This window comes from Acomys russatus, chromosome 19 (genome assembly GCF_903995435.1).
Source record: "Acomys russatus chromosome 19, mAcoRus1.1, whole genome shotgun sequence".
Lineage (NCBI taxonomy): Eukaryota > Metazoa > Chordata > Mammalia > Rodentia > Muridae > Acomys > Acomys russatus.
The window spans coordinates 29,087,951-29,159,293 of NC_067155.1; the positions used below are offsets into that span (position 1 = coordinate 29,087,951).

Sequence of the window (71,343 nt, forward strand, 5' to 3'; positions counted from 1 at the left end):
CTGTGATGTTTATTCTAAGTATCTCCTGTCTCGAGTTTGTATAACATGTCACCATTTTTTCTCTGTATTGCCAATAGAAGCCAGCTAGCCAATGTTGAGCAATACAGATAAGAGGGTGGGACATCCTTCCTGGTCCAGTGAGGAGAGGAGAAAGAGAGGAAGGAGAGGAGGGATGCCGCAGAGAGGACCAGGAAGCACCAGAAGAAATGAGCCAGAACTAGAATATGAGTAAAAAGCACGTATAATAAGGAAAATCTGAATCGGGGGGGGGAGGGAAACTATGCTAGCTTAGAGGTTTAGGATGGAGTGATTCCTGCACAGCATTGCGCTTAACTAATTAAACAGAGCCTAATCTCTCTGGGTGGTTATTTGGGTATAAAGAAGATTAGGCATTAACCAATGATTTATTTAAATAATAAATCAATATTAAATATTATAATCATCCAACATAAGACTAAACAGATTGGCAGTTCTCAGTATAGAGCTAATGGGGCTATGATTCAAATGGTGATGTCTGTTGAGGCATTGTTTAGTTGTCTTCTTTCTTAGAGGAACGCTTTGCAGACACTAATCAGATACTGACATTGAAGTGCATGGTTCTTTGAGAATGTAATAATCATGAAGACACTTAAAGCATGATTTTTTTATAGTGTTGCTTTTCTCTCAATCTTCTAGGACACAATAAAGTGTCTTCAGAGGCACACTCATATCAGCTTATACATGAAAATTACCTTCCATATCTTCTACAGATTTGAAAATGTTCTTCAATATTGTGGTCCTCCCAATTGTAGCCTAAAATATAATACCAGAAAATTTATGATGTATTATTGAAAATTAGGCAAAATTTAAGCTACTGTCGTCAATGAACTTTAGAAGCCAGCCTGATTTTTTTTACCTCATTCTTCCTCATTCTCAATTGAAATTACAGAAAAATATCAATAACAAATTAACAGTTGTCCCTTTATTTTAAAAGGCAAAAGAAAACTCACTGTCTTACTTATATCAGTGAGGTTCCTGTAGGTCTCCAGCATCACATCTCTGTAGAGACTCTTCTGGGAAGGATCCAGCAAAGCCCACTCTTCCTGAGTGAAGTTCACATGCACATCTTCATAGGTCACTGTATCCTAAAATATGCCATACACGTGTACAAGAGAGATCATGATACTGGAAATACTGTAAATGTATACTTCGCTGACAATATATTCATATGATTCTGGTGCTTCTCCTAATTATTTCCTGCGATAGAAGTTCTAATGTAACCACCAAGTCATTTTAGAAGGAAACTGAATGATGAGGTTCATCGCTGTCGTTTCTGCACCCTTTGAACAGGATGACCTTGCAATAGAAATGCCAATTAACAGACATGGCGACAAGAAAACAGGCAAACAGTACTGAGCACACATCAGAGAAATTGTATGAACAATTAGTAACTAGAAAAAATGAGGGGCAAGCCTTTAATATCAGCACTCAGGAGCCACTGGCAGGTGTGTCTCCAAAAGGTGGATGCCAGCCTGATCTATGCAACGCGTTCCAGGACGGACAGAGGTACATATTAAGACCCCGGCTCCCTGCAAAAATCAATAAATCCACTAAAAAGAGATAAGAAAAGTATTCAGAGGTTTTTACTGAAGTTCCTACAAGGAATTACACATTCACTCCAGTTCTGTATTCGTCTTCCAGAAATGTGAAGTGTAAAATAATGAGACCTTACTAAACTGGAATGTATGTTTAAACAGTTACTAATAAACAGATGAAAATATGAGCAATGGAAATGTTGATCATAAATAAGCAGCCTAGGGCCTAAGAGATGGCTCAGCAGGGAAGAGCTCCTGCTGGTCTGACAAATAATTTGGCTCAATTGCCAGCACTGAAATGGGAGTGCACAACTATCCATTACTCCAAGTTCAGGAGTTCTGAGTCCACCTTCTGATTACTGTGAGGAGCAGGCACACATAAGGTATATGTTCATGCATAGAGGCATAATGCTCATATTCTTTCACAAAAATTCAAAACAAACACAGCAGACAGGAATAATGTCACATACCTGCCATGCAATGAAGACTCAGGCAGTATTAATGTCATGAATACATGCCAAGCTAAGAAATTGGAATATATCCTCTCTGCCAAGTTTCAAAATTCAAGATGTGTGAAGGTCAGTACAACAGCATATGCTTGATGTGTAAAAACAAAACAAAACAAAAAACCCTATATTTCAGGCCCATCAGCCAATAATATAAAAACAAAACAAACAAAATCCAGGCATGTTGGCGCCTATCTAATCCCAGTACTCTCCAGCTACAGCCAGGTGGATCTTTAAGTTCAAGGCCTGCCTGATTGACATACCTTACTTGCAGGACAGTCAGGGCTATCCAGAGAAACTTTGTCTTCAAAAACAGATATAAGGGGCTGGAGAGATGGCTCAGCGGTTAAGAGCACTGACTGCTCTTTCAGAGGTCCTGAGTTCAATTCCCAGCAACCACATGGTGGCTCACAACCATCTATAATGTGATCACATGGCTTCTTCTGGTGTGCAGGTGCACATGCAGGCAGAATATTGTATATATAATAAATAGTAAATCTTTGGGAAAAAAAAAAAACAGATACAAATCCAAAACCACCAATTTAGAAATATAGAAACATCTGGCTAGCAAAATAGCTTAGCACTAAGTAGCAACACCTTCTGCTGTATCTTATGTGACTTAGGGATAGAGTCTATAATGGGGAAGACATAAGCGCGTAAGAAGGAAGCTGACTGACCAGTTTCGATCACAGCGCAGTGGACACCAAGAACAGGAAGTGGGTCGAGTTTACAGATACTCAAGTCCCATCCGCAATAAGGAATTTAGAAAGGCTCCAGCTGCCAAAGCTTCCATGTCCTCCCCAAAGGACAGACAAATGTTCAAAGTATCCTCCTATCTGGGAACTTTCTTTTTTTTTTTGGTTTTTCGAGACAGGGTTTCTCTGTGTAGCCTTGGCCATCCTGGACTCGCTTTGTAGACCAGGCTGGCCTCGAACTCACAGCGATCCACCTGCCTCTGCCTCTGCCTCCCGAGTGCTGGGATTAAAGGCGTGCGCCACCACGCCCGGCTCTGGGAACTTTTTGATTTAAGCAACTACACTCTGATCTTGCTCAGGGCTTTCAGTTTCAAGGGGCTGAGATGGCCCAACTCTGCCACGTCTCGGTTGTTTTGCTTCCACTCCCTATATGCAGCTCTCCGTGGTAGGTCTCTCATAGCTCAGGTAATCTCAACACCTCGTGGTCTCAAAAAACAAGTCAAGCTTCACCCTCCCAGCTTCACAGAATGCATTCTCAAGCACCCCCATCGGGAGCTCTGAGTCTGCCAAACGTAGATGGCTGGACCAGTGCCGAACTGAAACCACAGAGGAAGAATCCATGAACTTAAATTTTCCATCTTTCTTGTTTCCAGAACAAGCCCAACAGAAGTGATCCTGCCAAATTTGGCTTCTAAATTAGGATGGACCCTTTTTGCTATGCTCAGGCCACAGCTGCAGCAGCAGGTTTTATATGCAATTACTTCCTGTGACTAGCAAATGCTTCGTCTCCACCTTCCATTAATTTAAGGCTTAGCAGGACGGAGCGTTACATTTTGGGCATCTTTTTAGGCTTTGAACCTAGAGTAAGGGCCTTCCCTTTCATGGTGATAATCTTCAAAAGCCCTGCCTCTGTTTCAGGACTGCCCTCTGAAACTACCCAGTGCTGTTTCTCTCTACAAACCACAGACTTTCCAATATTTCTGCCCTATTTGTTGCTTTTTTTTTCCCCACCGAAGTCCTGAAGGTGTCACTAGTGCTGACAGTCCAAAGAGTCAATATTCCATCTAAGAAATCACACCATTAAAAAAAAAAAAAAAAAAAAAAAAAGAAAGAAATCAGACCATTATGTCCTAATTCGGCCTGACTCAATCTCTCAGAGCGCTGGCAGAATAAGCAAAATTGTGGGTCAAAATGTCACACAAAATGGACCTGTAGGTTTATTTTTCATGGAGTCTATTTTCCATTGAGATCCTATGACCCCAACTTCCGCTGTCTGCATTACTCTCAACACTCCAATCTTCTAGGCCCTACAAGAACAGCCAACTGAGCTCTGTAAACAGCTTTCTATGTATTTTGCAATCCAAAGTCCTAATATTTTCCACACTCCTCCAAAAGAGAATATTCCCAGGTTCTTCCCAGCAATAAAATTACTTTTTTTTCCATCTTGCAGATTTTATTTTATTATTATTATTTTTTAATTTGCTTAGGAAAGCATAGTTTTTTTAAATTAATTTATTCTTGTTACATCTCAATGGTTATCCCATCCCTTGTATCCTCCCATTCTTCCCTCCCTCCCATTTTCCCCTTACTCCCCTCCCCTATGACTGTTCCTGAGGGGGATTACCTCCCCCTGTATATGCTCATAAGGTATCAAGTCTCTTCTTGGTAACCTGCTGTCCTTCCTCTGAGTGCCACCAGGTCTCCCCCTCCAGGGGACATGGTCAAATGTGAGGCATCAGAGTACTTGAGAAAGTCATATCCCACTCTCCACTCAACTGTGGAGAATGTTCTGACCATTGGCTAGATCTGGGTAGGGGTAAAATTACTTTTTGCATACTATTTTTTTTGTTGTTGTTGTTCTAACTTGCTTCTCTACTGTTGTGATTAAATCCTTTAGCCAAAGCCATCTCAGGTAATGAACAGATTATTTGGACTGTCCTGTCAGATCACAGTCCATCATTTTGTGAATGTAGGATAGACACTCAAGATAGAAAATGAAGGCAAAAGCATGGACAATGTTTCCTGGCTTGCTCTCTTGCTTGGTCTCTGTCTCATGCTCAGCTAGCTCACTTATCCACCACAGGCCTACTTGTTTAGGGATAATTACCATCTTCATAGGAAGTGCCTTCCATAACAACCATCAATCAATACAATCTTCACAGAAATGGCCATAGCAACCAGCCATTCTCAAGGGGCATGCCCTCTGTTGAGGCTCCCTCAGATGACTGTAGGCTCTGAAATGCTAACAACTGAAGTTAATTAGGACACAGAGACATATGAGAAAGTTTTAAAAAATCCAAAACCAACATGTTAACCATAGCAACCAGTTAAGTAGCAAAAACCCAAACACTGAAGATTGTAACACGTGGAAAACACAGATTTGCCAAGAAATGAGAAGAGGCAAGCTTTTAGGATCCTTTTTTTTTTTTTTTTTTTTTGGTTTTTTGAGACAGGGTCTCTCTGTGTTAGCCTTGGCCGTCCTGGACTCACTTTGTAGACCAGGCTGGCCTCGAACTCACAGCGATCCGCCTGCCTCTGCCTCCTGAGTGCTGGGATTAAAGGCGTGCGCCACCACGCCCGGCTTGCTTTTAGGATCCTTAAGAGAAAACTAAATCTGTTTCTCCAGAGAAAGTCTCAAAACAACAAAAACTCAAGGAACTCATAATGTAGTAAATTTTCAGAAGACAAAAATAGGTGATGGTCTATCATTTTCAAGAGAAACAATAATATAATTATAATTAAGAAAATCACACAATATAGATGATACCATTGATAAAAGCAAACATAATGACAGACCAATAAATATAACAGTCCTCTAAACAAGAAGCATAAGATTATAGTCAAATCAAAAATCTAAGAAATCAATGGCCAGTACTCACCCTACGCACTCTGGATCTCTCCTTTGCCAGTAATAGAAAATGCATTGAAAATGGAGAGCTATTCCAATCAGAGAGATTTGCCTAAGTGTATAAACAAACAACAAACAAAAAAGTGATATATAAAGGCAGACTTATTTGAATTATACCTATCTTCTCAATGGAATCTCTAAACCCAGAACAGCTTGGACACATGTGCTGCAGACTCTATGAAACTACAGATACCAGCCCATATTATTAAACCCAGAAAATTTTCAGTCACCATAATGGAGAAAATAAGATATTCCATGGTAAAATCACAGTTAAACAATATATGTCTGGCTGGAGAGATGGTTCAGAGGTTAAGAGCACTGTCTGTTCTTCCAAAAGTCCTGAGTTCAATTCCCAGCAACCACATGGTGGCTCACAACCATCTATGATGTGATCTGGTGCCCTCTTCAGGCAGGTGTAATACAATTAGAGGACTCATGCACATAAAATAAATAAATAAAAGCTTAAAAAAAAAAAAAAAAAAGAAGAATCAAACTGGTATAGGCATTTTAATATCTAATAAAATAGACTTCAAACAAAAACTAACCAAAAGATGTGGGGAAGAACACTACATATTCATTTTTTTTTTTTTATAGTCCAGCAAGATGACATTTCAGTTCTTAACACCTATGCCCCAAACATAAGAGCAGCCATCACTGTAAAAGAAATATTTCTGCAGCTCAGATTACACATTGGACCTCACACAGTGAGAGTGGGAGACTTCAATAGCTCATTCTCACCAATGGACAGGTCCTCCTGACAAAAACTAAACAGAGAACAGTTGCAGCTAACTGATGCTAAGAGTCAAAAGCCCAACTGATATTTACAGAACATTCTACACAAACACAAAAGAAAATACCCTCTTCTCAGCAACTTCCTCCAAATGTGATGATAGACTTGAACAATGCAAGTCTCAACAGACATAAGAAAACTGAAGCGACCCCCCTCCCCGCATCCTATCAGACCACCATGGATTAAAGCAGCACATCATCAACAATAGAAACAACAGAAAGCCGTAAAACGTGTGGAGACTGACCTAGAACGTCTTTAATTCCTTTATTGCACTCCTGACCCAGTGCTCATTGAGAATTAGGTTGCTCAGTTTCCATGAGTGTGTAGGCGTTCTGTTGTCTCTGGTTGTTGAGTTACAGCTGTAATCCATAGTAGTCTAATACGATACAAGTGCTTATTTCATTCTTCTTGTATCTGTTGCTTGCTTTATGATTGAGTGTATGGTCAGTTTTGGAGAAGGTTTCATGAGGTGCTGAGAGGGTATATTCTTTGTCTTTGGGTGAAATATTTGTAGATATCTGTTAGGTCCATTTGATTCATGCCTTCGGTAAGTTTCATTATCTTTCAGTTTAGTTTCTGTCTTGCTATGTCCATTGGTGAGGTGGGGTGTTGAAGTCTTCCACTATTAATGTGTGGTGCTCAGTGTGAGATTTCTTTTATGTATATGGGTACCCTTGCATTTGGGGCATAGATATTTAGAACTGAGATGTCATCTTAGTGTATTTTTCCTTTGATGAGAATGAAGTGTCCTTCCCCATCTCTTTTGATTAATTTTGATTGAAAGTCTATTACGTTAGATACTAGAATGGCTACTCCAGCTATCCCACTCATGGGCATATACCCAAGATGCTCCATTCCACAACAAGGACACTTGTTCAGCTATGTTTATAGTGGGTTTACTCGTAGTGGACAGAAACTGGAAACAAGCTATATTTCTCTCAACCGAAGAATGGATAAAGAAAATGTGGCACATTTACACAACAGAATAGTACTCTGCTGTTTAAAAAAAAAAAAAAAATGACATCAAGCTGGGCGTGGTGGCGCATGCCTTTAATCCCAGCACTCAGGAGGCAGAAGCAGGAAGATCACTGAGTTTGAGGCCAGCCTGGTCTACAAAGCGAGTCCAGGACAGCCAAGGCTACACAGAGAAACCCTGTCTCGAAAAACCAAAAAACAAAAACAAAACAAATCAAAAAAACAAAAACAACAAAAAAAAAAAAACAAAAAAAACCCAACATCATGACATTTATAGGAATATAGGCACACCTGGGGGGGGGGGGGAAGAAAGACCCTAAGTGGTGTAACCAAGACTCAGAAACACAAATATGGTATGCATTCATTAACAAATGTATATTAACTATTAGGTAAATGATAATTGAGCTACAGTCCACAGACCTAGAAAGGAAAGAGAGAGGAGGGCCGTAGGAGGAAGCAGGAGTCTTTCCTGTGGGTAGACTGGGGATAATTGGAGACAGGAGTGGCAGAGAGTGCAGTGAAGGGAGGAACACGTGGAGTCAGGGTTGGTGTACAAACCTAGTTCTGGAGAATACGGAGTCTGAACTGGCCATCCTTTGTAGCCAGGTGGGGCTTCCATGGTGGAACTGGGTTACAGTCAGCTGAGTGGCTGCCTGAAGAGTTCCCACAGATATCCCTGAACAACCCAAGCCGATGGTAGGACAGAGGGTTGCTCCCTGAAAATGACAGCCAGGCCCCACTGCTGAGGACGACCCTCGCCTTGTTGAGTGAGTGTAGAGAGGTAGAGGAGGTGCAGGATTGGAGCCTTCACCCCTATGTTCTAGTATCTTTGGGGTGAGAAGATTCTCTACAGGCTACAGAAAGGAAAACCCGGACACCATCCCAGCTTTAAAAAAAAAAAACAACCCTCCATCTAAAATCTCCCCTGCCTGAAGGATGTGCAGGGCGGGGCATGGTGGCTCCAAGCATGTTTGAGTGGCAGGCAAACCAGTGCTTGGTTTAACTTGAGGCCCACAACGTGAGAACCCACGCCTAACACGACCTCAGTGGCTGGGAATCTCACAGAGACTTAAATGGCAGGCATGGTACAATCCCCAGGTCCTCGGCTGGTATGCTATGGCGGTTGGCTTGGTGTGTGTTTGTGTGGGATGCCTAACAGTGGAGGCAGGCGTAGCTCTGACTCTGTCACCTGCTCTTGAGATTCCTTTCCTACTAGGTAGCCACAATACGACGTCCATCGCTTTGTCTTTTTGTATCTTGTTTGGTATTGTTTGGCTGGCCTCTCTTGGAGGCCTGCTCTTTTCTGAAGAGGAAGCCGGTGTGTGGGGGTGGGGTGGGGTGGGGAGTAGATCTGAGGAAAAGGGTAGGAGATATACGGGGTAGCTAGGAAGTGTGGAGAGAAGAAACAACGGCCAGGATATATTGTATGAGATAAGAGTATATGTTAATTAGAAAACATTAATTCGATTTTTTTTTTTTTAATGAAAACGCAATGAGTGGGAACAAATGAACAAATTGAAGCGAAGCAGCGAAGACAGGGAAAGCATGATTTTGACAGATACAGCTCTCCTTCTATGTGTGTAGAGGGTGGTGGTCACCACACAGGAGTTTGTGGCAAGCTCATTCTTGGGCCCTGTCTAGATCTGTGACATCAGAAGTTTTGCTCTCAGCAATGTGAAATAGGTATCACACAGGACACACACCCAGGTCATTTTTCATGTTATCTTTCACTAGTTTGGATTGTGGACAGACATTGAAAGAGGACCCATCCATTTCATATGGAAAAATAAAAGACCCAGGATAGCTAAGACAATTCTGTATAATAAAAGAACTTGTGGAGGTATTACCAGCCCTGTTTTCAAGCTGTACTATAGAGCAATAGTAATAAAAACTGCATGGTATTGGCATAGTAACAGACAGGTTGGTCAATGAAATTAAACCGAAGACCCAGAAAAATCCCACATACCTGCGGACATTTGATTTTTGACAAAGATGCCAAAATCATGCAATGGAAAAAAAGAAACCATCTTCAACAAACGGTGTTGGTCTAACTGGTTATCTGTGTGTAGAAAAGTGCAAATAGGTCCCTACTTATTACCTGCACAAAACTCAAGTCAAAGTGGATCAAAGGCCTCAGTACAATAAAACCAGATACATTAAATCTATTAGAAGAAAAAGTGGAGGAAAAGCCTGGAACTCATTGGTACAGGAGACAACTTCCTGAACAGAATACCAAAAGTTCAGGCTCTAACATCAACAATTAGTAAATGGGACCTCATGAAACGGAAAAGCTTCTGTAAGGCAAAGGACACCATCAATAGAAGAAAAAAAATACAGCCTGCAGATTAGGGAAAGATCTTCACCAACCCTACATCAAACAGAGGGCTAACATCTAAAATATATAAAGAACTTAAGAAATTAAACAACAACAAATCAAATAATCCAATAAAAATAGGGTACAGAGCTAAAATGAGAATTCTCAACAGGAATATCTAATGGCTGAGAAGCACTTAGAGAAATGCTCCTCATCCTTAGTCATCTGGAAAATGCAAATCAAAACAACTCTGAGATTCCACTTTACACCTGTCAGAATGGCTAAGATCAAAAACTCAAGTGACAGCACATTCTGGCGAGGATATGGACAAAGAGGAACACTCCTCCATTGTTGATGGGAGTGCACACTTGTACAAACACTTTGGAAATCAATCTGGTGTCTTCTCAGAAATTTGGGAATAGCGCTACCTCAAGGCCCAGCTATACCACTCTTGGGCATATACTCAAAGGACATTTACTCACTATGTCCATAGCAGCTTTATTCATAATAGCCAGAATCTGGAAACAACCTAGATGTCCCTCAACCAAAGAATGGATAAAGAAAATTTACACAATGGAATATTACTCAGCTATTAAAAACAAAGAAATCAAGCCGGGCAGTGGTGGCGCACACCTTTAATCCCAGCACTTGGGAGGCAGATCACTGTGAGTTCGAGGCCAGCCTGGTCTACAAAGTGAGTCCAGGACAGCCAAGGCTCACAGAGAAACCCTATCTCAAAAAACCAAACCAAACCAAAACCCAAAAACAAAACAAGGAAATCATGCAATTTGCAGGCAAATGGATGGAACTAGAAAAGATCACTCTTTTTTTTGTTTTGTTTTTTGTTTTTCGAGACAGGGTTTCTCTGTGTAGCCTTGGCCATCCTGGACTCACTTTGTAGACCAGGCTAGGAAAAGATCACTCTTAACGAGGTAACCCAGACTCAGAAAGACATACATGGTATATACTCACTTATAAGTGGGTATTAGCCATGTAGTACAGGATAACCATACTAGAATCCACAGACCCAAAGAAGTTAAGTAACAAGGAAGTTCCAAAGGAGGATGCTTGGATCTTACCCAGAAGAGGAAATAGAACAGCAGAAGCAAATGAAGAGAGGGAACTGGGTAGGAGACAGTGTGGGCAGGGAAATGAGGGTGGAGATCAGGTTATGGGGTGCAGGGGTGGGAGGTGAGAGGGCTCGAAGAGAGAAGGGAAACCAAGGGGGGGGCATCTCTGAGACAAGCTGGAGACCTCCAAGAGGGTAGAAATGAGAGTAACTCTAGCTGAGACTCCTAGCAGTGGGGACATGGAGACTCAAGCGGCCATCTTCTAGCCAGGCAAGACACCTATTGGAGGGAGGGGAACACCAACCCACCCACAAAACTTTCAACCCAAAATTTACCTTGCCTAGAGGAAGTTCCGGGACAAAGAGGGAGCAGAGATTGAGGGAATGTCTAACCAATGACTGATTCAATCTGAGTCAGAGAGCCACGCCCTGTCACTATTAATGAAACTCTGCTATGCTTGCAGACAGGAGCCTAGCATAACTGTCCTCTGAGAGGCTCCACCCAGCAACAGATCAAAATAGGTGCTGAGACCCATGGCCAACAGTAGGCAGAGCTCAAGGAGTCTTGTGAAAGTGTGGGGATAGAATAAAAGGACCTGGAGGGGACAGGAACTCCACAAGACAACCAGCAGAGTCAACTAACCTGGGCCCACAGGGACTTAGAGACTAAAGCACCAACCAAAAAACATGTATGGTCTAGACCTAGGTCACCTACACATATGTAACTGATGGACAGATTAGTCTTCATGGGCGTTCCCTAGCAAGTGGGGGCAGGGGCTGTTTCAGACATGGACTCTGTTGCCTGCTTTTGGATCACTTCCTCCTAGTGGGACCGCCTTGCCTGGCCTCAGTGGAAGAGGATGTCCTCAGTCCTGATGAAGCGATGTGCTGGGGGGCAGACTGATATGGGAGTGGGGATTCACTTTTTCTGAGAAGGGGAGAAAGAAAAGGGTAAAAAGGCTGGGAGGGTGGGAGCAGGGGAAGAGGGGGGAGAGGCTGCGTCTGGGACGTAAAGCGAATAAATAAACTATAAAAAATAAAAAATAGCCGGGCGTGGTGGCGCACACCTTTAATCCCAGCACTTGGGAGGCAGAGGCAGGCGGATCACTGTGAGTTCGAGGCCAGCCTGGTCTACAAAGTGAGTCCAGGATGGCCAAGGCTACACAGAGAAACCCTGTCTAGAAAAAAAAAAAATAACAGATAGGTGAGGGAGGGCAGGAGAAGGAGGACGAGGGAGGGAGGGAGGGAGAGAGAGAGATGGGGAGAGAGGGGGAAGAGAGAGGGGGGTCCTAACAATTTATAATTGGAAAGCTAATTCCAAAGCTATATGACATGTGAAAAAAAAAATCAGAATTCTCAATAGTATTATGAAGAAATAATATATACATTGGCACAATGTGACTTCTGTACTTACCAAAAAGCTACAACAATCAAGAATATGTACAATATTTGTGAAAGAATGAGGGGACGGAGAGAAATGTCAAACACATAAGCCTCAAAACATATTCAAGTTTTCATCAAAAGACCTAAGGAAACTGGCCCCCCCCCAAAAAAAGTGAACTTGTCCAATGAAGTTGACCAATGTTCCCTTTCACTGTATGTATATAGAAATTAAATAAACACTGATTTCACAGCTTCTACAGAAATAATTCAAAGTGCCCCCTAAACCGTTGTATTTCTGATCCTCTATCTACTACTGATCTCTTTCTAACAGAGAGGCCCCACGCTCTAGAGCTCTCTCTGTAAACGGGGGTGGGGGCCAAGAGTGATCAAAAAGGTGGGCTATGGCTCTACAGGCCCTCACGCCCCTTGTGGTTTCAGGCAAACCCAGCCCCAACGAAGTCCACACACAAAACAATGCTGAGGAATAATTTAAAGTCTGCTTCCTGCCACAACAGTTGGATTGCACGAGGAAGGGCTGCTGTGAGAAGGGAGCCCAGGCCCTGGGACAGAGGATAGGGTATATCCACTGTTACCCTGTCACAGGGATGCTGGGAGAATCTGGTAGCCAGGTGTGCTTTGATTTGTTACACAGGTACCTCTGCCATTTGTCTATGGGTTTGATAAAATTATGGAGGAACAAGAAAGTTGAAATGATTTGATTATGATTTCAAAAAAAAAATATTTTAAAAAGTTGAAACAGGCTTTGTGGCCCAATATTCTTCAAAGACTAGGCATATGAATAAGAAGAGAACACCAAGCATTGCTCACACCTGTTCTCTCAGGTTGTGCATTTTCAGACACGAATAACAACATTCCTGGTAGGCACAGCCACACCCGTTTCTCCAGATCTTCTGTGTTGGTTGAGCTAGTGTAACTACAGAAATTTGGTTTCTATAAAGAAGTCTAGTTCCTCATCCAAAATCTTGATTGCCTTGGTCTATGAACTCCCCCAAAATGGCCAGTTTAGACTTTACTGATGGACTAAAATTGATCACCTGACAACTCATGGCTAATGGGAACTCCTGTCAAAGCAGGAAAGCTCTCAGCTTCCTCCCTCCCTCCACACCCCTTTCTGTGCTGTTACTACACCAGCTTCAGAGTTGGTCAGTGAACTCAATTCTCACACAGGTCCCTCTTTATTTGTAATCCACCCCGCCCCACTCCACCCCCCCCCCAAAAAAAAACAAAAACAAGCCACGGAGGTCAGAGGTCACTTTTCTTTCACACTGACCAGTCTGGGCCCAGCCTGAAAGGAGTTGCAGGAGGCCACAGCCATATCTGCTGGAAATGGCAAGAGTCTTAAATCCGGCACAGCTGCTTGACCCAGTTGGAGCAACACTGAGTAGATTGCTACAATCACCATTCTTCTATCTGTGACTTTTAGGGCTTGGTCTCTGTGTGCTGCATTATTGGGGACTTTCTGCTTCTCGTTCAACTTACGTCTTTTCCTGATGTAAGAAAAAAATGTCTGTTTCTTTGTTTTTTGTTTTTTAAGGAAAATCCTAAAATTAACTTTATCTGGCCACAATTTGGAAGTCTTCCTTATGCCTTAGAGATCATTAAGCACAGATAAGCCCTTAGGGAGAGGAAGCCATCACTGCCGGAATCTTCTCAGGGTATCTGCCCCTGAGCTAACTCAATTGGTGCAGGGTAAACAGAGGCAACTGACAGACTCTGACGCACTGGCCAGGAGAAAAGGCCACAGATTCAAGGCATCTTTTTATTATAGGCTTAGGGCTCTCTGAAAATAGAGTTTAAAGATGGAGAGGGGCTTGTACACCCCTGAAGGAATAGAACTCGGTAAATAAGATAGATTGACTAAAATAAATATTTCCTACTTTATAGCGTACATGATTAAACATACAGTAAAAGACGTTAGGTCTTAGTGTTTGCTATTCATAAAAAGGCCGGTTCAGATATTTTATTTGTCCGGAGTGCTCTCAAACTACAAGCACTGCCAGCTTACAGGCAGGCTGTCATATAATAAACGTGTTTGCTTTGCAGGTGACATTCTTTAGATCTTTAAATTAGAGTTACAGGGCTAATAATAAAATCTGTTCTGTTTGTATTTTCTAATCGTGATTGAAGGTGTAACCCTGGACATGTAACAAAAAAATCAAACACATGATCTGTACTTCTTGGATTATCACTAGTATGTCCTTGCTCTATGACACCTGTATAAGCAAAGAAGCACCAGGTTCTTAGTGAGTCAGAGCAGCTTACAGGGCCTGGTTGCTAGCAAGTCTGGGCTGTGAGCATCATGTCTGACTCCCTCCCTCCTTGCTGACTCTTTATCTCCCCTCAGGGCAGCCCTGTCAGCAAGACCCTCCAACTCTCCTCTCTGTGCTGGGGAAGGTCCCTGGCTACCCGACTGTCTTCCAGGCACTGGGCAGCAGAGATAGGATTAGGTGTTCGAGGCAAGTCTTAAATACAGAGCACGAGGAAAGGCTGAGCTGCATGAGACACTGCTTTAAACAGAAACAAATATGAAAGCCCCTGAGTTAAAGGAGTGAGGTTCTCAATGACTGGGAAACATTAGAGAATAAAAACAAATAAGAGATTAAAGCAATGGCACGTAAAGAAAATGAAATTTAAATAGGAATACTAACAATGGACTTTATTTTTTTTCTTAACAATGGACTTTTTAAAAAGATAAAGAAAATTGAAAAAAAAAAAAAAAGCTGCTCACAGAGCCAATAAATGATGTTTTCAAACATAAAAAAAAAAAAAAAAAAAAAAAAAAAAAAGCAAAGTTAGCCGGGCGTGGTGGCGTGCGCCTTTAATCCCAGCACTCAGGAGGCAGAGGCAGGAGGATCGATGTGAGTTTGAGGCTAGCCTGGTCTACAAAGTGAGTCCAGGATGGCCAAGGCTACACAGGGAAACCCCGTCTTGAAAAACCAAAAGAAAAAAAGAAAAGAAAAACAAAGTTATATTGATTCTGACAAAGAGCAGGCCCTTCCCTAGTATAGGAAATAACATTTTTACAAGATACTGTGTGACCCTGCCCTTATGTGCAAGGTTAGCAGCTGGGATCTGTAACCTGACACACACAGCTGCAGCCAATAGCTTGTGTCTCAAATTTCTGAGCTGACTTAAGGAGACCATGAGGATTGCACATTACCTATACAGAGAACAGTCCCTTAGTTAGAAATTCAATACTCACTGGCTCAAGCTAACCTACCCAAATTGCACACCCACCAATCTAGTCTGTTTTCATTCACATGCATGAATTAATACATACTTGGAAATCACAAATTCACTCGCCCTGCCTCAGTTGGGTCCTTCTTCATAATGGGGACCCCGGCAGCTGACCCCCTTAAACTGTAGTCTGTGATCCAGCTATGGCCTGGCCTGTTTCACCCTGCAGTGAACACAGTAAACTGCTCCTCCTGGTCTGCTCTGAAGGCGGAAGCCATGCTCCACATGCAAAGCCGTTTCCTGTTACTGCTATGGAGAGTTCATGACAGGACTCAAATGGTTAATTTTAAAACTCTGTGGCGGTACAGTCCTTTAACTTAAGAATTTAGTAAGTTTAATTAAAAGGAAAGCAGGCTCATTGTCCTGAGGCGGGCAGGAGGGGTGCAGGGGGGAGGGCGGTGTGCGGGGCGGGGGGAGGGCAGGAGGGGGGCAACAGACTGGGATCAAGTGACTTATTGTTTAAAAAAACAAAACAAAACTCAGTCTTCCCATTTTACCAATAAAGACTCGGGAGACAGATGCTAGGGTGAAAGCCTGCTAGCTCAGAGAGGCAGAGAGCACCCAGCTGACCTTCCTCCTTTCCCAGTGCCCTGTAGAAACCCCGCCTGCCCTAAGCTCTTTAAAAACTGACTTATCCAACTGAATGTCCCCCTTTTCTACTTCCTGTGCGCCTCTCTAGCCATCCTCCTGATTCCCTCTTATTCTCTATGGTTTTCCTATTCTTACTTCCTGTCAACTGGTTGCTTCCTCTGGTTGACCTATGGTTGCCTTAATTTAATCCGATTTGCAGTAAACTCTTGGATTATAGGTGTCTTCTAGGGCTGAGCGATACCACAACTAGAAACAGGTTTATCCAGTAAATAATGCAATCTCAGAAACATTTTTTTTTTAAAGGCTAAAGATGCAGGTGTTCCCAGAGAGAAATCACTGCACACACAATTAAAAGATTCATTAAGGAAAAAAAAAAATCCCTTTAATGACAGCATGCATTCAGCACTGGCTAATGCTCAAAGAGGAGCCAGCTGGGAACAGAATTTGGGTTCTACATATGCTGTCACCCTTAAGTCTCTTTTAGGTTATGTTTTTGAACAATTTAAATATGGACTGGAGACTGCAAGTCTAGCCACTTAGACAGATGGGATACTTTACACAGCAAAGATAGTCCCAGGAATATTTCTTAATTACACCAGTGCTCCCAAACAGCAGGTCACTCTTCAGTGACAGGGTCTTAAGCGGAAGGTCACAGAGGATGAGAAAGATAGGAGAAGTAGAAGGTAAAAGGTATAAACGCTGCAGTCGGAAGGTCTTGAACACGTCTTATCCTAAGTAAGCTTCGTAAGAAAAACAGCATCTTGTATACTGCTAATAGGGGGAAAATGGAAGGAAATCAGAGACTTCTATGAAGTCAGGAGAACTACCATGAAATGGGAGAAATTCAGGAGGAGTCTAATAAAGATGCCACGCAAAAAAAAAAAAAAAAAAAAGATGCCACGCAAGAGATACAAGCAGACCTTAAGAGTGTCGCTGGGAAAAAAAAAAGTGTCACCGACCAAGCCTACAGTGAACGTGGGACTGACAACCACAGCCTGACGTAGTGGGAAAAGCTGGGTTCCCGGGATCTGAAGCAATCTCTCTTCCCAAGGGCCCTGGCCCCAGACCATCACCAGCTCTCCCAAACTCTGCAGAAGGAGCTCTAGTTTATTGTAAATACATCAGAACCTTACGGGACGCTCCCACGGCCTAGGCCCCAGGCTGCCACTGGCTCTGCCAAGCATGTTCTTGGGTTTGAGAAGGAGCTATGTCATTCTCCATACCCGAGGGCCTCAGGGAAAGCCTTGCTTGATCAAGGGAGCCCTCATCACAACAGTCCTTTTCCTTTTCAAAGAGCTGCCACCTGGTGTGGACTTGCCCGTGTAGCAGAACTACGTTTTTCCCAGAAAGAAAACTTTATGTCACACCAGGCTTTAATGTTGGCTGTGACCCTGTGATGCCCCATAGAGCAGCTTGTTAGAGGCCTGGTCTCTGATATGAGGCCTAGTGGTTGGTTGTAAATCAGAGCTGTCTCCTTGGAGATGGTTTGGAGGCAAATGTCTGGACACTCCTGGTGAACAGAGCAAACCTGTGTATCCTAGCATCCTAATCTCTAACAGGCCGGGTTAGCACACTGCTCATCTGTGGGGTGCTGTAGAGCAGTCCTCCCTCAGCTAAATTCTACTTGGTGTCACTTACTGTTTCCTAGGCGATGGTAAATCCTTTACAGCATCAACTCTACTCTTCTACATCGCAGCTTAATATTGGGGTGCTACCCACCACAGGAGAGGCCTTTTACAGACTCCACAAAATTAATTCCAAATGGATCTTACACCTAAGTGTTAAATGCTGAGGGCAGAACTTGCAGAAAATAATAAGAGAAAAAAGAAAGGGGGGGGGGGTGGTCTCCGAGTTTGGCATCTTGCCAAGAATGTTTCTACCCACAAGCCCCTGCTGCAAACGCTTTGCGCGTACGCAGCGCCCATAGCGAAGTTATTCATATCCCACCGCCGGGTCCAGGGAGTGACTAGGACTAAAAGGGACCTCAAAGGTGGCCACATCTGGCTGCCACTTACCACCCAGCCCCAGGGACGACCCGCCACACCAGCTCCTCCACTGCTCTGCTGCCTTTTACTCCCCGTTGTAGGCAGTGACCCCTGTGCTCACCATGTCTCGGCTTCGGAGCTCGCCTGAGTTCCCCTCACAGCACCCAGCAGTAGTGCTCAGGGCACATCTCTCGGAACCAGTCAAGCCTGCTAAGCCACAGAGCTGAACCGGCCGCACTGTACCCGGAAGAACCATCCTCCTCTCCTGACTGACAGGTCCACCTGGAGGCCATCATTGGCCAGTGCGTCTAGAGTGACATGAGCACCTCCCTTAGGGTTAGAGTGTGCTGAAGGGACAGAGCACAGTCGTTCCAGGGCCAGGTCTTTTCCAGCTATGCAGAGATGTGCATTTCAAGCACTTGTGTAGTCCTCCAGTAGCCTACCCGCTGTCTTCCCACCCCGCCCAGGGAGGACCATACTCCAGCTCCCACTGCTCAGCCGCCCGCTCCTCCCCTTGGTGTTCGGCTGCACTGCGCTTACCATGCCAGGACTTCGGAGCTTGCCTGAGCTCCCCTCACAGCGCTCAGTAGGCACCTTCCCCTCCTTCCTCCTGAAGTCAAGGCGGACAGCTCGCCCATGCAGTTCCCAAAATTAACCTGTAGACCTCACCTGCGCAAAACCAGGTAACTTCCTGGAATGCTGGGGATTGTAGTTCTTGGGAAGTAACGAAGCCTCATGGGAAAGTACGGTGGCCTAATTAATTTGTCCTGTAAGTGCCTGCAACGGCTGGGAATTTCCGAGGAACTGGTCATTACCAGGGTCCATCTCTTGGTCAGTATGTAATAGTTAATAAACGCTTGCTTTAAATTTGGCTGAAAATTGTGAAGTTCGTTTTTCTGTCAGAACTCAAGATTAACACATAACCTATCACTGAACTTGCAGTGTGATTATGGATCTGTCCCTCAAGTGGAAGGGTGCGCAGAGTGTCAGCAATTAAAGAGAGATTTCAGGAGACAAGATTTTTGTTTTGTCTTCATGCTGGGTTCAGGTAAACTGCAGCGACTTTTCATCTGGTAGGTATGAGACAACCCTGGGAGAAAAGCAGTTGACAGATGACAGACACTATGGAGTACTGTTGTTAGCAGAAACATCTTCCTCAGTGGGAAGGGGGAAGGGGCGGGGGACGACGCTGAATTAGTAAAGGTTTTCTAGATGAACAGAGGTGGCAGAGTGAATCTCTCTGTGTATGTAGAAAGCGGATTTATTAGGATATCACACGGGCTGTTGTCCAGCTAGTCCAACAATGGCTGTTAACCAGTGGAAAGTTGAAGAATCCAGCAGGTTCAGTCCATGTGGCTAAATGTCTCTAATGCCAGGAAGAGGAGGAAGAGGAGGAGGAGGAGGAGGAGGAGGAGGAACTTGCTAGCCGCAGCAAATTCAAGCAGACAAAAAGAGGTACCATTTGCAATGTCCTTTATATAAAGTAGGCCGCCACCAGAAGCTGTGGCCTTGACTCAAGCTGGATCTTAGCACCTCCAAAGATCCAGATGAAAGGAGGAGTTTCCCATTTCAAAAGCTATAATTAAGAAAAATCCGCCCCCCCCCCCCCGAGTATCCAAATGTTCGCTTTTGATGCCAGACGTAGTTAGTTTGACTACCAAGAATAGCCATTGCATCAGCCAAGCAGAAGAGCTGAGAAAGAATCCCCCCGCCCCACGGCAGGCAAAAAGAGCATGGGAGTCATTTCCAAAGTAATGCGTTTCTACAACAGTGGCAGCATTGATATGTTCTAGGAGAGGCTGGATACTCACATATAGGTTTGCCTACTCCTAAGCATGCTAAGTTAAGTCCCCTTCTGAACATTGTCACAACGTCAAAGCAGAGATATTTAAGGGCATACTTAGCTCAAAGTCATGTAGAAACATATATAAATTACAAAAATGATAAACAGAAATGCATCTGGAGTGCTCATCTTGTACCACAAGCTCTTAGCTGAAAATAAGCAAGTGACACCACGAAAGGAGATTGCACTGGGGCGGGGAAGGAGTGCTGTGCTACGTGTCAGTTATGATGTGTGATCTAACAGATAGATGTACCCATGCCACAATTCTCACATACGGAAATGGCACAGAACACAAATTCAGAAAACATCCAGGAAGTCACCTATCAACACTGTGGACACAGTTCCTAGGGGAACAGCTTTGCTGAGCTATTCTAACTTCACCATAAGGCTGTTTTTGCCTCTGAGCAGGCTGGTTCAGAGAAAGGCCACAGCTGCTTACAAGCAGGGCCAGAAGGAGTTAACTTTCACTAGCCCTGGCTGTTCTCTGTCTCGGGGCTGTGACATCACTGTATAGGATTCTATTTTAAGCTTTATTTGTATTTTATATGTATATGGGTGTGTTTGCCTGCATGTGTTTCTGTGCAGTACCAACAGGAGCCAGAAGATGGCAGGAGAAGCTTAGGCCTGGAGTTACAGGAAATGGTTACCCACCAACTGCCCTCTGTAACAACACTCACTGTTCTTTTTTTTTTTTTTTTTCTGAGACAGGGTTTCTCCATGTAGCCTTGGCCGTCCTGGACTTGCTTTGTAGACCAGGCTGGTCTCGAACTCACAGCGATCTGCCTGCCTCTGCCTCCCGAGTGCTGGGATTAAAGGCGTGCGCCACCACGCCCGGCTTTTAATACTCACTGTTCTTAAGTGCTATGCTATGTCTCTAGCCACTTAAAATTTTTTTTATGTATTATTTTTATACATTTTAACTAAAACATATTATATCACTTTCCCTTTCCTGTCCTCTCTCCATCCCTTCTCAAATTATTCCTAGCCCATTTCTTTCTTCTTAAGAATGTGTGAATAAGGGGCTGGAGAGATGGCTCTGTGGTTAAGAGCACTGACAGTTCTTCCAGAGGTCCTGAGTTCAATTCCCAGCAACCACATGGTGGCTCACAACCATCTATGATGTGATCTGATGCCCTCTTCTGGCCTGCAGGTGTACGTGCAGGCAGAGCACTGTATACATAATAATAAATAAATAAACCTCAAAAAAAAAAAAAAAAAAAAGAATGTGTGACTAAGTATGCTCAAATATATGAATAAAGCTTACTAAGTCTGTTTCTGTTGACTGTGTGTATTGGTTTCAAGACTGGCCACAGTGCACTAGATAGCTGAATAGGGAGCTGATGTTCGCCTGAGGCTAGTTCTCCACTCGGAGAAGACTTTCCATCTGGAGTGAATTCTGTTCATGATCTCGTGACCTCTTGGCTATCTGTAGAAGCAGACTGACCTCACCTATGTTTTGCTATGGAGGCAGACCTTACCCAAATTCCCCAGAATTCCATACTCTGTCTTTCCTAGAGTGTTACCTAGCCTTAAAAGAGACGTCACATGTGCTTTGTGGCTGGCTGACCTCTGTGCTATTGGTCAGAGACCACATTGAATTCTAGGACTTTTAGCCATAGAACCTACATTCGTGGTCGCATGTAGTGTGTACGTAGGCACACATGAAGCATCAGTGTGCTCCTGGAATCGGACTGATTGGACTGGTGGTTGCCTGGAAATCTTTCCCCAAATTGTGCTGTGCTTTAAATATGCACCGACTATCATCAGCCTCCCCCACGTCTGACCCAGGTTGGCAAACTCAATCTGCTTTGGGTTTTCCTTCTTCTTTCTTTTATCTTTCATCTGCTTCCCTGTCTGATAACTGCAGAGACCCCTCAACAGGAATTAGACCCCCAAAGGACCTAGGATGCCTTAGACAGGGAACATTTATCAGGAATAGACAACTTGGAGTGGAAAAAAAAAAAATCCCCCAGAAGCTAAGAGCACTGAAGTTTCTCCCAGAGTGCCCAGGTTTCATTCCCAGCACATAAGGCAGCTCACTACTATCTGTAACTCACGTTCTAGGAGCTCTCACACCATCTCCTGGCCTCCCAGGCCAACAGGCATGACTTGACTACAAAGACACACATACAAGCAAAAACAATCATAGAAATAAAATAACAACTAAGATTCTTTTGGCAAGAGGCTTGGCGGGGGGTGGGGTGGGGCGGAGACTTGTACCACAAAACGTATTGTTCAAGTTCGGTACAGTAGTGCATTTCTTCAATCCCAACACTCAGAACACAGAGGCAGGAAGATGACTGTGAGCGTGCTACATAGTCAACACACACACACACACACACATTGAAAAGAAGAACAAGGCTAAATAACATAGATAAAAAAGGAACACTAGAGAATTGGGGCAATACAGTACTTCTTAAAGTCATTTCATATGTTTGCCACCAGTGCCTATACAATCATGATCAAAAATGAATATTGCCAACCATGGTAGCATATGCCATTAATCCCAACACTTTGGAGGCAAAGTCATATCCATGAATTTGAGGTCCCACTGGTCTACATAGTAACTTCCATAGTATAACCCATTTTTTAAAATTAAATTGAAAAAAATTTTTACATATTCATTTATATTATTGTACATATATACAGTAAACTACCTACAGCAAAAAGAACCATGGCACAATCAGGAATTATATAAATGTTACATTCTTAGTGTTTTGGCTATTTGTATTTGACAGCCTGGAAGAAAACATCTTTCCTATCTTGGTGCATCTAAAATTCTGAATGTAAATCAATATCTATCATATCTGGTCATTATCAATTTAAAACATTTATCTAGACCTAAAAACATATTAGCCCCTAAACAATTAAGCTTAATTGTAAGACTAAACTATCTGGTCTTCAACCCAATGAGAGACTTGAGAAGGAATAAAATTAATTACCTGAGTATACAGAGTGTATAGGTTAGCAGCTTCCCAAATGAGAAGATGACAGAGACAGATTGCTATCTGAGCAGTCAGCCAAAACTGTATCTAACATTGGAGCATCATCTTCAGCCTTTTGGCCCAATATATCTGACAGACATATTTTTGAGGCAGGAACTATTGAGGGCTTGCTTGCCCTGACTTGGCAGAATTTGGTTGTTGACTCTGCCTACATCCAAGATTACCCTTTTTTAGGCAGAATTCTGTCTGTGGTAGAAACAAGGACATTTGCCCAGTGGCTTGTTTGCCATATTTGAAGCCATCTTCATAAGGAGGTTCTTTGATGCTTATCATCCTCTTTCAGGTAGGCTGGGTGTTGTCAGGAGTTAACCTGTCTCATTGTCAATGAATCTTTAAAATAATAAAAACACTTCTAAATGCCATATTCTGCACGTCTCTGAGGTTTCTGAGGACCTTATCTAACTATTCTACCTTATCTTTCTATGGAATCATATCTATCTGCTACACCTAAGATTCTTTTTTTTTTTTTTTTTTTTTTTTTTGAGACAGGGTTTCTCTGTGTAGCCTTGGCCATCCTGGACTCACTTTGTAGACCAGGCTGGCCTCGAACTCACAGCGATCCGCCTGCCTCTGCCTCCCGAGTGCTGGGATTAAAGGCGTGTGCCACCATGCCCGGCTACACCTAAGATTCTTGTGATGAAAAATAGACTAGTAATTGATATGACCATGATTTGATCAACTAATAATTAATTTTATAACTTATTTATCCTAAACAGCCTGCAGTAGCACTTTCAAAGTATTGGAAGTCAACCTTCTATTACAATTGAGTTATAGGGGTACAATACCGCACATTAGAGTAGAAATATAATCTTAAATTTGAATTCTATACCACTGTATCTAAAATTAAACTTATTTCGCATCTATATATAAAATTCTATGCCAGTGAATTAAAAATAACCTTGTGAGTGACAATTAAGGCATTAAGTTGAGGAGTAGACTCACTAATCTACTTTTTGTTTTATCTTCCCTATATATTTCTATATTCCCCCTTCTTTCTCTTTTTTTTGTTTTTTGTTTTGTTTTTTTTTTTTGTTTTTTGTTTTTTGTTTTTCGAGACAGGGTTTCTCTGTGTAGCCTTGGCTATCCTGGACTCACTTTGTAGACCAGGCTGGCCTCGAACTCACAGCAATCCGCCTGCCTCTGCCTCCCGAGTGCTGGGATTAAAGGCGCGCGCCACCACGCCCGGCCCCCTTCTTTCTTTTTAACCCCTATCTCCAAGCCTAAGAATGGAAGATAAAGGAAAAGAGAGACATCCCTGAGTCCAACTTTGTTTTCTGTCTTAATAATTCCTATAATGACTTGTAGCCAACTCCCAGTGAAAATAAGTATAACCCATCTTAAATGGATCTAAAACTTAAAAACAAATGATGAATATTGTCATGTCAATAACCAGGGAACAATCACAAAAATGTTGTGAGGTAAAACTTTATTTTATGCCCAGGCCAAACTTGTAGTCTCTTCTGAAGTAGGAGAGAGGGATGGCCCTGATTAAAAGCTGAGGTACATAGCAAGTGATTACAAAAATAGAATTTTTTTGGCATTTACTAGTTTAGTTAATTATCAGCCGGTTCTCAGAACATACCATGAACAATGGAAACAATTTATGAAGTGCAAATTTCAAGATTATAGCAAGTTAAAAACAAAAAAACAAGACAAAACAAAACAAAAACCAGGCTTACCCTTAACTTGGAACATGATTAGAGTAAATGCCATAAGGAACAATATAACTCCACGTGTGATGCACTTATATTAATTATCTGTGGTTTTTGGTCATCTGAGGCAGGCAAATCATTAGTGATTAACTAGAGAAAAGTACCACTGAAGTAAGATATTGGCTGTGTTGGGTCAACTGATCATGGTGGGCTAGAGCTGAGAAATCAAATGGGATTAAAAAGAAGAACCTATCATTACTGCTACAAAACCCTCTTGAAAGTATTTCCTTAAGTTCAACAAACAGAAGTTGAGCTGGGCGTGGTGGCGCACGCCTTTAATCCCAGCACTCGGGAGGCAGAGGCAGGTGGATCGCTGTGAGTTCGAGGCCAGCCTGGTCTACAAAGTGAGTCCGGGACAGCCAAGGCTATACAGAGAGACACTGTCTCAAAAAACAAAAACAAAAAAAAACCAAACAGAAGTTGTATTCCATGAGATTCAAAGGCCACACCTTATGCCAACAGCAGATTCAGCAGTGAAGGAGTGTTCCCCTTTCTCCACATCCTCACAAGCACGTGGTGTCACTTGAGTTTTTTTTTGTTTTTAATCTTAGCCATTCTGATGGGTATAAGATGAAATCTCAGAGTTGTTTTGATTTGCATTTCCCCGATAACTAGGGACGCTGAAGCTTGCCATGTATTAAAAAAGTAATAAGGAGTCTATGGGAGGTCTTGGAGGCAGAAGAGAGATGGTAGAAATGATGTAATTATAATCCCAAAAAAACATTTTTAAAAAACTAAACCCAGTTTTATCGCCATGTGCTCCAAAGACTAGAGATTTGTGCTGGAGCACACCACATAGCACGCTTTTTCTCTTAGACTGAACATCTGAAACCGAGAAAATAACAAGAAATTAATTTTCTAAAAGATCAAGATTCTTGATTGTCTGCTCTATGGACCTGAGAAATGACCAGTCAGGACATGTACTGATCATCCAAAATTGATTAGCTCACTACTCCTTGATAATGTCAATGACTCTCAAAGCAGGAAAGCTTCCACCCTCCTTCTCCAGCCCTTTCTGTGCTGTGACTAGCTGGTCATAGGCCTTAATCCCTGCACAGGCCCCTCTTCATCTGAAAGGCTCGATGAAAACCAGAGAGCTTGGAGGACACTCACTCACTGGCCTCCATGTTTCCTTTGCGTTGACCAGTCAAGGCCCATCCTGGAAGAGTTGCAGGACTGTCTTCCCAGCACTGGGCAGCAGAGGGCAGGCTTGAGTATTCAAAGCAGTTCTCAATTACATAGCATGAGGCAAGCCTTGGAGAGAGGAGACATTGCTCTAACAGGAAATAAATAATCAACAACACTTGGGAAAAATGGAAAGAAATTCTTAATGACCTGGAAATATTGGAGAATAAAAACAAATAAGATATTAAAGCAGTGATAGATTTAAAGAAAATCAAATTTAAAAAGTGACATCAAGAATTGGCTTTTTAAAAAGATAAATATAATTTGAATAAAACAGCAACAGAAGCCGGGCGTGGTGGCGCACGCCTTTAATCCCAGCACTCGGGAGGCAGAGGCAGGCGGATCGCTGTGAGTTCGAGGCCAGCCTGGTCTACAAAGTGAGTCCGGGATGGCCAAGGCTACACAGAGAAACCCTGTCTCGAAAACCAAAACAAAAACAAACAAACAAACAAACAAACAAACAAAAAACCAGCAACAGTGACTTGGAAAAAGAGCAGGCTGTTACCTGGTAAAGGAAATGGTGTTAATAAGATGCTGTGTGGCCTTGCCCCTATGTGCAGTGTTAGCTCCTGAGATCTGTAACCAGACACACACAGCTACAGCCAAGGCTACACAGAGAAACTCTGTCTCGAAAAACCAAAAACCAAAAACAAACAAACAAACCAAAAACCAAAAACAAAAAAAACACTAGGTTGCCTTCCAGAAAGCCCACATGCCTAGTGATCTGCCCCCCACCCCCTTCATATAGCCATTGACACTAGGGAGCAACAGACTGGGATTAAGGCTACCTGAGTTAACCGAGTTTCTTAGATCTTGTCTCAGAAACATTTTCCTACAAGGCTGGAGGTGAAGCTCTTCTAGAACATTCCTTCCTAGGGATAAATCACTCCACACACCTAAGAGGTGAATAAGGAGAAATCTCTTTAATGACAGCAGAACTCAGCTCCAGCTAATGACCAGAGGTGCCAGCTTAGAACAGATTTTGCATTCCATATATGCTGCCGTCCCTAAGTCTATTCTAGGTTTAGGCCCCAAGTTATACTTTGAACAACTTAAATGTGGACAGAAGACTGCAAGTCCAGCCTCTAAGGCACATGGAGATTTACAGAGCAAATCTTTCTTCTAAATCATATATTATGATCTAAAAGATATTTTTAAAAGGCTTGCAGTGCCACCATTCTCAGAAATACAAAAGTAAAAATCCCGCAAATATAAAAAATATCAAGTAAAAATCACCTATCAGCACTGTGGTCACAGCTCTTAGAAAAAGGCTGCCTTGGCCTCAGAGCAGGCTAGTCCAAGGGAAGGCCACAAGTGATTCTATGCATTACCAGTAGTTAATTTTAACTAACTTTGACTGCTGTCTGTATCATGGCTATGACATTACTATAGAGAATTCCATTTTTGTTGTTGTTGTTTGTTTTTCGAGACAGGGTTTCTCTGTGTTAGCCTTGACTATCCGGAACTCGCTTTGTAGACCAGGCTGGCCTCGAACTCACAACGTTCCGCCTGCCTCTGCCTCCCAAGTGCTGGGATTAAAGGCGTGCGCCACCATCGCCCGGCTGAGAATTCCATTTTTTAAGCTTTATTTTTATTTCAATAGATGGATGTTTTGCCTGCATGTGTCTGTGCGCAGTACCTGCAGAGGCCAGAAGGGGGCATCAGATCCCTTGTGACTGGAATCACAAGAGCTAGTCGGCTAGCAGGTGGCTTTCCCTGTGTCTTCTCCAACAATATCCAATGGGTTTTCGTTTTGTTTTGTTTTGTTTTTTGGTTTTTGAGACAGGGTTTCTCTGGGTAGCCCTGGCTGTCCTGGACTCACTTTGTAGACCAGGCTGGCCTCGAACTCACAGCGATCCGCCTGCCTCTGCCTCCCAAGTGCTGAGATTAAAGGTGTGCGCCACCACGGCCGGCTCCAATATCCAGTGTTCTTAACTGCTGCGCTCTCTAGATGCTTAAAAAATATTTTATACATGTTAATTAAAACATATTACATCATTTCACCCTGTCCTTGTATTTTCTCCATTCCTTTTCAAATTCTTCCCTTCCATTTTTTTCCTTTTATGTATGTGTAATATATGAATAAAACTTGCTGGTCAATTTCTGTATAGTTTCATGGATGAACACTTTGCATTGGATATGCAGTTAGGGAGCTCATTTCTGTCTGAGGCTAATTCTCCCAGTCGCAGGAGAGGTCCACCTGCCTCTGCCTCCCAAGTGCTGGGATTGCAGGCGTGCACCCGCCCAGGGAGTTCCCTTCTTTACAGATGAACAAGAGTCTGACCCTGAACTGACCTAGGCTGCCTTGGACAGGAAGTATTAGAAAACATGTGTGGTAAATACCTCAGCTAACACTTACCGGCGCCATGGCCCTGGAGTCCTGGAGCTGCAGGGAAGACGATGGCCACTGGCCTGAACCAATCACAGTCCCCCTTGTTCTGTGGGACTCCTACCCCACCACTGGCCACTCTCACCCTGGATGACTTTGAAATCCTGAAATTGCTGCCTCTACTCTCTAAGCACCGTGACTACAGGCCTGCGCTCCCACGCCTGGCTTAGGGGGCCTCAGCTTCATTTAGTGAATGATTACAACGCTGGGATGAGTAAGATGCGGGTTTAAACTTAACTATATTGCAGACCCACTTATCTCTGTGAGCCTGGGTTTCACCATCTGTAGAATATGGACAGAACTCGGCCCGTGAGCTTTGATGAGTTAGAACAGACTCAATGATTGAAAAACCAATATTGCTCATCATTGGAAGACATGGAGTTTAAGGCAAGAGGGCTCCATTTGATGGGAGCCTTCTTCTGTTACTGGAATTAGGACCACAGCCTGTGTCCTGGCTGCTCTAAGAAGCCAGGTTCGGCCACTCATCCTTACTAAGGCAACTAAAAGAACTGAGTTATGCAGCTGTGACGTGCCTGCCTAGAGTGCAGGACACTCTGCAGGTAAGGTGGGCAAGTGCCACTGATGCCCTAGGTCAGCATAGTCCATAAACTGAGTTCCAGGCCAGGCAGAGATTCATAGTGAGACTATTCTTAAAAAAAAAAAAAAAAAAAAAAAAAAAAAAATTAAAAAAATATAATATAAAAGGGAAAACAAATTATTAATGGAAACTGAAAAATTATTAACATATTTATCCAGTGCGGCTAATTTAGAACTGTGATGGAGGTGTAAGGTAACTCATCCATCCTTGGGGGGTCCTAACAGGTTTAGACAGAAGCCAAGAGAAATGCACAACTAAGTGATCTAACCAAGCCATGCAATGACTTTCTTCCCATCTGTAAATCCCGTCACAGTTCTCAGCTCCTTTCTCCACTCTAAGGTATTCGGATGAGTTCATGTTTATTCAGCAGAGATGGTCTCACCTGGAGGAATCCGTCTTTCCCCAAAGTGAGATTCTAGGTGAATTTAAATTTCATGGAATCCACTGTTTCACTAGATGTTGGCCTAGTCACAAGATATAAATGTCTCTTTGTTCCTACAAGGTAGGCAGGTTACAGGGATGACACAGTGAGGAGTGAGGAAGTTAAAAGTCCAATTGAGGGGGCTGGAGAGATGGCTCAGTAGATAAGAGCACTCACTGCCTTGCTCTTCCAACGGACCCAGGTTCAATTCCCAGCACCCACATGGCAGCTCACAACTGTCTGTAACTCCAAGATCTGACACTTTCATACCAATGCACATAGATTAAAATTAAATATTTTTTAAAAAGTCCAATTGAGGACCACAAAAGGGGGACCTGCAGGGTGCTGCAACTGACAGCTACATATAGTTGCCCAGAAGATGAAAGAGTGGAAGACTTGGAGGGAACTTAGCCACCACAGCTGAGTGGACACAGAGAATACGGTAGAGCCAGCTTGTTCTCAGGTACAAAGTATTGCTCTCTGGACTTTGTAATGCTCTTTGTAAATGCCTGACTTCCTCAGCCTTCGAGTGACTTCCATTTGAGTTTCAGGTTCTCCTAACATCAACCTCAGTGACATCTGGAGTCACCACCATGCAGGGCTCCTAACTGATGTTTTGTAGACATCGGGGAAACAGAATAAAATCCCATACAGACAACAGACGGCATAAACTCCAGCAGGGGGTACACCTGACACCTGTCCTTGTGGGTACATGTGGACTTGGTCAAGTGGTCAACCACTGTTTAAAGACTTGTACTTTCAGTTTCTCTCCTGATCATTTTTGTACTCTTCCCTAATTTTGTGGTGATTTGGGCTGGGAAACTTCTTTCATCACCAAGTCTAAGGTTCTGATGCCATCGGTCAGGTAAAAATGAACTTAGGAGCAATGATTCACACCTTACGGCTATTAATGACATGCTCATGAAGCTGACTAGATGGCTCAGGCCCTAAGAGCACTGGCTGCACATTTACAGGGCCTACCTTTGATGCCCAGCACCCAAGGAAGTGTGGGAAAGCTTAAGCTTTGTCACAGGTGGAAGCAGTCTTGGCGGGCTTTACCCTTGGGGCACCCCATGAATACCTTGTGACAGACTGAGTGGAGCCATCCTGGGTCTGGAATTCAGGAAGCAGACCTGGGAACCCCCTCACCGGGAGAAGGAGATGGCACTTCCCACGTGACTCAGGCACTTGGGGAGGAGAGAACAAGTTGAGCCTCGGGGAAAGTGGGGGTGGGGGGGGTGGGGGAGTGGGGTCGGGGGTGGAGCAGCGGACCGGCTGGACCAGCACGCGGGCCAGAGAGACACCTAAGGACCTGTCCCGTGGAATGGATACCGGAAGGTTCACTCTTTTGTCCCTTTAACCATTTTTCCTTCTTGTGTAAGCTAGTTGGGTTGTATAATAAAGTTTAATTATTAAGAAACAGAGCCAACAGATCAGAAGAGTCTGTAAGTCCAAAAATGGGTGGATCAGACACTGTCTTCTGGCATCCACTGAGACCTGTCAAGCACCTAGTAGACAGTGGCAAAGCCTATGCACGTAAATTAAATAAACTTTAAATTAAAAGCCAATATATACATGAAGAACCCCCTTTTTACAATAGGGGATCACGTATGTATGTGTCTTTTCACCATTTGCATATCTGGTGCCCTAGGAGATCAGAAGACTGCATCAGATGTCCTAGACCTAGAAATATAGGTTAGTTCTAAGCCCTCTGATGTGGGTGCTAGAAACCACACTTGGGTACACAGGAGGAGCAATAGTACTAACTGTCCAATTTCCAAATATGTCCTTGTAATGTAGAGGATGAAGATGCTCCATTACTCCTCTGTCTCCTATCACTTGAAGGTGATGAAGTCCCTGCTAGGTGGTTTCTGAAGAATTCAATGAATTTTTATCCCTGTGTGAGTGAACTCTCCACAGTGCTTATTATTTTTATTGTTTACACGGCTCTCTTAATGTGACTAAAGATAATAAAAGGTTTTCTTAAAAAATAAATAAATAAAAGGTTTTGTTGAAATGAACCAGAGTCCAGTCAGATTATATTTGTAATTACTCCATAATTTGACATATGGTCTCTTTTTGAAATCTTTGAGACAAGTATCTCTACAAAGCCATGGCTGTCTCAGAACTCACTATGAGGACCAAGTTGGCCTCAAATTCAGAGACTGGCCTGCTCCTGTCTCCCAGGAGCTGGGATTGCAGGGACGCCCCTCTAAGCCCAGCTGAGACACATTTCTAAAAGGACCAATCTTGAATAAGAGAATGAAAGCATAAAATAAGATTTTTATCATTGTTTTGATGAATAGTAATACATCTCAAAGCCGGGCGTGGTGGCGCACGCCTTTAACCCCAGCACTTGGGAGGCAGAGGCAGGCGGGTCGCTATGAGTTCGAGGCCAGCCTGGTCTACAAAGTGAGTCCAGGACAGCCAGAGCTACACAGAGAAACCCTGTCTTGAAAAACCAAAACAAACAAACAAAAAAAAAAAAAAAAAAAAAAAAAAAAAAACCAAAACAACAACAAACAACAAAACCTCAAAATTCTACAATAATAATTTAAATTGGCAAATCATTCTATATCTTTTCGATAATTGGGTTACATTCTTTGCTTTGTTGATTTCATACATTTCAAAATGTTTGAACTATGTTTGTGTGTGTGTTTGTACACTTATTCCATGTGTGTATGTGGCAGTGAGAAGACAACTTACTCCTGTCTGTTATCTACTTCCCCTATGTGAGTTCTAGAGGTGAAAGCCAGGAAGCCATTTGGTTCAAGTGACCTCATGGGCCCTTATTTGTGTTTAAATATTATTTATGCATGTGCTGGTATGTGAGTGTGCACATGCCACAGTCCAAGTAGAGAAATAAGATGAACATTTGCAGGAGTAATATGGGTCTCCCAGACATTGAAATCAGGTCAACAGGCTTAGCAGCGACCAATTTACTCACTGAGACAATTCTCTGGCATCCATCTGTGTTTCTGAGAAAGTGTTATGAAAAATGTGTTTGGTCTTAAGTATAAACTAACACAATCAAAAAACGATAGCAGTATATAATTTTCATTTGGAAATTAAGTTTATTATTAAAAATGTCCTGTTTTCCTCCATCTGGGGATGACAATATATTTACAATCTGAAAAGAAGACAATATTTTTACTGATGTAATGTTTCAACTAATATTATTTGAGCACCAATGAGATGGCTTTGTGGGAAACGTCTGTGGTGGACAAGCTGGCAAACTGACCTTGATCATCATATAAAAATGGCCAAATAATGCTGGGCGTGGTAGTGCACACCTTCAATCCCAGCACTCGGGAGGCGGAGACAGGCAGATCACTGTGAGTTCGAGGCCAGCCTGGTCTATAAAGTGAGTCCAGGACAGCCAAGGCTACACAGAGAAACCCTGTCTCAGCCCCCCCCTCAAAAGGCCAAATAGACCCCACAAAATTGTCCTTCTATTGCCACATATCTGTCATGGCCTGACACCCCATAATAACATTACTCATACACACACTCTTTGCTGGTACAGTATTGTATATAGTCAAGTTAATCTCATTGCCATCATAGTATCTAGCATCTATAGATAAGTACCTTAGAAAGCAATACTTCAAAACAAAGTACCAAGTGGGAACACGAAGAGGCATGGAACATCAAATGACATATGCATATCCACAACAATCACCCTACGTTGTGAGATATGCAGTTGATTGCTTATTATCTTATTTCATTACATCTCTATCAGGAAGATGAAAATGTTGCTTTGGATACACACATGAGGTAGTTAATGTTTTTTATATTCCCTTCTATCAAGCATTTCAACATCAGCATTATTAAAACATGTTGACAAAACAGGACACATGGGGGCTACATCTTCTACCATTGGACGTAACTCAGGAGGCTGACACTTGAGAATCAAGAGTTAAAATGCAGCCTTGACCAATGACTGACATCCAAGTATTGCTGGATAACAAACATCCTCATCTCAAGGAAATCTGTGAAAATCTGAAAAATAAAACCAGGAACAACGAACCACCCACTGCTCTTTCAGAGACACCCTGACTTGAAAATGATGACCATGCACTGCCCGATACATGTAAACACTGGACTACTCAGATAATGGGGAGTCCACTCTAGACACTGCAGCAGGAAAATCTATCACCACGTGAACGCAGGAATAGAAAACAAACAGAAGCCACACAAGGAATATAAGAATGGCCTAAAAACCTCTGTAAGCAGACTTGTCACACATACAGCAAACTGCAATACTTCATATGTTTCAAAATACAAACCACAGCCACACTAGGTGGTCTCCACCATTACACTTTAATGAGCATGGTGAACAATTCACTTCCTTCAGGTCTATGATGAAAAAGAGATGAAAGAAGTTTTTTTTTTGAAACTGAAGAGAACTATGATGTCTAAAGTCGTTATTGAATTGGTTACATGAATAAAGTTTTTGTCTTGTATGAGTCCTTTCCTACTTCCTGACATCAAAATGATTTTAATGCAAATAAATGAAAACACTCCAAGAGATGGCTAAGCAGTTAAGACAAGTTCATTCCCAGCACCACTGTTGGACTCTAGACAATTTCTTGTAATCCCTGATACAAGAAGATCCAAGGTTCTAATCTTCTTGGGAACCAGCAGGCATGTGTCCATACACACACTGATACCGCATAATTTAAATCAAAACGTATCATTACAAACATAAATTTCACTCATGACTATTCTTGTTTAAGCGTTCATTCCTGAACTCAGGTGTTGAGGCGCCTAAAGGCTTACCTACAGCATTTTTCTACATCACGAATTGGTTCATGTCACAGAAAGCAAGCGTGTAGGCTTGAAGTCAGAAAAACCAACCATTCCCAGTTGATTGGGTATCATTTGGGAAGATTTAGAAAATGTTGCCCTGCTGTAGGAAATAGGTCACCAGGGATGAGGCTTGAGAGTTTCCATCCACACACCATTTGTAGTTCCCACTATGTTTCACGGTGCAGGTTGAGGATGTGAGCTCAGAGCTTCCTGGTTTAGCTGCCATGTGCGACACTTGTTGCATTGGCATTTTCATGGTGATTTCATATCCCTGGGTGAGTTATTTCATGTATTTGAACAGAATAGTGAAATCTAAAAGGGTTCCCTTCCTATTTAAATTCCTAGGGTTTTTGTACATGGAAAAAATGAATGACACCCTAGTGCTTGGACAGATTGTTGACACATGTCAGATTTTCCCCAAGAATAAATAATCTTGTGTAACTGAATATAAGTGTGCTTCCTAAAGATCTTACCAATTCTTTTATCATTATAGATTCCCCTCGGTATGAATTCTTTCAGGTCCTCAAAGACTACTGTAATATGCAAGGGCTTTAACAGACTGATTACACAATAAAGGTTTTACTCTTGTATAAAGAGATACCATGAAGTATAAAACTTTACCACACTGACTACATTTATGGGGTTTCCTTGCAGTATGACTTTTCCTAGTTCCTAAGCCTACTGCTACATGCAGTTATGTGTTCTTTTATGTATTCGTAGGTAACTGTGTTGTGAAAAAGCTTTACCACACTGATTACATGTGTAGGGTTTCTCTCCAGTATGTGTGCTTTTATGTATTTTGAGACTACCTTTTTGTGCAAAGGCTTTATTACATTGATTACACTTGTAAGGTTTCTCTCCAGTATGAATTCTTACATGATTTTTAAGGTGATTTTCACATGCAAAGGCTTTACCACATTGATTACATTTGTAGGGTTTCTCTCCGGTGTGTATTCTTTCATGAACTCGGAGATGACCTTGTTGTGAAAAGGCTTTATCGCACTGATTACATTCATAAGGTTTCTCTCCAGTGTGTGTTCTTTTATGTATTCGGAGACTATTGTAACGTGTAAAAGCTTTACCGCATTGAGTACATTCAAAAGGTTTCTCTCCAGTATGTGTCTTTTTATGTGTTCGGAGATAATTGTGACATGCAAAGGCTTTACCACATTGATTACATTCATAGGGTTTCTCGCCGGTATGTGTTCTTCTATGTATTCGGAGATAATTGTGACATGCAAAGGCTTTACCACATTGATGACATTCATAGGGTTTCTCTCCAGTGTGCGTTCTTTTATGTCTTCGTAAAGAAACGTCTTGTGAAAAGGCTTTATCACAATGATTACATTTGTAGGATTTCTCTCCAGTATGTGTCCTTTTATGTGTTAGCAGAGTACTGTTACATGCAAAATCTTTACCACATTGGTTACATTCATAGGGTTTCTCTCCAGTGTGTGTTCTTTTATGAATTCGGAGATTACTGTCACATGTAAAGGCTTTACCACATTGATGACATTCATAGGGTTTCTCTCCAGTATGTGTTCTTTTATGAATTCGGAGATTACTATGACATGCAAAGGCTTTATCACATTGACTACATTTATAAGGTTTCTCTCCAGTGTGTGTTCTTTTATGTATTCTGAGATGACCATGATCTGGAAAGGCTTTACCACATTGCTCACATTCATAGGGTTTCTCTCCAGTATGTGTTCTTTCATGTATTAGAAGATGACTGGGACATCCGAAGTCTTTCCCACACTGCTTACATTCATAGAGTTTCTTTTCAGTATGTGCTCTCTTATGTGTTTGGAGACTACTGTGATGTGCAAAGGCTTCACCATATTGAATAACTTCATAGGGTTTCTCTCCAGTATGAAGTTTTTCATGTTTTTGAAGACAACTATAATAGGCAAAGCCTTTCCCACACTGGATGCATTCATAGGGTTTCTTTCCAGTCTGACTTCTTTGATGCCTGCAAAGATAATTGGCACATGTGAAGGCTTTACAACATTGATTACACTGATGAATATTTTTATCTATATGAATTAATTTTACAATTTGGTCTAATTGTAAAGAGGTTTTATCACTTTGTTTCCATCCATGGTGCTCCCCTTTGTTATGCATTGTTCTGCATCCTTGAAGACACCTGTAATGGTAAGAGCATTGATGACATAGCTCCCAGTTATAGCGTCATTTTTCTATAGGTTTTCCACATATTTGAAGAGAACTAGAAGAACTAAGAGCTTTACCATACTGATTGCATTCATAAATTTTCCTATAATATACTTGCAAAGAGAACCAGGACAAACAAAAGGATTTCCACATTCCTAGTATTCATAGGGACTTTCTGCAGTGTGAGTTTGTGGATGTAGCCCCAGTGAAGTTGGAAACCCAATTAATTGTAACCTTACACCACATTCTGAAAGTCTACTCAGAGTAGGAGCGTATCTTCTAATTGTTCTGGAAGATAGAGAGGTACGTAGCTTGCTTCAATATCCCTATGCTCGCATGGCTTGTATCCATTGTGACATATGCTTTAACCATTAAAAGAAGAATAGAGCCAGGCGTGGTGGCGCACGTCTTTAATCCCAGCACTCAGGAGGCAGAGGCAGGCGGATCGATGTGAGTTCGAGGCCAGCCTGGTCTACAAAGTGAGTCCAGGATGGCCAAGGCTACACAGAGAAACCCTGTCTCGAACCACCCCCCCAAAAAAAAGAAGAATAGCAGATGAAAGGTTTCCACACTACATTCACCCAGTTTGACTTTTTGTTCCTCATAGACATGTGGGATGGGGATTAAGGTTCCTCCACAACAACATTCTTGACTCTCATACACTGCCCCTCTCACTAAACTCAGCAATGTAACTACAACTCTATGAGAAACACCAGCTTTACTATGGGCCGGTTGCTTATTAGAAGGCTTTGGACATAGACTTATCACCTATATTCAATGTGTACACTTTGCAATTCTGAGTGGTATGAGACTAAACAGACTGGCAATTCTACACCAGCGCTCTAATGGGCTATGATATAAATAGTGATAAATGATAAGGCTTGTTTCCTTGTCTTCCTTCTTAGAGGAACACTTTGCAAAATCAAATCTGATACCTGCCATTGAGATACATGGTTTTATGAGAATTTAATAATCATCAATACAGTTAAAGCAGTGCTTTTTAAAAATATTGTTGCTTTTCTTTAAAACTTCCAGGACACATACAAATTTCCAGAGGAACATTCCTGTTAGCTTGCACATGAAAATTACCTTCCATGTCTTCTAGAACTTTGACAATTATCTTCAATATTATGATCTTCCCAACTGTAGCCTAAAATATAGTACCAGAAAATTTATATTATTGGAAGTTAGGCAAAATTTAAGTTTCTATCTTCAGTGAACCTTAGAACCATGCCTGATTTATCCAATTCATTATTCCTCATTCTCAATTAAAATTACAGAAGAGCATCAGTAACCAAGAAAGTTTTCCCATTATTTTAAAAAGTGAAAGAAAATTCACTATCTTACCTATATCAGTGAGGTTCCTGTAGGTCTCCAGCATCACATCCTTGTAGAGTCTCTTCTGGGCAGGATCCAGCAAAGCCCACTCTTCTCGGGTGAATTTCACACGCACATCATCGTAGGTCACTGCATCCTGTAACACCACATACGTGTATATAAGACAAAGCATGACGGTGACAACACTGTAAATGTATATGGCGTTGACAATAGAATCATGTGATTCTGATGCTTCTTCCACTTATTTCCTGACACAGATGCTCTAATGTAATCACCGAGGCATTTTTAGATAGAAACTGAAAAATCATGTTCACTTCTATCACTCCTGCACCCCTTGAACAGGATATAGCCTTGCAAGAGAAATGCCAATTAATAGACAAGAAGAGAGAGAGAGAGAGAGAGAGAAGAGAGAGAGAGAGGAGCAGATCAAAAGTACTGAGTGCACATCAGAGAGATTGTATGAATAATTATTAACTACGAGTTGGATGTACTGGCTCACGCCTTTAATCCCAGCACTTAGGAGGCAGAGGCAGGTGTATTTCATTGAGTTGATGACAGCCTGGTCAATGCAATGAGTTCCAGGACAGCCAAAGGCACATATTATGACCCTGACTCCCCTGAAAAAAAAAAAAAAAAAAAAAAAATCAACCAACGCCTTCCTCCCCAAAACAAAGAAAGAACTCAGAGGTTTTCACTGAAGTTTTACAAAGAATTATACACTCACTCTAGTTCTGTATTAATATTAAAGAAACCTGACGTGCCCCAGTTTAAACTGCAACATTAATGACATCTCACTAAAAGAGAATATGCATGTTTTCAACAGTCACAAATGGACAGATGAAAATATCAGCAATGGCCGGGCGTGGAGGCGCATGCTTTTAATCCCAGCACTCGGAAGGCAGAGGCAGGCCGATTGCTGTGAGTTCGAGGCCAGCCTGGTCTACAAAGCGAGTCCAGGACAGCCAAGGCTACACAGAGAAACCCTGTCTTGCAAAACTAAAACAAAAACAAGAAAATATCAGCAATGTAAATGTTGATAAAAAAAAATAAGCAAGAGAGGTAGCTCAGCAGGGAAGAGTTCCTGCCAATCAAGCAAATAACTGGGCTCAATTGCCAGTGCTTACACGGGGGCTTGCAACTGCCCATTATTCCGGGGTCAGGAGTTTTGAGTCTGACTACTGTGAGGGCTCGGCACACATGAGATGCATATTCATGCACACAGGCAAAATACTGATATTCATTTAAAAATATCAAAAAGAAACATAAGAGGTAGAAAGAATGTCAAGCGCCTGCAGTTCAGTGGCAAAGAAGGCTTTGGCAGTGTTGATGCTGTAAACAGATGCCATCCTGAGAAACTGTAGTGGATATAAACACGGTTCTGTTTTGATCCCAAGTGTGGGATGTGAAACAGACTTTTATAAGGGTGTGCAGTGTTTGTCTGCTGGAAAGACTTTTGAAAAAACACATGGTGTTTGTCCACTAGAGGAGGAACTGCCTCTTGTGGGGGCATGGTCTTTGCCAACTGCTAAAAATCCTGGTACGGACTCTGAAAGTCCGTGTGTGTGTGTATATATATATATATATATATATATATATATATATATATATATATATACATGGTCTTTGCCAACTGCTAAAAATCCTGGTACGGACTCTGAAAGTCCGTGTGTGTATATATATATATATATATATATATATATATATATATATACACAAATGAGTCCAAATAAGAGGCGTGGCTTTTTGGTTTTGACATTGCTTCCTATCGTTTGGCTGTTCACCACTCAACTTTGAGATGTTCATAGAGAGAACGCCCCAAAGGATGCGTCAAAGTTCTGGGGGTTCCAGCTGCTGCTCCAGATTCCAGTGGCTGCAATTGCACCTTTGCTGAATTACTGGTTTGCTGTTTAACAGGTCTACTGAAATCCTAACTACAATTGCTCCAAGGAACTGAGTCTAAAAACCAATGTGTTATCCACATCAATCACTTAAGTCACCCAAACTTTGATGACTGCAACAACTAGAAAACACGGAACATTTGCTAAGAGATGAAGAGAGGCAAGCCTTTAGGATCAAGAAGAGAAAACTTGAACTGTTTCTCCATAGAAAGCCCCCAAACCAACCAAAAGTCGTGGAACTCATAACATTATACAGCAACTTTACAGAAGGCAAAAATAGGTGGTTTATATAATTAGAGTATATTTAATAAAACCCTAAAATAGGGGCTGCAGAGATGGCTCAGAGGTTAAGAGCACTGGCTGCTCTTCAAAGGTCCCGAGTTCGAGTCCCATCAACCACATGATGGCTGGAAACCATCAATATGGGGATAGGATGCCATTTTCTGGCCTGTGGATGTACCTGTAGGAAGAGCGCGCGTGCGCGCACACACGCACACACACACACACACACACACTCTTCTAAATCTCTCTTTTGCCAGGCATGGTGGCTCACGCCTTTAGTCCTAGAACTCGGGAGGCAGAGGAGGGCAGATCACTGTGAGTTGGAGGCCAGCTTGGTCTACAAAACGAGTCCTCGACAGCCAAGGCTACATACACAGAGAAACCATATCTCAAACAAACAAACATACATTATAAAACATTGTATATGGAAACACAAAGACAGACCTATAAATATAACACAGTACTGTAAGAGATCTACAGGATTACAGTCAAAATTAAAATAAAAGAAATCACTGGCCAGCCCTCATTCTCCCCGCTGCCAATAATAGAAAATGTATTGGAAGTGGAGGGCTATTTCAACTGGAGAGATTCGCTTAAAGCATACAGATGTTTCAGCATTGGAGTAAATACTTTTGACTACTAAAAGTATCTCATTCTCTCATGATAAAGAAAAGAGACTCTGTTAGAATCATATAGAAACCACATTGTTTCCTATGATTGATGACTGGACATAAGTCGGCTCCAGTGTGAGGAAATGCAAACATTTAAAAACAAAATGCAAAAAAGTAATTTTTAAGGAAGCAATGTATTTGTATTATACATCTAAACACCTTGTTTTGCCCTAAATGCTTTGTAAGTCATAAGGACTTTTGAAAATAAATCTATTCCCATTAAAAAAAAAAGATTTATTCTCATTTCTATGTCTATGCTTATGTGTGTGACAATGTCTTCCATGAGGACAGGTCACACACCAAAGAAAAGGGTGTCAGGACCGCTTCATCTGGAGTTAACAGATAGCAATGAGCCTCTCAACTTGGGCTGGGTGTTGGTATATGAACTCAGGTCAACCTAGAATAGTATTTGCTGAGTAACCTGCCCAGCTCGCATGATACTTTTTATCCAATAAACAAAAAGTCATTTACAGATTAATAACAACAAAACCCCTAAATAAATATAGAATGAAATAAATGATCACGGGAAACCTGATGCCTCAGTATTAAGACATTGGGTGTGGGACTTGGTGGGATGGCTCCAGACTTCCCCACTCTCTGTTACCTGAGACCCAGTACTCAGAGTTATTCCCAGTGCTACAGCTTCCTCTCAACCTGCCCACGCCTCTGTAGATGCCACAGGCCATCCCCATTTGCCTTTCTCTTCCTGTCTTATCACTGTGTCCTCATCTGACCTACTCTTTCTGCGTCATCTCTGTGTCCAAGCTCCCAACTATGGGCAGACACACCCTGCTTAACCAAGGTCATTTCAGTCAGAAGACTAGGTTGCTGGTTCAAAGACCCACCCCGCTATCTGTTACCCCAGCCCCAATTCTCATAGTTGCCCGTAACACTGGAACAGAGTATCAGAGCATCCTTCTTCTCTTCCTTTCTGTGCCGCCTGCAGATACCACAGCCTCATCTATACGGGCCAGCCTGAAGGCAGGTAGACTCCCCTTGCTCCAACATGCCATGCCTGCCAGAAGACCAACTAGGCTGTCCACAGACCTACCACACTATCCAGGACCCCAGACCCAATCTTCCCAGTTGCCCCTGGCACTGCACCTCTCCCCGCTACACCACCAGAGGATTGCTAAGGTCACCTCTCCCTGAACTTCCCTTTCCCCGACCTCCAATGACAGCAAGCATTCCCCCTTGAAGACACCAGCCAAGCAGGTCAATAATAGGAGAAACACTCAGTCACAACACTCTCTGAAAATCCAGAGAGCAAACAGAAACCCAGGAACAAAAGTCCCACCCAAACACGACAAACCCAGAGTTCAGCATGTAGAGCTGTAATCACCTCAAACCCAGATGATTAACACCAGCATAGGAACATAATCAGCCACAGTCAGCAAACTACGTCACGGTTAGAGCCAAGTTATCCTATCACCGCAGATCCTGAAAATTCCTACATAGCTAAAGCACAAGAAAAAGACCTAAAATCAACTATATGAAGGTGATAGAGGTCCTTAAAGAGAAAATGAATAAATACCTGAAAGAACTCCAGCGAAACCCAATCAAACAATCAGAGGAAACCAATAAATCCCTTATATAAAGCCAAGATAGAAGCAACAAACACTTGAATGAACACATAAAACTTTTCAAGACCTAAAAAGGGAAATAGAAGCAATAAAGAAAGCAGAAACTGAGGGAATTGTAGAACTGAAACTTTTAGAACTGCAACGAGAAACTACAGAGGCAACATTTACCCACAGAATAGAGATGAATGACGGAATCTCAGGCACTGAAGATACGACAGAAGGAATGGATACACCAGCCAAAAAATAAATAGAATCTAAAAATTTCCTGGCACAAAACATCCAGGACCTCTGGGACATTATGAGAAGACAAAAGCTATGAATAATAGGAATAGAAGAAAAGAGAAGAGGGGCTGGAGAGATGGCTTAGCAGTTAAGAGCACTGTCTGCTCTTCCAGAGATCCTGAGTTCAATTCCCAGCAACCACATGATGGCTCACAACCATCTTTAAGGAGATCTGGTACCCTCTTCCGGTGTGCAGGCAGAATACTGCATATGTAATAAATAAATCTTTAAAAAAAAAAAAAAAAAAAAAAAAGGAAAAGAAAAAGAAAAGAAAAGAAAAGAGAAGAATACCATCTCAATGGTCCAGAAGATTTTTTCAACAAAATAATAAAAGTTTCCTAATCTAAAGAAGATGCCTATCAAGGTACAAGAAGCAAACAATATACCAAATAAATTGGACCATAAAAAGTCAAAACACTAAATGTATGGAACAAAAAAGAGCTGCATTGCGGAAGACAACTTGTACACCACACACTGAATGTAGAGAGGCCAAGCAGGTGCAGGCTTGGAGACTTCACACCTGTGTTCTGGTCTCTCTGGAGAGAGAAGGTACTTTACAGGTTACAGAAAAAGAAGCCTGGACACCAACCCAGCTAAAACACTCTCCACCTAAAATCTGTCCTGCCAGCAAGATGTGCAGGGGCACGATGACAACAAACTTGTTTCATGGCCAGGGTACCCATGCCCAACAAACACTACCTCGACAGGAATCTCACAGAGATTTAAAGGACAAGAATGTGATGTGAGTGGTTCAGCGCCAGGTTCTCTGGTGATACGTTGTGACTGTTGGCTTGGTATTTGTGTGGGATCCTAACAGTGGGGGCAGGTATAACTCCCCCTCACCTGCTGTTGAGACTCTTTTCCTCCCATTGGTTTGCCTTATCCAGCCTCAATATGAGGTGTATTGCTTTGTTTTTCTGTATCTTGTTTGGGCTTGCTGACTGTCCTCTCTTGGAGGCCTGCTCTCTTCTGAAGAAGAAACAGAGGATGGGGAGCAGATCTGGGGAAGAGGAGGATAAGAGAGGTGGGAGGTAGCTGGGAGGAGTGGACAGAAGAGAAACAGAGGTCAGAACATATTGCACGACAGAAGAATCTATTTTAAGTAAGAAGCATTACTTCAATTTGTCCTAAATGAAAATGCAAAGAAGGGAAGCAATAAGTAGCCAAGAGAAATGAAACAGTGAAGACAGGGAAGGCATGATTTGAGCAGACACAGCTCTCCTTCTGTGTGTGTAGACAGTGAGCAGCATTACACAGGAGTCTGTGACAAGCTCATTCCTGGGCCCTGTCTAGATCTGTGGCATCGGAAATTTTGCTCTCAGCAATACGAATCGTGTATCATGCAGAAAACAAATCCAGGTCATTTTCTTGTGTTAGCTCTCACTAGTTTGGATTGTGGGATAACAGAGGTTCCTGTACATTTAATTTCAAAAGAGTACTCCTGCTTCTCTTTAAGAAAGACTAATATTTGAGTAACTATTTCAATAATAGAAATACATGCATAATATTATACAGCATTGCTACATTAGTTGTATAACACACTAAACATATACAACCTAGTATTTAGGAATGTTAAATACTTTGTTTGTTTGTTTTGTTTTTCGAGACAGGGTCTCTCTGTGTAGCCTTGGCTGTCCTGGACTCACTTTGTAGACCAGGCTGGCCTCGAACTCACAGCGATCCGCCTGCCTCTGCCTCCCGAGTGCTGGGATTAAAGGCCTGCGCCACCACTCCCGGCTAGGAATGTTAAATACTTAAAAGCACATTCTTCACAGCAAAAATAAAGTAGCCATCTAAGGCCAGTTACTTAATCAGAAGAAAACAAAGAGATGAGTCACTTGTGTAACACTGTTATATATTAGTTCAACTATAATTTATTGTCATTATTTAACTTCAAACCAAACAAGTTACTTTTTCATGCAGTAGGATGCGCTGGCAGAAAGCGTTCATGCCATCCAAATAAAGTAACTTCTGCATTTTTACAGTATTCGGTAACAGCACCTTTATTTATCATCTCTACAGCACCACCTGGCCACAAAAGCTTAATATTTCATTTTTCTTCTCTGCATACCAACTAAAAGGGAACAGGGTACTTGGAGCGCATCGTGATCCTTGAGATTGCGAGCTATAAAAACATGTCTTCTGGGCTGGAGAGATGGCTCAAGGGGTTAAGAGCACTGACTGCTCTTCCAGAGGTCCTGAGTTCAATTCCCAGCACCCACATGGTGGCTCCCAACCATCTATAATGGGATCTGACGCCCTCTTCTGGCCTGCAGGAGTACATGAAGGCAGAGCACTATGTACATAATAAATAAATAATCTTTAAAAAAAAAACAAAAAACAAAAAAAACATGTCTTCTGTTTAGCATGGTTGGGCCCCAACACACACATTAGTCAAAGAGCTCTCTGTTTATTGTAAATAGCCCTAGCATACGCCTTTAATCCAAGAGCATCTGTATACAGGAGATAATAACGTTAACCCTAGGTCGAGAGGCGGAGCAAGAAACCAGCTGCCAGGGATCAAAGAGTAGGAGGGAGTTTGAGTTGCCAACATGTAGAAGTGGAAGGCGCTCTTGGGCTTTTAGCTTTTAGCTTTGGCTCTTTAGCGTCTGGGCTCTTCAGCTTCTTGGCCTTTTCTTTTTGAGCTTTGAGCTAACTAAACTTTTGGCCTTGGGATTTTTGGCCTTTTCCTCCTGGGCTGTCAGCTGAGCTAGTGAGCCTTTTGGGTCTTTTCCATCAGGATGTGAGCTTGAGCAGGAAGGTCAGCTGGGTGTTTCCTCTGCCTTTCTGAGCTACCAGGTTTCACCCCAGCATCTGGCTCCTGAGTCTTTATTGGTAAAGTAGACCGTTTTTGGATTTTCATTTAAAAACGACACCCTGCTGTTAAAGCAGAAGTCTGGCATTACCGGGAAGCCCCTGACCTCTTCCCTCCGTGCTAAATGACAACTCCTTTCCTCAGCCAGGTTCCCTCCTCTCTAGTAGTTTCTCTGGAGAAACCCCAGATCCTCTAAGGAGTGTCACATAGCCCTCAGGGAGATTACAGGCCCAATCCTTTCCTGATGAGAAAGCCACTCAGTGTGCCCCTGGGGATTCCTGGAAATACCCTTCCCATTCTAATAAGATGTCTTGGGACCTTAGCTTTCAGCGGTCCTTTTCCCACACCTCTAACCGTACGTGGAGTTCTTCCCTGCAAGCCCCACTGACCACAGGATAATTAAGTCCTGTGTTCTCCTTCTTACAATAGGACTGAGCTGCTGCATGTAAACGAAGTATCCATGACAAAAACATTTCCTCCCTTCTGCCAGCCAAGTCTGAGAATCAGGGCCCTAAAGCCCACCCTACCTCACATCTCATTGAAATAATATAAGAAACCAAAACCATATACCCACTTTTACCTCGCCGTGACTACTCAGAGAGAGTGGAGGAAACATGAGGCAAGCTATCGGCTCCACCCACCCTCTTCTCTCCATTTTACAACCCTGCTGCCCATAGGACTCCATATTAAAAGTAGATAAGCCATCACCCTTCCCTCCTCCTCCACCTCCCACTGCCAAAGCACAGGGAGTGGTCCCTCATTCTCTCTCCGATAGCCAACAAAGCCACACCCTTCATTAGCTTGCAAGAGGGAGAGGGAGAGGGAGAGAGGGAGAGAGAGACAGAGAGACAGAGAGACAGAGAGGGACGGAGGGACGGACGGACGGAGGGAGGGAGGGAGGGAGGGAGGGAGGGAGAGAGCGCAAGCGCCGCCTTCTAACTCCATCCATCGCCTCTCACGCCCACCTGCCCCCCACCACGCAACAGCTTTGCAAACACCGTGATTCTGTTGCCAAACAACAACAAACTCAAAACCCTGGCAAATCCCACTTCTTCTACTCATGGCTCCGATTTGGAGGGAGCCAGAGTTTCAGGAATCCCAAGCAGTTCCAGTTAAAATAGATTACCGCTGCTCTGGTGTTGTGCCATAAAGCTCATTAGATAAATGTAGTAGTCCAGTCTCAATTATTTGGGTGCTCGCTGGGTTAAGAGAAGAAGTGCAGAGCCGGGCGTGGTGGCGCACGCCTTTAATCCCAGCACTCGGGAGGCAGAGGCAGGCGGATCGCTGTGAGTTCGAGGCCAGCCTGGTCTACAAAGTGAGTCCAGGACAGCCAAGGCTACACAGAGAAACCCTGTCTCAAAAAACCAAAAACATAAAAAATAAATAAGCACCACGGCTTTCCACTGCCAGGACTGCAGAGCCTCCCCTTACCCAGGGAATTCACACTCCGGGAGAGTCAGAGGCCAAGAGCCTCTGGTCAGGTCGCCACATGGACCAACAGAGCCACAGTCTTACCCAAGGCCCTTCTCGGTACAAGCATTACAGAGACTCTGATAGCTCGGTAGACCTGCTCCTTTTGGCCTAGGGGTAGTGAACCATGCTCACCACGCACAGTTTGTGGTCTCATAGTCCTCTACAGCTGCATCAGGGAACCCTGGGAAGAGCCTGCAAGCTAACTCCTCGCACTAGTGCGCCTCATTGCTAGGCCTGCCCAGAGTCCCTCAGCAGTTTGGACAACCCAGATAATCCTCAGGACACTAGCAGTTCCTCCAATGGGGGACTGAAGTATTTTATCAGATCACCATGGATTAAAACAGAACTTCAAGGGCTGGAGAGATGGCTCAGAGGTTAAGAGTACTGGCTGCTGCTCTTCCAGACTTCCTGAGTTCAAGTCTCAGCAACCATATGGTGGCTCACAACCATCTATAATAAGATCTAATGCCCTCTTCCGGCATGCAGGTGGACATTAGGCAGAGCACTGTATACACAATAAATAAATAAATCTTTAAAAAGGGGGGGGGGGACTTCAACAATGACAGAGACGAGAAAAAGCCTACAAACTCACGGAAATTGAACAACTCTCTACTCAATGACCCCCCTCCCCCGAGTCAGGGAGGAAATAAAGAAAGAAATAAGGAGCTGGAGAGATGGCTCAGTGGTTTAGAGCACCGCCTGCTCTTCCAGAGGTCCTGAGTTCAATTCCCAGCAACCACATGGTGGCTCACAACCATCTATAATGTGATCTGATGCCCTCTTCTGCCGACAAAGCGCTCATATACAATAAATAATAAATCTTTAAAAATAAAAAGAAGCCGGGCATGGTGGCGCACGCCTTTAATCCCAGCACTCGGGAGGCAGAGGCAGGCGGATCACTGTGAGTTCGAGGCCAGCCTGGTCTACAAAGTGAGTCCAGGATGGCCAAGGCTACACAGAGAAACCCTGTCTCGAAAAACCAAAATAAAAAAATAAATAAATAAAATAAAATAAATAAAGAAAAAAAGAAATTAAACACTTCCTAAAATTCAATGAAAATGAAGACAAAACATACCCAAAGTTACGGAAAACAATGAAAGCAGTGCTAAGAGGAAAGGTCATAAAGAAATGCCTTCATAAAGACAACGGAGAGATCTCAAACTAGCAATTTAACAGCACCCTGAACGCTCTAGAACATAAAAAAGCAGACACAACCATGAGGAGTAGAGAGCTGATATAATCAAACTCAGCACCAAAGTAAATAAGTTAGAAACAATGACAATAATACAAAGAATCAACAAAACCAAGAGCTGGTTCTCTGAGTAAAGCAGCAAGATGGACAAACCCTTAGTCAAACTAACTAACTAACTAACTAACTAAAAGACAGTATCTATCCAAATTAACAAAAGCAGAACTCAATTGATACATGTGGTAAATTAGTTGAATAAGGTCTTCAAAAGCCTCAGAGCCACAAAGAATATGGCATTTCAAGTTGTTCTTACACTCCTAAATTTCTTTGACAATAAGACAAATTAACTCCTGACAACACCCAGCCGACCTCAAAGAAGATGATGAGCATCAAAGAACCTCCTTATAGACAATGGCTTCAAAGGTGGCAAACCAGCCACTGGGCAAAATGTCCTCGTTCCTGCCACAAACAGAATCTGCCTAAAAATGGGCAATTTAGATTCAGGCAGAGTTGACGGCCCCACTCTGCCAAGTCAGGGTAAGCAAGTTCTCAATAGTAGCCCTGCTATATACAAATGATAAATGGGCTGAAAAAGAAATTAGGGAAACAACATTCTTCACAAAAAGCCACAAATAATATAAAATACCTTGCTACAACTCTAATCAAGAACTTCAAGTCTCTGAAGAAAGAAACTGAAAAAGGTAACAGAAAGTGGAAGAATCTCCCACGCTCATGGATCGGTAGGATTAACATTTAAAAAACAGCCAGCTTCCTAAAAGCAACCTACTGTTCAATGCAATTCCCAAGAAAATAACAACACCATTCTTTACAGACCTACAAAGAGCAATTCTCAACTTCATGTGAAACACAAAAACCAAAACCCAGGAGAGCTAAGACAATCCTGCACTACAAAAGAACTTCTGCAGGTTTCACGATCCCTGATTTCAAGTTGCACTCCAGAGCAATAGTAATAAGAACTGCACGGTATTCACATAGAAACAGACAAGTTGATCGATAGAATCATCCTGGGTAAGGTAACCTAAACCCAAAGAGACGTGCATGTTATGTACTTGTTTATAAGTGCATATTAGCCACAAAGTACAGGATAACCATGCTACAGTCCACAGACCCAAAGAATCCAAGCAAGGAGGAGGGGAAATAAAATAGGCATTGGAGGTGGAGGGAGGGAGGAAGCTGGGTGGGGATTAGCAGTGGAGAAAACAGGGTAGAAAGGGCTGGATGAGAGAACCAGAATCAGAAAGGGGGTGGGTGGGGCATCTCTGGGACTTGCCAGGGGCCAGGGATAGGGGAGGTCCCAAGAAGTCTATGGAAGTTACCCTAGCTGAGACAGCAGGAGATGTGGAGTCCGGAGTGGCTACCTCCTGTAGTCATACAGGACTTCCAGTGTAGGGAGAAGACTAACAACCCACCCACAAAACCTTCAACCCAAAACCTGTCCTGCCTACAAGAAGTGCAGGGATAAAGACAAAACAAAGATTGAGGGAATGGTTGAAGAGCCCTGGCTAATGGGATTCCAATTTTTCAGCAGGCATCATCATCTTGAGCCTGTCCCTAAGTACACCTCTGTTGTTGGAAAAACCACAACTGGTCCAGGAAAGGAACCACCCTAGGCCTGAGCCAATAAGGGGACAGCGGGAAAGTACCTAACATCCCTAGACGTTATGGATAGATTGCTTAAGCATTTCTTGGTCAGGCTTGACCAATCCCCTAGTACCAACCAACCCTTGCTAAATGTCAACCAATCCTGTAACTCCAAACTAGAAACTCCTGCTCCCTGCTGTAACCCCACTGAAGACCCTGCCTAATGACAGTTGGCGGCTCTCTCACTACTGATGAGTGGCTTTAGTGAGGTTCGGGGGCCCTCAGGCTCATGTTTGAATAAAGGCTCCTTGCTTTTGCATATTGCTTCGGACTCTTGGTGATCTTTGGGAATCTAGCAATCTGGGCCTAACATGGCTGACCAAAGACTGGCCCTACTTGAGACTCATCTCATGGGAGTAAACCAATCTCTGACACTATTAATGTTACTCTGCTATGCTTACAAGAGCCTAGCATAAATTTTCTGAGAGGTTTTACCCAGTAATGGATGCAGCAGAGCTCCACATCCAAACATTAGACAGAGCTCGGGAGTCCTGTGGAAGAGTTGGGGAAATGATAAAGGGAGCCAGAGGCATCAAAGCTCCCCCAAGAACTACAGTCAGCTAACCTGGGCCCATGGGGGCTCATAGAGATTGAAGCACCAACCAAAGCATATGCATGGACTGGTGCTAGGCCCCCTGCATACATGTAGCAGATGTGCAGCTTGGTCTTCATATGGGTCCCCCAGCAACTCGAACGAGGACCCTCTCTGACTCTGATGCCTTCCTTCTGATCTCATTCCTCTAACTTGGCTGCCTTGTCTGGCATCAGTGGGACAGGATGTGCCTCGTCCTGCAGTGACTTAATGTGCCAGGGGTGGTGGTGGTTGGTACCCATGGAGGATCTCCCCCTTCTCTGAGGAGGAGGAAAGGGGAGGATGGGGAAGAGGAGTGTGTGGATGTGGTGGGGGGAGATTTGGAGGAGGGGGGAGCCTGTGATCAAGGTTTAAGTGAATAAAAAAAAAACTTGATGGAGGAAAATATGAAATTTAAAAAGTAATATCAATAACTCTTTGAGAAGACAAATATAACTGAAAAAGCAAATAGGTATACTGACTTTGAAAAAGAACAGGCCCTTCCCTGGTAGAGGGAATGGCATTAATAAGATACTGTTTGACCTCATCCGTGTGCACAATATTAGATGCTGAGACCTGTAACCTGACACACCCAGCTACAGCCTGTGTCTCACATTTCTGACCTGACTCAACAGTATCAATGAATTCAATATTCACTGGCTCAATTTACCTAAACTAATTTGCCTAAACTGTACACCCACCAATCTAGTCTGTTTTCATTCACAGGTGTGGATTAATACACACTGGGAAAGTACAAAATCACTCACCTTGCTCTGTCAGGCCCTTCCTCATAATGGTGACCCCTGCAGCTGACTCCCTTAAACTTTACCCTGCTTCACCCTGCAGTGAGCACAGTACATCCTGTTCTGGTCTGAAGGCAGAAGCCATGATGCACGTGCACATCCTTTGCTGTTACTGCAATGGACAGTTCATTACACAACGCAAATAAGTAGCTTTAAAACTCTGTTGTACTATAAGCATATACAGGGAGAAGAAGTCCCCCTCAGTCACAGTCATAGGGGAGGGGAGTAAGGGGAAAATGGGAGGGAGGGTAGAATGGGAGGATACAAGGGATGGGATAACCATTGAGATGTAATATGAATAAATTAATAAAAGAAAAAAAAAGAAAACGCTGTTGTAGTACAGCCCTTTAACTTAAGAGTTTAGGGGGGCTGGAGAGATGGCTCAGGGGTTAAGAGCACTGACTGCTCCTCCGGAGGTCCTGAGTTCAAGTCCCAGCAACCACATGGTGGTTCACAACCATCTGTACTGGGATCTGATTCTGGTCTGCCGGTGTGCACGCAGATAGAGCACTCATACTAAATAAATAAATAATTCCTTAAAAAAAAAAACAAAAAACAAAAAACAAAAACTTAAGAGTTTAGGAAGTTAAATCAACAGGAAAGCAAGGTCATTGCCCTGGGGAGCAAGAGACTGGGATCAAGGTGACCTGAGTTAACATAGCTTGTCTCAGAAACAGTTTTCTAAAAGGTTGCAGATGCAGCTGTTCTAGAAACAATGGGGAGAAATGACTGCGCATAAAATTAAAAAGTTAATTAAGAACAGTTCCTTAAATGACAGCATGCATTCAGCTCTGGCTAATGCTCAAAGAGGAGCCGGCTGAGAACAGATTTTTGCATTCCACATACGCTGTCACCCTTAAGCCACTTTTAGGTTCAGGTCCCAGCTTGTGTTTTGAACAGTGTAAATTTAGACTGGAGACTGCATGTCTAGCCGCTTACACAGATGAGAGCCTTACACAGCAAAGATATTCCCAGAATTATGTCTTAAGCACAAACAGCAGGTCACTCTTCAGTGACAGAATCCTAAGTGTAAGGTCCCAGAGGATGAGAAAGATACGAAAATAGGAAGTAGAAAAGATAAAAGTCGCACTGGGGAGGTCTGTTGTTTTCAATAAGATCTGAATCATCCCATTTTACCAATGAAAACTCTTCTTTTTTTTTAAAATTTATTATTCATACAGTATTCTGCTTGCATATGAGCCAACAGGCCAGAAGAGGGCACCAGATCTCATTTTAGATGGTTATGAGCCACCATGTGGTTGCTGGGAATTGAACTCAGGACCTTTGGAAGAACAGCCAGTGCTCTTAACCTCTGAGCCATCTCTCCAGCCCCCTAATGAAGACTCTTAAGCCAGATATGGTATGAAAGCCTGCTTGCACAAAGAGGCAGAGAGAAGACCCAGCTGACCTTTCTCCTCAGTGATGTCCCAGAAGGAATCCCTTCCTCCCATGACATCTCAAACAACCTCCTTCAACCTGAATGGCCCTCCCTTCCGCTTCCAGTGTGTCACTCTATCCTTCCTCCCTCTTACTCCATGGTTTTGTCTTATTAATCTTATGTTCACTTCCTGTCAACTAGTCGCTTGCTCCACCTCTTGACCTGTGATTGACTTTATTTAATCCTGTTTACAATATTGAAACACAAAGCTCTTGGGTTAAAGGTGTGTGCTAAGGCTGTGCCAAACCACAACTAAAAACAAGTTTTTCCAGTAAATATCACAATCTCAGGGTTCACAGTGTGATCAAATATCCTGCAACAGAGGTCTTGCAGAAGCTACGTCTTATGCCAAGTAAACTTCTTTTTTTGTTTTTTTTTTTTGTTTTTGTTTTTGTTTTTTTTTTTCGAGACAGTGTCTCTCTGTATAGCCTTGGCTGTCCTGGACTCACTTTGTAGACCAGACTGGCCTCGAACTCACAGCAATCTACCTACCTCTGCCTCTCAAGTGCTGGGATTAAAGGCGTGTGCCACCACGCCCAGCCTGCCAAGTAAACTTCTTAAGAGGACTAGCATTTTATATGCTGCTTCCAGGGGAAAATGGAAGGAAATGGGAGACATCTATCATACAACGGGACAAACTCAGGAGTCTAATGAGCAGTTCTGTACAAGGGCAACACAGGGAATCTCAAGAACATTATGACCAAGCCTACATTGGCTTTGGGACTGTAACCACAACCCCACGTAGTGGGAAGAGTTGGGTTCTCAGGATCTGAAGCAAGTCCTCCTGAAAGCCTCTGGCCTCAGACCATCACCAGTTTTCCCAAACACGTTCCTTACTTTAAAGAAGCTTTATCTCATTCTCAATATGCCAGCGCCTCAGGGAAAGCACCCAAGGCCTAGGCCCCAAGCTGTTACTGGCTCTGTCAATCATGTTACCGGGTTTGAGAAAGAGCTCTCATTCTCCATACACGAGGGCTTCTGGAAAGCCCTGCTTGATCAAGTCAGCGCTCAACTCAAGTGGTTTTCCTTTTCAAATAATTGTCACTCAGTGGAGTCTTGCCCCTGCGGCATGCTTTTCTCAAGAAGAAAACTGGACCTTTATGACACATCGTGCCTTAATGCTGGTTGTGAGCCCGTTGTTAGCAATCGGGCACCTTCATGTCCAGCTCTAGGGACTTAAGAGACAGCAGGACATGTCATCACCTGCCACCCAGATTCAACACATTCCCACTGTCACCAAGAGCCACATGTCCCCTCCCTGTGCATGTGCTACATGACCTCATGAGAGGACCTGGTTCTTTACCCCCACCCTCACCCAGATGCAGCCTGTGTCCCATGGTGTGACTCTATGGATTCCGCCGTATAGTTCCACTACCTACATCCCAGCATGTGGTGTTATGACTCACGAAGCTCTCCCGGTGCTTGTGCTCCCCTCTGGGAGTTGAAGCCATGCCGGGACCCTATTTCCAGTCCACCTGCAACAGGTTCACTTTTCACCCCCCCAATCACTACATTCCTGCATCCAACACCAACCGATTGGTGAGTTTCCCCTTCCTGGTCAGCGAAAACATTTCCCTGGGTCCAAGGGACTGACCGTTGAGCACCCAGCACCCCTCTGGTACCCTTGGAGGCAGAGGAACTCGGCCACAGTGTTTACAGCTACATTTGGCCCTTTTCCTAGACTGTCATCGGGACCTTTTTCCCCTGGGTGAGGCTTTCAGGCTTTCTCTTCTACCAGTATGGTTTCTCTCTCCTCTCTCTCTCTCTCTCATTCTAGTTCTAGGTGAACCATGTCTGCCTGACCCATTGTAGTCCTACCTGTGTCCTTGGGACACCTTGGGCTCAGGTTTGTGACTCCTCTCCTCAGCATGGGAACAATGTCTATGTCCATACCTCCAAGCTCCCCACTGGGACACCTTCTGGAGAACTCCAGATTCCTACACTTAGCACCCAACTTAGGCTTCTAAGCTTACACACCTTTGCAACCAAACTTGGCCCCAATATGCCTTAGACAACAGACCCAAATGGCTACCTACTGGTACACTCTAGATCCCAGTATTATATGGGATCTTTATAATCACTGCCAGTGATCAAGGAAATGGAAGGAGGCCCCGTATGTCCAAGCTTTCTCTGATCTTCGCTCCAAACCTTCCCTCTGGCTCTTCCAGTTCCCCTAGTCAACTCCTTCTAGCTATGAAATCTCAGCCAGAAGAAACCTCTACAACCCTTGCTCCTGCTAACAAGCCCCCTCCTTCCCAGCCCCGACCCCCAGCTCCTTCCTCTCTCTGGCTTCTTCAGCCTCCTCCCTCTCTAACTATCCTACTCTGGCACCTACTTTCACCCCACCAGCAGCTTTGAGTCCCCCGCTACTTGCTCCTACTCAGCAGCCAAACTCCCTCCGTGTCTACCCACTCAGTCTAAACCAGCCTGAGTTCTTCCTTTGTGGGAGGTTACCAGTATGGAAAGCCTGGACAGGGTGCGTGTGTGTGTGTGTGCGCGTGCGTGCGTGCGTGCGTGTATAAGTTTGGGAACAGGCTAGAGCACATGCTGGTGAAGTACAGCAAACTAAGGTAACACCCCCCCCAGGCAGACCCGAGGTAGGGCCTGACCAGGACCCCCAACAGAATTACATCACTCCAGGTGGCATTTTAGCTAGAGATAGGTTTACAACTTGCCTCTTGGCCGGTCTCTGGAAGGCTGCCCTCAAACCAGTAAATTATGAAAAGATCCAAGAGGTCATTCAGGACAAATATGAAACCCCGTCTCAATTCCTAGACTGCTTTACAAAGGGCTTCTGACAGTATAGTACTCTAGACCCCAAAAATTTAGGGGGCAAACACTTCTAATGACCCGTTTCTTTTCCCAGAGTTACCATGGCATTAGGGCCAAGCTTAAGCACTTGGAGAGAGAAACCCTACCTGCATAGGCAGAAAGTCTTTGTGCTGGCCTTTAAGGGGTACCAATGGAGAGATGAAAAGGCTCACAAGCCCTAAAACCCCTATATTGCAGTTAAGAAGCCCAGTGGTACCTACCACCTGGGTTCAAGATCTCCAGCTCAGTTCCACAGTGTGTCATGGCTAACCCTTATCCATTCACCTCCCCTCTCCCCTTGGAGACCTCCCATTTTTCAGTCCCGGATCTCAGGGATGAATCCTTCTCTATTCCCCTTGACACCCAGTGACAAAACATTTTTGCTTTCACCTAGACTGACCCTGGCCCACTTATCTACCCAACTCACCCAGGGGTCCCCCAGATAGCCCACACCTGTTTGGCGAGGCCCTAGGCTCTAATCTACTCTCTATATCTCTCCCTAACTCTGAACTTATTTTTTCTTGGTTTTTCGAGACAAGGTTTCTCTGTGTAGCCTTGGCTGTCCTGGACTCACTTTGCAGACCAGGCTGGCCTCGAACTCACAGCGATCCACCAGCCTCTGCCTCCCAAGGGCTAGGATTAAAGGCGTGTGCTACCACGCTGGGCCCTAACTCTGAACTTATACAGCAGGTAGATGACCGTCTCCTCTGCAGTCCATCCCTACAAATTAGCCAAACTAACACCGCTCTTCTAAATGTCTTGTCCTGCCGGGGCTACAGAGTCACACCTTCTAAGGTCCAACTGTCCACCCCTCGGGTCCCCTGCTTGGGACTATCAATTACCCCAACCCACAAAGCCATTACCTTGTTTAGAAAACACCCAATCTAGTCTCTAAGAGTCCCCTCTACTAAAGAGGACATTTTTTATCATTCCTAGGAATAGCTGGCATCTTGTGCTTCTGGATCCCTCCTTCCTTTTCCCTCCTCGCCCAACCCCTATATGATGGAGACCTAGGCCCCTCTCATAAACCCTTCCTCAAAACTATTACCAAGCCCTTTCAGAAGCTCCAACAGGCCCTCCTTCAGGCTCAAGCCTTATCCCTCCCAGACCTAACCCACCTCTTCTCCCTCGACATCACAGAAAGAGGGATGTGTCCTTGAGATCCTGGGTCACCAGCTGGGACCCTCCTCTGCACCTGTAGCATACCTGTCAAAGACACTAGACCTGACTACGCAGGGATAGCAACCCTGCATACATGCTTTAGCTGCTGCTGAGCTCCTTATTCGCAAATCCAAAAAAACTAACATTTGGGTCACTTCCTACTATCTTCTCCTCCCACAACCTGCCCCACCTCTTAATGTGTAAAAGTAATTTTATTCTCCTGGCTCGACTGTTGTCTGGGAGGCTTACTGCCTCCTTCTGCTGGCTTAGGCCTAGTCCTGGAAGCTTCTAGCCTCCATACAATCTAACCTGGGCCTAGAAAGTTTTCAGCCTCTAGTGCTTATTGCTTAATAAGCTCATTCTTACTTGTTCTTTCTGAGCTCTGGGCTGCCTGGTTCACCTTAGCTGTTCTAGCTCAAATGCTTCTCCCAGGTGATTTATTTAATCTGGCTTCTCTCTTGGCCAGGAAGCGCTCTGCTCGGCCTAACTCAGCAATCTGTTCTAATCTTCTGGCGTCTTTTCATTTTCTGGCCTGTTCTGTCTTCACGTGAGTTCTCTCTCTGCACCCATCTCTCTATTACTGTTGTGGTAAAAACTGCCTCCTCTCTCTGTAAAACTGTCTCTTAAGTAGCTTCCCTTTCCTCTCTCTTCTCGTGAGAGTTGGGAATATCCTATTCTGTCAAATCTTCTCTGATTCATCACCTTTCCTGCCACGCAATTAGACATCACTTTCAAACATGGGTGCTTCCTTCTACAAACTAACTTTACCTTTGTTTGGGATTAAAGGCATGTACCACCACACCAGGACCTAAACTGTTCTTTACCTGATACTTGCTCTATACCAGGCTGACCTTGAACTCAGATCTGTTTGCCTATGTCTCCTGGATTAAAGGTGTGTTTGTATTCCAGCTGGATTTTTGGATAGGATCTCTTGCCAGAACAACCATGTTCTGAATTAACACTTTTCTACTTATGTATGTATAAAAGCTTACAAACTCTACCTCCTTCCAGAGCTCTTTCTCTTCAGGTGGCACTAGTAGAAGGCTCTACACTTACTTTCCAACCATGCCCACCTCTTTTTTTTTGGTTTTTCGAGACAGGGTTTCTCTGTGTAGCCTTGGCCATCCTGGACTCACTGTGTAGACCAGGCTGGCCTCGAACTCATAGCGATCCGCCTGCCTCTGCCTCCCGAGTGCTGGGATTAAAGGCGTGCGCCACCACGCCCAGCTACCATGCCCACCTCTTAATAGCTCAAATTTTCCCCCACCTGACGCTGCCTGCTCTCCATCTTATTCCTGCATTGAAACCTTCAAGAAACTATTGCCCCACACCTCGCACATACAGGAGGACACATTGCCCTGGGTCATCTATACCTCGTACACAGATGGCAGCTCCTTTGTACACAAGGGAGTCTGAAAAGCTGGCTATGCCATAGTGTCAGATACTGAGGTTGTTGAGGCACAGACCCTCCCTGACCACACCACGAATCAGCAGGCTGAACTAACAGCTCTTGCCCATGCTTTCCAATTGGAACAGGGACAATCCCTAAACACCTATATAGACCCTAAATGCGCCTTTCATGTCCTCCTGTCCCACGGTGCCATCTGAAGAGAGTGTGGGTTACTTACAACAAAGGAAGGATCAATAACGCTAAAAGCCTCCATCTCCCCACAGCTACTGGAATTGTCCCCTGCCAGTCCCACCAGACCAACAATTCCACCATCTCTAAGGGAGATAACTGAGCTGACAAGGCAGCTAGAACTCTGTCCCTCGGAGGCCTAGACTCATTTCACCCACCACAGCCTACATTCCCCTTGTTACTCTTCAAATTCTGTCCTATGTGCGCCAGCTCTTTCATCCTAACATCCACACCTTGACTCACTTTGTTAAGACCCAGCTGCAGCCCACCCCTAAGGACTTACGATTCTTAAGGACTATTACTGCCTCTTGTAAAATCTGCCAGATGTCAGACTCCAGCTCCAGACACTGCAGCCCCGCCCCCTTTCCTAACCACAAGGCCAGAGGCTCTTTTCCTGGGACGAACTAGGAACTTGATATTAACCACAAGCCCACAGTCAAATGTGTCCAGTGCCTTCTGGTCTTGGTGGACACTTTCTCAGGGTGGGTGAATGAATTCCCCATCAGCAACACAAGAGCTCAGAGAGTCTCTGATCTCCTCCTCTGTGAGATCATCCTTGGGTTTGGCATCCCCAGCTCCCTTCAGTCAGACAATGGTCCTGAATTCACCTCCCATGTTTCCCAAACTCTATCTAAAACCCTCAACATCCCTTGGTATTTTCATATCCCATACCACCTCCAGTCCTCAGGGAAAATAGAATAAACTAACTGTTCCTTTTTTTGGCCGGGCGTGGTGGCGCATGTCTTTAATCCCAGCACTTGGGAGGCAGAGGCAGGTGGATCGCTGTGAGTTCGAGGCCAGCCTGGTCTACAAAGTGAGTCTAGGACAGCCAAAGCTATCACAGAGAAACCTTGTCTCGAAAAACCAAAAAAAAAAAAAAAACATTTTTTTTTTTTTCTGGGCTAGAGAGAGATGGCTCAGGGGTTAAGAGCACTGTCTGCTCTTCCAAAGGTCCTGAGTTCAATTCCCAGTGACCACATGGTGGTTCACAGCCCTCTGTAATGAAATCTGGCACCTTCTTGTGGCAGGCACGCATATATACAGGCAGAATACTATATAAATAAGAATAAATCTTTAAAAAAAAAAAAAAACAACATTTTTCTCAAACTGTCACAGGAACTTGATTGGGTAAACACTTGCCTCTGGCCCTTTTCAGGCTAAGGCTCTCCTCAAAGCTTCCCCTCTCGCCCTTTGAGCTCATGTACAGACAACCATTCTGACTCCTGGTCTTTCATCCAAACCCTTGCCTCTCCCTGATCTCCTGCTCACTCCCCTCCTCTGCCATCTCCGCTTCCCACTATGGAACATCCCTGGCCACTGTCTACTACGGCCATACAGTAATGTCTGTCCATCTCCTATCAACCCTGGAGTTCAGGTCCTCCTCTCCCCTCTGGACCAGCGCCCTCACCCCTACAGCCCTAAGTGGCAGGGTTCCTTCAGGGTAACTCTTCTGATCCCCACAGCTGCTAAGCCTGAGGGCTCCTTCATTAGATTCACCTATCTCACCTCAACCCTTTACTCCCCCCACCTCACGTAATTTCCCTTCCTACATAGCAACTCCAACAGGACCCTGCTCCCTTAAGTTTCAGAGGACGCCAACACCAACCACCTTGTCTCCAGTTCTAGAAGAACGAGGCTTCACTCTGGCAGCTGTGCTTGACCCTACTGGAATGGAGATGGATTTTTTTTCCCTCCTGTCCTTCTTGTTTGTTTCTGTCCATGGTAACTCTTACATATGGGGATTTTGAGGTTCAACAAACCATCATTCATAACAGTCTCTCCAAATAGGGTTGGAAAAATTGCTCTTTGGCAGGTTGTCAGGAGACAATTAGAATCAGCATCGCCCCATGTCCACCTCTCCTTCATTTCACAACCTTTTTGCTTCCTCTTTGACCAGACAGAAAGTTATTATAAAGTGGCCAGACAGATATACTAGTTTTGCCAATACTACTTGGCAATAGTGAAAAACAAACAAACAAACAAACAAAACCACCTAGCCAGGCCTGAGAGGCAGAGGCAAGTAGATCTCTGTAAGTTCGAGGCCAGCCTGGATTACAAAACAAGTCCAGGACAGCCAAGGCTACACAGAGAAACCCTGTCTGGATAAAACCAAAACCAACCAACCAACCAAACAAACAAACCCTCCTTTATCTATATGAAAAGACCCCCCAGCTTCTTCAGTGATCCTGTCAGATAACCTTACCTCGCCATTCCCCAGCTGCCCTGACCCGGGTGTTGCCATGACTCCCTGCCTTTCTCATATCACCCTCTTTGGCATGGAAAACTGTTTTAAAGCACCTGGGACACATTCTGTAGAGGCGTTAAGTTCCATAGGCTGCAAGAAAGCCACAATCCTCCATACTTCATTTCAGGCCCAGGGTCCTGTAGTCCACAACACCTTGATGCTTTGTGGTATTCAAGTCTACCATCAGCTACCTGCTAGCTGGTCGAGAGTTTGTATGATAGTATTTCTCTTCCCCAAGCTGGGGGTGCTACACGGAGAAGAGCCCCTACTGATTCCAGCTGTGGATTCAACACCTGCCAGGCATAACAAAAGGGACGTTCAAATCTTGGGCCTCACGCCAGGCTTGGTGGCGCATGCCTTTAATCCCAGCACTCTGGAGGCAGAAGCAAGTGGATCACTGTGAGTTCGAGGCCAGCCTGGTCTACAGAGTGAGTCCAGGACTGGCAGACCCTGTCTCGAAAAACCAAAATAAATAAATAAATAAATAAATCTTGGGCCTCCTGGCAGCTGCAGGAATTACTGTGGGTGTTGGCACTGGCACAGCAGACTGACTGCTTTCTGTAACATTGTATCATCAGTTTTCTTCAGTTTATCCAGGATCTCCAGCAGGTGACCCAAACCGGACTTACTCTTCAAGGCCAAATCAACTCCCGGGCGGCAGCAGTAGTACTTCAGATCTGTCCCGGACTGGATCTCCTTACAGCTAAAAAAGGGAGTCTTTCCCCCCTTCTCTAAGAGGAAAACTGCTTCTGTACCAACCAGTCGGATATAGTAAAAAACAAAACAAACCAAAAACAAACAAACAAACAAACTCCAACAACTCCAGACAGACTTCCAAAAGCGAAAGGGGCAACTCAACGCTTCCAACCTCTGAGCTTTTTAAAACCCGACATGGAAGTGGGTTCCGCCCTCCCTGAGCCTCTCTTCTTCTCATTTTTCTGCTTTTACTATTCAAACCCTGCGATTTCAATGTCTTCTCTACATTCATCCAATGACAAATTCAAAAAAACTTCTAACCAAACAATTAATCAGTTACTTTGACAGGATTACCAACCTCTGGCCACAGAGCCTAACATACTGAACACCAAGCGAGCCGTGATGGAGGGGATCGACTGTGCCCCAGAAATGACCAAGCAGCCCTCAGACAGCAGGAAGCAGCTGAGAGCATGATCGCCTCACTATCTCCTGCCTCTGAGTGTTAGCAATCAGGCTCTTCCGCAGCCAGCTCCAAGGACCTAGCGACAGCCGGACTCATCGTTACCCGCTTCAAGATGGAGCACATTCCCACGGTCACCGTGAGCCGCACGCACATGCTCTACCTTACAGAAGGATGTACTCAATGCCCCAACCCTTTCTTCCCTCTCCAACCTCATCCAGAGGCAGCCTCTGTGTCCCCTCCCAGAATGAACCTCCCACGGGAGATCTGTCACGTGGTGTGATTTTACGCTTTCTGTTGAACAGTTCTACCGCCTAAATCCCTACACCTGTAACGCCCCATGGAGCAGCTTGTTACAGGCCTGTTCTCTGATATGAGGCCCGGTGGCTGCCTATAAATCAGAGCTGTCTCCTTTGTGATGGTTTGGAGGCAAATGTCTGGACACTCATGGTGAACAGAGCAAACCTGTGTATCCTAGCATCCTAATCTCTAACAGGCCTGGTTAGCACACTGCTCATCTGTGGGGTGCTGTAGAGCAGTCCTCCCTCAGCTAAATTCTACTTGGTGTCACTTACTGTTTCCTAGGCGATGGTAAATCCTTTACAGCATCAACTCTACTCTTCTACATCGCAGCTTAATATTGGGGTGCTACCCACCACAGGAGACGCCTTTTACAGCCTCCACAAAATTAACTCCAAACGGATCTTACACCTAAGAGTTAAACAGTAGGGGCAGAACTTGTGGAACACACTAGAGAAACCCGGGCTCTTGCAGTTTAGCATCTTGCCATGAATGTTTCTACACACAGCCCCCTGCTTCAAATGCTTTATGAAGACTCAGCTCCCCTAGTGAAGTTATTCAGAGACCATCGCCAAGTCTTAGGAGTGACTAGCACTAAAAGGGACCATACAGGGGGCTGGCTCCATCTCGCGGCTGTTTACCCCGGAGCCCCGGGAAAAGACCCACAACACCGGCTCCCGCGGCTCAGCCGCCTGCTCCCCGTTGTGGGCAATGGCCCTGTGCTCACCATGTTGCTGTTGCTGCTTCGGGGCATGCCTGAGCTCCACGTAGAGCGCCCAGCAACCACGCTCACAGAACATCAAACAGAAGCGTGCAAGCTCAGCTACTGAACTGAACTGAACTTGCAGCGTGACCCGGGAAGAACACGCCTCCCACAACCGCAGGTCCGCCTTCAGGTTCTGATTGGCTAGTGAATCTTGAGTGCCATGAACGTGCCTTAGCCTTCCAGTCCAGGGCCAGATCTTTTCCAGATATGCAGACACTTGCATTTCAAAAGCTAACCTGGGGAGGACCCAACATTCCAGCTCCACTGCTTTCACTACGTCATAGCTTTGGAGCTTGCCTGAACCACTCCCACTTCTTCCTCCAGAAATGAAGGTGGGTAGCATGCACGTGTAATTCCTACAATTAACCTCTAAGCCTCACCACCCCAGAAGCCCTGTAACTTCTTGGAATGCTGGGAATTGTTGTTCTTTGGAAACGACAACCCTCCCCCCCCCCCCCGGCCCCATGTGAAAGTACAGATACTGGGAATTGTAGTTCTTTGAAAATAACAACGCCTCATGGGAAAGTACAGTTGTGTAAAGAATTTGTCCTTATAAACAACTCCTGCAAAAGGTCACTGGGGCTATTCCAGCTGGAAAATAAAGGCAGAATTGTCCTGACCAAGTTCCATCTCTTGGTGAGGGATGGCTGACCCAGCTGACCCAAGGTCCCCGGGAAATGCATTCCACTCTGCAGCCTCCCAAGATGAATGGAACACTTGGAGGAAAACAGCAAGGTTTTTTTTTTTTTTTTTTTTCGAGACAGGGTTTCTCTGTGTAGCCTTGGCCATCCTGGACTCACTTTGTAGACCAGGCTGGCCTCGATCTCACAGCGATCCGCCTGCCTCTGCCTCTGCCTCCCGAGTGCTGGGATTAAAGGCGTGCACCACCACGCCCGGCTCAAGTTTTTTTTTTTTTTTTAAATAGCTAGCTTCCTGTTGGTTCCTGGATGCTGGTTAAGTTGTACATTATCTGAAGAAAGGGGAGCACCCGCCGTGTTTGTACACCCCCATTCGGGCAACTGGGAGACGTTCCGAGGCCCTGTCGGATATTTCTGGGTAATTTGGAGGCCAGCGAGAGGCCATGCAAGGACCAAATTAATGCATGTTCTGTAACTAATGCTGTGGTGTGTATGTTCTGTGATAATTTGTCTTCTAGGTGACCCTTACTTCTCCCTGCATTCCGGGAGTCACCGTGTACAGCTGTTAACTGCACTTGCTGGCAGTCTCCAGAAACCCCACCTGAGCGATTAGATACAATCAGCATCCAATGTTCCTCCGAGATTTAAAAAAAAAAAAAAAAACCTTCCCCTTGAGATCCCGCCTCCAGCCAACCTGCCTAAAGGTCGACATTCCTGTGACTCACAACTTCCTCTTGAGGTCCAAACTCCACCCAAACTACCTAAAGGTTGACATTCCTGTGACCCACAATCTCCCCCCCCCACGGGTTTTTCCTTTTTTTTTTTTTTTCGAGACAGGGTTTCTCTGTGTTATTTTGCCCGTCCTAGACTCACTTTGTAGTTTAGCCTCAAACTCACAGCAATCTACTTACCTCTGCCTCCTGAGAGCGTTTTTTTTTGTTTTGTTTTTTTGTTTTTTCTTTTATAAGCCCATTGCCAAGAGGAGGCAAAATAACCCTGCCCTGTGTACACCCCAGCCTAGGCCCTCCTGCCTGGTCTGTATTGTGAATGGGGAGACATGGAAAAAAAAAAAGCCAGGCATGGTGGTGCGCGCCTTTAATCGCAGCACTTGGGAGGCAGAGGCAGGTGGATCGCTGTGAGTTCAAGGCCAGGCTGGTCTGCATAAGTGAGTCCAGGACACTCAAGGCTACATAGAGAAACCCTGTCTGAAAAAAAAAAAAAAAAAAAAAAAGCGCCCATTGCCCTTGAAGCTCTGTGCCACTCTCCTATCCTGTTGCATCAGGAAGGACTGTGGTCCAAGCTGGAGCCCATAATACAGGACCCTGTGTGTGTTGCATCGGTATTGAGTCCTGGTGGTCTTTCCAGGGGTCTTGAGATCTGGGCGATCTGGGTACAACACCATCAGTCATTTTCTGACTTGCCTTGGAGCCGGGGAGATGCCCTCTGGTGATGCTGAGAGTCTGACACTTCAGAGTAGCCCAGCACCTTGGCACTGACAAAGACAAGGATTCCCCAGGGCTCCAGGCAGTCCCGGGGTTATGCAAGGAGGCCCCTGAAACAGCCTCCTAGCTTTCAATTCCCCTAGTCGGACTGCTGAAACCTCTGTGTGACACTAATTTGTTACTATTGTCTCTGTCATCGTGTCTGTTTTTTGTCTTCTCCACAACTGATCCTTCCTTGTGTTATAACTTGGAGCAACTAAATTAGAAGAATGAACAATAGAAAGACTGATGGACCTCGGAAGCAGAGAAATCCAGCTGTTAAATGCCGCTGTCTTGACTTAGGTATCTCATCTCTCTTTGTATGTTCTGACGAGGGTCTGTAAGGCACAGCCGCACGAGGGGCTCCAGGTGCAGCTGAGGCCCGACACCCACCTGCTTCTAATTGGAAGCAGAGCTGAGCTCAGGATATGTGATGTTCCGACCTGCAAACACTGATAAGCTACCTTATAATGAGGTACATGATTTTGTAAAGCATAAACATCATCAGTATACTTAAGCAGACACTGATTAACGGTGTTGTTTGTCCTGAAATTTCTGGACCACATTATACTCCTTTAGAGGGACATTTGTATTAGCTTGCACATGAAAATTACTTTTCATTTTTTTCTTGAACTTTGACATGATTCTTCAATATTGTTGCCTTCAAGGTGTGTCCTAATATACCGTATTAGAAAATGTATAAAATATATTTTAAAATAATAGACAATGTAAATTTCCATCTTCAATGAACCTTATTATAACTACACCTGATTTATTTGCCACTTTCTTCCTTTTCTAGAATCTAAATCACAAAAGAGCATAGGTAACCAAGAAACACTCCTCTGTTTAGAACATGAAGGAAAACTCACATTCGTACCACAGCAGGGAGGTGCCTGCAGTTTTTCAGCATCACGTCTTTGTTGAGACTTTTCTGAGAAGGATCCAGAAAAGCCCATTCCTCCCAAGTGAAGTTCACATGAACATCTCCATAGGTCACTAAATCCCAAAATATCCCACACGCATGTGTATTAGAATGGGTAAGAACAGCTACACTTCATGGAGACTATGTTCACAGTATTCTGTGTGCTTTGCACATTTATTCCATAACACAGAAGTTCTAACATAATCAACAAGCCATCTTGGGAGGAAACAGAAGAGGAAGACACACTTCCCATTTCTGGGGCCATGGAATAAAATTCCAACTGAAGTGCTTACCAGCAGATGTTCAGAGAAAATGCAGAGAGATGAATTGTATTGAGTATTCATCAGAGAAACCACAACAGTTCCTAACTTGAGAAAAGGATGTACAAGCTGGATTTGGAGGCTGACATCTTCACTCCTAGCAATCAGAGGCAGGTGAATCTCTATGAGTTTCAGGACAGCTTGGTCTTTTTTTTTTTTTGGTTTTTCGAGACAGGATTTCTCTGTGTAGCCTTGGCCATCCTGGACTCACTTTGTAGACCAGGCTGGCCTCGAACTCACAGCAATCCGCCTGCCTCTGCCTCCTGAGTGCTGGGATTAAAGGCGTGTGCCACCACGCCTGGCTCGACAGCTTGGTCTTTTTTGTTGTTGTTTTTCTTTTGTTTTTGTTTTTTGCTGTTGTTATTTTTGTCTTGTTTTGTTTCGTTTTTTGGTTTATGTAGTAAGTTCCAGGATATCCAGGATGCATAGCAAAATTCTACAGAAAAAAAACAACTGAACAACAACAACAACAAAAAAACAAACCAAAACAAAACAAAACAAAAAGACAAAACTCAGGTCTCACTAGAATTTCTTCCAAAGAATTGCACAGTCACACTAGTTCTGTATTTGTCTTCCAGAAAACTGGAGTGCTCTAGTTTAAATTGTACAGCTAATAAAAATCTTCTTACAAAGGAATCGATTTTTGAGACGTTACTAAGGTGCTGACTGATGAATAAATGCTAATCCAAACAAACAAGAAGAAAGAAAGAAAAAAAAATAGGATAAAGCAGATGGTCAAGGAGTTAATTGCTATTCTGGATGTTGTAGAAGACCCTGCTTCATTTCCCAGCCGTCACACAGTGCTTCACCACCATTGGTACCTACAGTTCCAGGGCATGCAACGCCTTCTTCTGACATCTGCCACACCACACACACACACGGTGTCCAGTCATACAATCAAGCAAAAGACCCATGCAAAATTATTAATTATTTTTTACAAAATTAAAAGGATACACAATGATGGTGCGAAGGCTAAACACCTGTAGTCCAATATAACAGGAGAGTCAGGCAGGATTAATGTCGTGAACACAGGCCATGCTGTTAGAAGAAATGATGCCCTCTGCCAAAGATGTAGTGAAGGTCAGGACAAAAGCAAATGCTTGAAATGTACAAACCTAATTTCAATGTCCATTGCAAGCTTTGAACTTTTTCAAACCTACTTTATTTGGGGTTCTTTAATGCTTATACCTCCCTTCCAACCCACCTACCCTAGATAGGAGAGAAAAGAGGTTAATGGGAACAGGAGGAGTAGACCTTCTTAGACTCAGTTCCTTGGAGCAATTCTACTCTTCGTAGTCAGGATTCCAGCAGACCCATTAAACAGCAAACCAGGAAGTCAGCAAAGGTGACTGCAACCGCAGCAGCCCGAACCCAGAGCAGCAGCTGGAACCTGGAGCAGCAGAGGCCTGAACCTCAAAGCTTTCTCTGGAGTGGTTCTCTCTAGGAGCATCTCGAAGACTAGGGACTAACAGCCAGACAATAAGAAGCAAAGCCCAAACCAAAAAGCCAATTCTTATCCCACTCTTCGGATCATAACAAAAACATGTTTACATCCACTACAGCCCATCAGCTAAAAACATTAAAAAAAAAAAAAAAAAAGTCTGGCCAGCAAGCTGATTTAGAAAAGCAAGCAAGCAAACAAACCAAAACCCCTTTTTTTACTGTAAAGGGTGGCAGCAAGAGACGGAAACCCGCCAACCATAAGAAAGTGGACACATAAAATAATAAGTGGGGAGGCTCTAGGTACAGAAAGTGTGTTAGTAATCAGGCAACAATACAGTCACCCCTGAAGGTCCTGATGACGTCTGCAAAACAGGCTACACATCACCCCCCACCCCTACGACACCAGCCCCTTAAGCCATCTGTGCACCTTCTGCGCATGCACTAGATAGTTTATAAAGGGAACACCTCTCATCTCCCTCTCCCTCCTTCTACCCCCCCTCCCCTTGTGTCTCCTTATTAAACCAATTAAGTGGATCTGTTGCGTGGTGGGACTCTATCCCTAGGTAGCTCCGCCGCCCACTTTTAACAGAAAGGCTCTAGGTACACAAAGTCCTCTCCAGTAAAGCACTACCTCCAGAAAGACTCCAGCAGCAAATGGTTCCATAAGCAACCCCAAAGAAAGGTACAAACCAGAAGAAACAAGTGTTCAAATACGGCATCATTTACTTTACTAATACAGCCAATTTTTTTTTTTTTTTTTCTTTGTTTTTTCACTTCCCAACTGAGGAAGATATTAACTGTTTTCTCCAAGCGTTGTCTCCTACCTACCAGGTGAAAATAGCTACGGTTTACCTGAATCCAGCAGGAAGCCACAAAACAAACAAACAAAAAACCCACAAAAACAAAACAAAACAACAACAAAAAACCCAAACCCTTTTGTTTCCTAAAATCTTTTTTTTTTTTTTTTTTTTGGATTTTCGAGACAGGGTCTCTCTGTGTAGCCTTGGCCATCCTGGACTCACTTTGTAGACCAGGCTGGCCTCGAACTCACAGCGATCCACCTGCCTCTGCTTCCCGAGTGCTGGGATTAAAGGCGTGCGCCACCACGCCCGGCTTGTTTCCTAAAATTTTTAATCGTTACTATTCCGGGCACCCTTCCAACTTGTTGGACAGATTGATAACTCCACTGCAAGTTAGTAATGGGGTTTGCAAGCCAGCTAGGCAGGAGGTAGCGGGGGAAATTCCTAGTGAGTGTTGTGAGGGGAGCTCAGAGACGCTCTGAAATCCTGACACTGTGAGCACAGGGTCACTGCCCACAAGGGGGAGGAGCACGCGGCTGAGCTGCCGGACCGGGAGTGGCCTGTCCTCCCTCAGGCTGTGCGGGGAAAGAGACTAGTAAACTCTTGGAGGGCAGTCACAAGTGCTACTGAAAGGCAAATCTCTCTACCTAACTGAAAAGATAGGACCTGGAACAAAAAGCCTTGGCCAGGAACGTGTTGCGCTCTAAGCTTAAGGGAGGAGTTCATGTCACTCAAGACTCACTGGCCAATCAGGGCCTCTAGGCGGGCTTGCGGGTCGGAGGAGGCGTGTTCTTCCGGATGCCAAGCGGCAGGTTCGGCTCCGTAGCTAAGAAGGCTTGAATGCTTCGGTGTGATGTGGTCTGAGCACTTCTGCTGGGTTCTGTGATCTGGGAAGCCCAGAAGCTGCGACATGGTGAGTGCAGCATCACTGCCCACAGCGGGGAGGAGAAAGAGGCCGAGCGGCGGGAGCTGGTGTGGTGGTTCTTTCCCGGGGCTGAGTGGGAACCGGTGTCCGGATGGAAGGTCTCTTTTCAGTCCTAGTGGTTCCGTGGACCGTGCAACGGGCTCCGCGTAACTTCACGTTGGGCGCTGCGTCTGCACAAAGCATTTGCAGCAGGGGCTTGTGTGTAGAAACATCCTTTGCGGGACGCCAAAGTCCGAGAGCGAGACCAAGTTTCTCTAGTCTCTTCCCCAAGTTCTGCCCTTAACATTTAACACTTAGGTGTGAGATCCATTTGGAGTTAATTTTGTGGAGTCTGTAAAAGGCGTCTCCTGTGGTGGGTAGCACCCCAATATTAAGCAGTGATGTAGAAGAGTAGAGTTGATGCTGTAAAGGATTTACCATCGCCTAGGAAACAGTAAGTGACACCAAGTAGAATTTAGCTGAGGGAGGACTGCTCTACAGCACCCCACAGATGAGCAGTGTGCTAACCAGGCCTGTTAGAGATTAGGATGCTAGGATACACAGGTTTGCTCTGTTCACCAGGAATGTCCAGACATTTGCCTCCAAACCATCATAAAGGAGACAGCTCTGATTTACAGCCAGCCACTGGGCCTCATATCAGAGAACAGGCCTGTAACAAGCTGCTCAAAGGGGCATCACAGGGTCACAACCAACATTAAGGCCTGGAGTGCCATGAAGGCGTTAAAGTAATTGTTATTCTCCTGATGTCATTGTCCTTTGGGAGGCTTTCTGCCTCCTACTGCTAACCTAGGCCTCCATACAATCTAATCTAGGCCAGGAATGTTTTCAGCCTCTGAGACTTATTGCTGAAAAACTCACCCTTTCTAGTTGGTTCTGAATTCTTGCTGTCTAGTTCAACACGCCTGCTCTGCCTCAAACTCCTCTCCAAGCTGACTGATTCAATCTGACTTTTCTCAGTTTCTGACTGAATTGTTCTGCCTGGCCTCATACTAACTGTGGCGATGTGTTGGAATCTTCTGGCTCCTTCTCATTCTCTGGCTCATTCTGTGTTCACCTGTGTCTAGTTCAATCTGCCTCTGTAAAACTCTCCCAGTAAAACTGCCTCTTTCACAAACTCACCTCCATGCACACTGTCTCTCAACTCACTGGCTCGACAGAACCTCCTGACCGGAAATGACTAGAACTCAAAGATCTTCATGGCCCTGTTTCCTAAGTGCTAGGAATAAAGGCATGGACCACCATACCTGCACCTAAACTTCTCTTTCCCTAAAACTTGTGCTATACCAGGCTGGCCTTGAACTCAGAGATCTCCTCGCCTCTGTCTCCTGAGACCACATTAAAGGTGTGTCTGTATTACAGTCAGAGCACACAGACCTAGAAGATCTTTGGATGTGATCTCTTGTCAGAACAGCCAGGTCATGAATTAAAGTTTCTCTACTAGACATGCTGTTTTCTTTTTGAGAAGAACATAGTTTTGTTACATGGGCAATTCTACCCTGGCTGAACTTTTTGAAAAGAATAAAATGATTGTATTGAGGCTTGGCCTGATCAAGCAAGACTTTCTAGGAGGCCCTCATATATGGAGAATAACAGAGCTCTTTCTCAAACCCAGTAACATAGCCTGGAGCTTATGTCTTGAGGCCTTTCCCTAAAGCCCTGATGTATTGAGAATGAAATAGAGGGCTGGGCGTGGTGGCGCACACCTTTAATCCCAGCACTTGGGAGGCAGAGGCAGGTGGATTATTGTGTGTTCGAGGCCAGCCTGGTCTACAGAGTGAGTCCAGGACAGCCAAGGCTACACAGAGAAACCTTTCTTGAAAAAATAAAACAAAAAGAAGAAAAAGTAATAAGAGAGTAAAATAGAGCTCCTTTAAAAGCTGGACTACGTTTGGGAGAGCTGGTAATAGTCTGGGACCAGGGCCTTTGGGGAGGGCTTGCTTCAGATCTTGAGAACTCAGCTCTACCCGCCACATCAGGCTCTTGTGAGTCCCAAGTCCACTGGAAGCTTGGTCAGTAATGGTCTTGAGGTGTTCTATGTTTACCTGTATAGCATTGTTTATTATTAGACTCCTCATGAGTTTATCCCTTTGTATGATGGTTTCTGATGACCTCATAGACTCTTCCATCTCCTTCCATTCTCCCCTGGAAGTTGTATACACGATGCTATTCTTCAGGAGCTCACTTGGCACAAAACATATCTTGTGCAGACCTCTCTGCCCCAGCTTTTATCTTTCTTACTGTCTTGAATTAAGGGAAGGAAGCACTTCAAGGAGATGAGCACTGAGATTTACAGATGTTTTATTAGTCACGCTCATCACAGTTCACTCACACACACCTCTTCTAGTCTTCTGCTTACAGCTGTGGCCTGGCCAGTGGCTTCATGGCTCTCGATTTATCCTAGTGCGCTGAGTGGTCTATGAGGGGCTTCCTTCTCTAGGTGTAGGCCCCCGTCTGGTCCGGTTTCCAAAGGGTCATCAGACTTGGGGACGCATGTCCAACTTGATCAGCACAGTGGCATGGTCTTAGTTGACAACTAAGACCATGCCACT

At 44.1% G+C, this 71,343-nt stretch overlaps 3 protein-coding genes and 1 non-coding gene across 5 annotated transcripts; 1 reads left to right on the forward strand and 3 right to left on the reverse strand.

Moving 5' to 3' along the window:
* Window positions 1-578: 578 nt before the first annotated feature.
* LOC127203969 (zinc finger protein 120-like) lies at window positions 579-18,738 on the reverse strand. 2 transcript variants are annotated; one of them, XM_051162910.1, is made up of 3 exons: window positions 18,170-18,478; window positions 998-1,124; window positions 579-792 (listed from the first exon to the last, which is right to left on the reverse strand). In XM_051162910.1, exons 1-3 carry the CDS (start codon window positions 18,302-18,304, stop codon window positions 728-730), a joined length of 327 nt encoding a protein of 108 aa, XP_051018867.1. In that variant the 5' UTR covers window positions 18,305-18,478; the 3' UTR covers window positions 579-727. The 2 variants fall into 2 exon arrangements, with proteins under 2 accessions (XP_051018867.1, XP_051018868.1); XM_051162911.1 differs by lacking the exon at window positions 18,170-18,478 and adding an exon at window positions 18,589-18,738 and having other exon boundaries at window positions 583-792.
* Window positions 18,739-34,474: 15,736 nt separating this feature from the next.
* On the reverse strand, window positions 34,475-37,134 carry LOC127203311 (zinc finger protein 431-like). Its single transcript, XM_051162094.1, has 3 exons — window positions 37,118-37,134; window positions 35,828-35,982; window positions 34,475-35,611 (listed from the first exon to the last, which is right to left on the reverse strand). Exons 1-3 carry the CDS (start codon window positions 37,132-37,134, stop codon window positions 34,695-34,697), a joined length of 1,089 nt encoding a protein of 362 aa, XP_051018051.1. The 3' UTR covers window positions 34,475-34,694.
* A 133-nt stretch (window positions 37,135-37,267) lies between these two features.
* On the reverse strand, window positions 37,268-53,638 carry LOC127203313 (zinc finger protein 431-like). Its single transcript, XM_051162095.1, has 3 exons — window positions 53,594-53,638; window positions 37,530-37,656; window positions 37,268-37,332 (listed from the first exon to the last, which is right to left on the reverse strand). The coding sequence occupies exons 1-3, from the start codon at window positions 53,636-53,638 to the stop codon at window positions 37,268-37,270; spliced, it is 237 nt and encodes a 78-aa protein (XP_051018052.1).
* A 10,179-nt stretch (window positions 53,639-63,817) lies between these two features.
* LOC127204102 (small nucleolar RNA SNORA51) lies at window positions 63,818-63,964 on the forward strand. Its single transcript, XR_007832451.1, has one exon. It is a non-coding gene; the product is annotated as a small nucleolar RNA SNORA51 (small nucleolar RNA).
* The last annotated feature ends 7,379 nt before the right edge of the window (window positions 63,965-71,343 follow it).

What these genes read in the sequence shown, in the direction of transcription:
- LOC127203313 (XM_051162095.1), bottom strand. Translation starts at nt 53,638, where the DNA reads ATGGCTTCAACTCCCAGAGGGGAGCACAAGCACCGGGAGAGCTTC. An exon ending in ACAAGCACCGGGAGAGCTTC is followed by an intron (nt 37,657 to 53,593) that starts GTGAGTCATAAC and finishes GTGGTGTTACAG; the next exon opens with GATGCAGTGACCTACGATGA. An exon ending in CAGGAACCTCACTGATATAG is followed by an intron (nt 37,333 to 37,529) that starts GTAAGATAGTGA and finishes ACTATATTTTAG; the next exon opens with GCTACAGTTGGGAAGATCAT.
- LOC127203969 (XM_051162910.1), bottom strand. Translation starts at nt 18,304, where the DNA reads ATGGTTCTTCCGGGTACAGTGCGGCCGGTTCAGCTCTGTGGCTTAGCA. An exon ending in AGCTCCGAAGCCGAGACATG is followed by an intron (nt 1,125 to 18,169) that starts GTGAGCACAGGG and finishes GGCATATTTTAG; the next exon opens with GATACAGTGACCTATGAAGA. An exon ending in CAGGAACCTCACTGATATAA is followed by an intron (nt 793 to 997) that starts GTAAGACAGTGA and finishes ATTATATTTTAG; the next exon opens with GCTACAATTGGGAGGACCAC.
- LOC127203311 (XM_051162094.1), bottom strand. An exon ending in TGAAGCCTTTGCACATCACA is followed by an intron (nt 35,612 to 35,827) that starts GTAGTCTCCAAA and finishes AGAAACCTTATA; the next exon opens with AATGTAGTCAATGTGATAAA.